General features: G+C 37.3%; 1 protein-coding gene across 1 annotated transcript; it reads left to right on the forward strand.

The window, feature by feature from the left end:
- Nucleotides 1–2,053: 2,053 nt before the first annotated feature.
- CTTNBP2NL (CTTNBP2 N-terminal like) lies at nt 2,054–51,458 on the forward strand. The gene is made up of 6 exons (XM_008572050.1): nt 2,054–2,137; nt 15,254–15,378; nt 18,180–18,287; nt 42,476–42,706; nt 46,134–46,241; nt 47,347–51,458. The coding sequence occupies exons 3-6, from the start codon at nt 18,189–18,191 to the stop codon at nt 48,826–48,828; spliced, it is 1,920 nt and encodes a 639-aa protein (XP_008570272.1). The 5' UTR covers nt 2,054–2,137; nt 15,254–15,378; nt 18,180–18,188; the 3' UTR covers nt 48,829–51,458.
- Nucleotides 51,459–72,089: the final 20,631 nt, after the last annotated feature.

Here is a 72,089-nt window from a genome sequence, read left to right on the forward strand (position 1 = left end):
GCCTCATTGTCAGGCGATGAGGCACTTCCTCATTGCACACCCATAGGCAGAGCAAAGGGGAGGAGAAGGAAATGGGATTTTTCAAGTTCATGGGTCTATTCCAGCACCGACCATTCTGTGTTTTTAACCATTTCAGACATTTTGTTTCAAGTCAAGTCAGTATTTATTGAGCACCTACTATGTGCCTGGCCCTTCTTCTTACATTTTAGATTGTCAGTTTCTGAACACAGGGTATCATGTTTTTCTGAAGTTCTGTATTTCCTACTACATCATTACTCCAAAAGCACTTGGGCTGCTTTTGTCAACTACTGGTGTTGTCAACTATTGTTGACAATAGTACAATAGTCTTGCTGTCCTTCGTATATAGAGATGAACCTCCCAAGCCTACAGTAGATATGGGGAGGCATGGAACTGTCTTTCTGGCTCTAATGCTGGCTTTACAATCATCCACGTCTATTTTCTGGACCAGTCCTCATTGGGAGATCCAGTGTGTGGTGAGCAGAATATGGCAAAGGTTTGGAGTTGCACATCATTGTTGGACATTCTTTCTTTACTATTTACTAGAACTATGATCTTAGTTGTTTTCTCTGAACCTCTATCTTCTCATCTGTAAATTGAACACAATGCTATCTATCTTACAGAGTAGGATAGATTTCTCATACAGTACTGAAGATTAATACATACATCATTATATAAAAGTACATGGCACAGTGATGACATGATAAATACTAGTTTACTTCCTTCAAACTATGATGGCACAGACTGACCACATCCATCCACCAGACTGTAAACTGCATGAGTGGGCTGAATCTGCCTGGAGCACTGTGTCTGCTCAGGTGAGTACTAGGTCCCTAATACTGTCTTGAAAATAATAATTGTTAAGATTAGGAATAATGTGTTAAAAGTATACATAGTTTATGTATTGTAAACATTTGTCTTATAAGTATTTATTATATTGTATTTTAAATAATGTGCTTACTATTAATGTAACCAGCTGAATAAATCTGTGAGCTGAAGTGCAATCTATGGAAAAGGGATCCAGAAACTTTGACCTCAGGTAGGCTTGCAGCTAGGGATGCATCCTCTCCCATTTCTGGGTTATTTGGTCCTCCCTAGGGCTTGCTGCCACCAAGATCTGAATTCCTGTGTTCACAAGTAGGACAGGCATTCCTTGCCATCATCTACACTGTCCTCTGCTTAAGGTCTACCACAAACGCCATTGCCCCACATTTTATAATGGGGCCAAGGACACAAAAGAGTCCCCTCATCTGGCAAACGTGTGGGAAACCTTGACAGACAAATTTGCAATTATTACACTTCTGCCTGGAAGGCAAGTAGGCTGCGTGTATGCCCTTCCTGGTGCTATCCTGTGTCTCTGCCCCAAGGGCTCCAGAGCTAATAAGACATAATGTGAAAAGAGAAGGGTGGTCTCCGGGTGTTTCATCTTTGCGCCCTTGCTTCCAGCACCACACCCACAGGCGCGTCCAGGAAAAAAAAAAAAAAAAAAAAAAAAAAGGGACATAGTCTACCAAAATTTAGAGGATGAAAAGTAAGAAAGTTTTAAAACAGGCGCGTCCAGGAAAAAAAAAAAAAAAAAAAAAAAGAGGGAGCGAGGAAGCAAAACCACGTCATCGACTAATTCTAAAGCAGACATCAAAGCTCACTTCATGTATTAATATTCTGGATAAAATCCCAATCAATCGGGCCACCAGAAGCCCGCCATTCCTAAGCTTCCCGTACAGTCACGGTAAAGCACGAAGCGCTCGCCACGGTCCTGCCCAGTGACTGCACAGAAGGTGGAAAGTTGCAGACCCCGAGGCGGGAGGGGCGCGAGCCCACCCTCAAGCCCCGGCCGGAGGAGGGCGCTTCCTCCCGGAAGTGACGCGAGCTCAATCCCAACCCGGCTCTCCCCAAACAAAAGGGATCTTGGGGCCCCAGGAGGAGCCTGAATGACTCCGGAGAAGCCCCGCCCTCAGCCGGAGCGGATTGGGACCTGGGCTGGAGAGGCGAGGCGGCGATTGGCCCTGGCGGATGCCAATCGCCCCGCCGGCGGTTGAGGGGGCGGGGCCCCAGGGGCTGTGGATGGGGAGCGGGTGGCGGAGGCGGCAGCGAGCGGAGCCGGGAGTGCCGTGGAAAGGTAGGAGCCGCTATCGCTGAGGGTTGGCGATGGCAGGGAGGCCGGGTTCTCAAGAGAAAAGCCAGGGTAGGAGTACCGGTAGCCTCCCGCCACCGCCCCAACTGCCACCGGGCCCGTCCCCCGAGGGGGCGGGGCCGTCTTCACCTCCCGGTATTCCCTGAGGAGGCGGCTCCTCATCTTTCCAGGGTCTTCGCAGCTACTTTTTGTCCCTGGTCAATTCCCACTTCCTCAGAAGGGGCTCCCCTCCTGTCACTCCTTATTTAAAGGCCCTTCCCGCCCAGCTCCTCAGCCTTGGCGTAGAACTCACAGGTTCCTCTTCTCTAAGCTGCCAACCCCCATCCCCATTTTGTACCCCAGGAGGCCAGACGTCTTTCCCTACTGCACCTGCCCCTGCTCGCTAGGTTGGGACCAGAGCTAATTTCTTCCGTACGATAAAATTAGTGTTTTCCAAAAAGGAGGGATGGACGAGGCAAAAATCAAAGACCGGACCTAGACAGCCAGATCCACAGAGGAAGCGGCCTTCCCCCACCTCAGTTTTCCCATCCCCCACTCCCTGATGCTCAGCCTTCCTCCTGCAGCCCCTAGAATCCTCGGTCTTCCTGTGGGGACTCCAGAGCTCCCCTACTTGGGGACTTTTTTAGACTCTGGAAGGAAAAATAGTAAACCTACCCTCCTTCACCCTTTGTGCCTTCTCTCCACTCTCTATTCCTTATGGGAGAACCCAGCTTCTAAGGGTTTTCTTCAGGGTTGAGTTGCGTTTCATTTTTGTTTTCCATCCTGTGTCTTCCCTGAGAACTTGATGAAAACCGTCCTTTTAAATTTCACAGTGAGGTGGGTGTGTTGAATATCTGCAGAGTTGGCTTTGTGTGGGTAGGAATGCAGTGTATATTGTTTGACAGTCAATGAGTAACAGTATGTTTTCAAGTCAAACAGTATAGATAAGTAAATAGCATTCGATTAGGAATGAGTATTTCCCAGTCTAGGGTGGGCTGGTCTGTTGCTCAGGGAGACTGCAGTTAACCTTGAAGGTATACTGCAGGTTGAAACAAAAGGCACGGAGTGTTTGAAGGAAATTCAGGTTCAGTCGTCTAGGTTTATGATTAATCTGGTCCAGTGGCTTTTGATTACTCTCTAACCCCTCTTTTATAGTGGTTCCCCACCCCCAGGGGAAACTAATACATATATGATGTTGGTGATTTGTTTTATAGTATCAGCATAGTCTACCAAAATTTAGAGGATGAAAAGTAAGAAAGTTTTAAATCTCAAGAGATGAGGGCAAATAAAGGCAAGAAAAATTCTAGTTATTCACACGTTTAACTACCGAAAATATCTCTATAGTGTGCTCCTAAGGTTTTTGTCAAGATGTCCTTCATTTCAGCAGGTGCTGAAAAGTATTGATGATTTTAACCTAATGTTAATGTCATTGAATCCCCAGTAATCATCTATGGCAAACATTTCCATGTATTCAAACTTGCCATATTTTTAGCATTGTTTTTTTTGCTTTCAATCCCAAATCCATCACACTACTCTTACCCATTGCCCACGCTGATAGCAATGAGATGCAAAGGAATTGGAATCACAGAGGATGGTTGTAATGGCTGCTGTCTTTTACCTTCTTGATTAGACTTCCAGAAGGTAGACCTCTTGAAAGTAATATTTTTGAATAGTTAAGTTCAAAGGTTTCAGAGCCACTCAGAGCTCACAGATTTACTCAGTGATTGTTTCCAGATTTCCAGTAAGAAAGCACAAAGAAGAAACTGTGTGGAGGGTCTCTCTGGCAAACATAAAGTGTACTGCAATAGGAGGGAAAGACATGGGCCCCAGCAATAGCAACAGAAAAAACTAAAAGCAGAACTCGAAATCCCAAAAAGATATATCTTATTACATGAGCAGAGAACAGAAAATAAGGTAAAAGACTAAGGAAACCAAAGTAGTGATTATTGCCAGGGCTATAATAAACAGAGAAGGAAAAGCAAATAATGTTCTTTGATTATTTGGCACAATAAGCAAGACCTGTTTGATACACTTTTGGGTCTCGGAAGTCTTTTCTCTAACTTTGTCTTTTTCTTTCTGGTGTCTGGCTGGTAGAGGGATCAGACCCTGGACCTGGGTGTTATCAGCACCACACTCTAACCAACTGAACTAACTGGCCAGCCCTCTTTTCTTCAACTTTTTCAACACCTGTGTGGTCATGTTAGATTAAGAAAAGCATTGCATGTAGGGGATGTTTATGTATATGTATATCTCATTAAGTTATAAATTCTTTGAGGGAAAATAATTTTTTTTTCATCTTATATCTTTCAGAGTGTATAGTATGACTTAATGAGTGTTTGTTGAGTTTAGTTTGAAGATGTCACCTTAGGATAGACAAAAAAGATAAGGCACTATGGCACATCCTGTTAGTATAAACAATCTACCTTTTTTGGTCTTGATTTAACTTGGTTTTCCCTATCTGATGTATTATGAAACTCATATCTTGAGTGACTCTAAAATATTGAATCTCCTATAAGAAAGTAACTGCTGATTAGATGATATAATTTTACTGTCATGGAATTTGAACCAGACTTATGCTAATCATTTTAGGATTTTATTTTTCTAAGAATCTAACCTGATGAGAATGAAGTAAATTTAGGAGAGCACACTAGGAACTGATTGCTGATTTTTGTTTAAGGATAGTTTGAGTGTTTGGTTTTGAGAAATTACTGATCTACATTGGTATTTTTCAAAATATATTTTTACTTGATTTTGTGCTTTTAAACTAGCACCAAATATATGAATGGGGCACAGAACATTAAGGGCACATCCCTAAATGTAACCATACAGACTGATTATGGTGGGCATAATATGCTCAGCCTACTATGGATTTGTATCTTGGCAGAATCAGATTTGCAGTGCTACCAGTTAATTTGCAGAACAGGATTTGAATTCTTGGCTTTTCTGAGTGGAGCAGAAAGGTATTTCTCAGGGGTTGCCATTGAACTGGTGTTTGGTGGCATGAGATGAGAAACAGAGATTTGTTTCTAGAGGAAATTTGTCCAGTCCGCGGTGGTTGACCCCAGGAATGGCTTGTTAGCCTGTTTCTAAAGGCCATTTTTTATTTCCTGAATATTTGCTGCTAATAACTAAAAATCAAGTCTTCCAGTTTCAGTTCAAAGCATTTGTGAGAAAATGGCTTATTTATCCTAAGGCTATAGAGTGTAGTTATTTACAGCACAGATTTTAAAGGCAAACCTGAGTTCAAATACCAACTCTGCTACTGTTTCACTGTGTTACCCAGGACAAGAACAGAATTTTTTGTCTTCATCATTCCTTAATTTCCTCAGCTGTGAGATAGAAATAACTTTTAGAGTTTAAGGATATTAAGAACATACTTATATCACAAAACAACATGCCCAGGATGTAAGAACCGCTCAGTAATTGATAGGTATTATTATTATTACCATTATTATTATTAGCATTTGGGATGTGAGTTAAAAATTTAATATTAAATATTCTTTCATACCTTTAGAATTTTAGCAGAGGTGAAGAATTAGTGTCTGATCCTAGCTATTGATTAGTTTTGTTTTAAATTTTTCCAATATATAGCTAACATTCCTAAGTACAGGGAAACAAAACTTGGATATGTCATGATCTCAGACATCAAGCCAAGGATTTTTCGGAGAGTGTCTGTCTTGGAGTGTGTGTGTTTCATATTTTGTCATGCAAATGATCTTTCTCAAATTTTTTGGCCCGAGGAAAAAGAAATGTAAAGGATTCAGCCAGCTGATGTCTTCTTTCTGAATTGTCATTTGCTGTACTCCAAGCCCTACTTTCTTAAATACCACCATCCTAAATGTTGTATAAATGATTTTGTGGATACCATGATTACTGTGCAGGGTTGTATCTTCTGTGAGATTTAAGGGATTTTCAATGATAATTTTGATTAAAAGTGATTTTTGCCTTACCTTTAAAGACATCCTCCCCTGCTGCCCCAAAAGTGAGAAGCAATTATAGGAACAACCAAAACTAGTGTGAGAAGAAAACATGGATAGGGAAGTTAAAGAAAGAGTGGAGGTGGGGGAAGGCGAGGGCTGGGTTTTGTGGGTTTAAGAATACAGGACCACAAGCAGGCACTGAAGTAAAGAATTCAGTAATATGGTTCCTCTCTGCCAAGTGTTTCCAAACTCTACATTTCAGATACAAAGCCAAAGCTTCCCATCTAAATGTGTCCTTTGCTGGTGAATGAATCCTTTCTGACATCTGGAGCCACAAAGAATATAACCCTCAATTGTTACTGAGTTTAAAGAGTATAACCCCTAACTGTAACTGAGTTTAATAGAAACTAGAAAGGAAAATAGAAGAGCACAGGATGATGGGGTTTACAAACAAAAAAGACTTGACCCTTAGCCTTGGGAGCATCTGCATAGATCCTTTGTGCAAAGCTGCTGGCAAAGGCTAGGCTGAAGTGTGCTATAGGTCTATCCTTATAGAAAGGTGAAAGCCAGAGAAGAACAGAAGGGAGAAGTGGGAATGAATTATTTTAACAAGAGAGAGGAATTACGAGTTATAAAGGAGAGAAGGATGAAGGATAACTGAAAGGTAGGTTGTAGGAAACAGAGAGAAGCACTAACTTTGTTTATTTGATGGGAGGATGCCCCATCACTTGATTTCTACTAACCCTTTCTCTTACAGCAGGGGCTACAGAAGTAACAGCAGAACCAATCTAGTTCTTAATTGGTTGAGGGTACAAAAATGATCTGGTCTAGTCCTATATATCAGCTTCATCTTGTTGCCTCTTGTCTTTAAATTGAGGGCACAGAAGAAATTTTCTTAGAAGGCTGTATCCCCAAGGGCTTTTCCACTCTAAGCCACTAGCCCTCACCACACTAGCTGACTCTTAACATGTTCCTCTTGGGGGTCTAATTCTCATTCAGCATGTCTTACATCATAGTCAACATTTCTCCCACTAAAACCAGTTCCTTGTTCCTTTTCTAACATCTCTGTTTCTGTTTTTTTTTTTTTTTTTTTTTTTTTTTTTTTTTTTTTTTTTTTTGTCTTTTTCTGTGTCCGGCAACGGATCGCAACCCTCAGTGTTGCCCCCGCACCGGACCGGGACCGGCAGGGACCGCAACCCTCAGTGTTGCTCCTGCGCCTTGCTCAGCCAGTGAGCGGGAACCGGTCTGTATGTGGGATCCGAACCCTCGGGCGGGAGCGCGGCAGCGCTTCCCAAGCGGCGCATTATCCAGTGCGCCACCGGGCCGGCCCATCTCTGTTTCTGTTAATGGCGTTATCATTCTAGTCAACCAGTCTCAAAATCTCAGCTGATCTGGGATTGTTTCCCCACTTACCTACCTAAATGAAATCAGTCATTAAGTTACTATAAGTAAATTCTTTATGATATATCTAATGTCAGACTTTCCTATCCTTACTGCCACCATCCTAGTTTATACATTTTTGCCTCATACCTATACTGTTAAATTTCTCTCCCATCTGTTCTTTCTGTATCCAGTTTCTCTTAAGTCAAGTCAGCTCTGTTCCTTAAGCCTTAACCCTCCTCAAACTATGCTTTGTTATGATATTCACCTGGTTAAAAATGTTTAGTGGCTTCTCGTATAAAGATTGGCTGGGATTCAGGGTACTGTACATTTCTTTCCATCCAGTATTTTTGGAGTTCCCCTTTGAACTGGAGACTGCTAGGTACTAAGTTTCATCAAGTTGAAAAGACAGAGTAGTGATCCGGAGTTCAGAGTCTTGTGAGAAAGAAAACAGATATGTAAACATATGAATTGATAAAATAGTATGTGATAACTGCTCCTGAGTTACAAATGTAGATACATATCCATTATGCATTTAATTTAGTGTAAAAATAGCTGTGATATTGTTAGAAAATCCATTTCTTAGTTATTACAAGTTAAAATTAAGACTTGATTAAAAGCTGTAAAACTTCAGTGGAAGCAAAGGCATGCTTTTCACCTATAGACTACAGGCACAGAAAGCTAATTAGGCAGAAGAATGTTCTTTTCCCAAGTAGCGTACAGATACCATTGGCCTGGACATGTGTTGAACATGTCTGTAAGCTGACTTTTCCAGGAGCTGGCCAGGCCATTTCTTTCTTGGAGCAGATCAACCAGCCAAATCTGGAGGAGTAAACTTGGTTTGATTTGTAAATTAGACACATGAATGATGGACAGTGATGACCCATTGGAAAAAGGAAAACTTCATTATCCTTGCAGATGAAACTAAATATATGCTTTTCAGGGATGAGAAATGAGAGAACTGAGCAGTCACTAACTCATTTAAACCACACAGCCTTCTATTAGAGTATATATGGTTATCCCCATGTTGTTGTTCCCTTGTTGTGGTATTTTATAAATTGTGGTGGCTTTATTTCAGAAAAGCAAAAATTTAGTGGACTGATGGACAGATAGGTGATACAGACAGACACATATTTGATTGAAATCATGTTCTAATTTCCTTTACACTAAATAAAGCCAACAAACAGATATCATTAAAATGGCTCAAACTTCTGGTAATATTCTGATGTTAAAGGATACATATTTTTCAGTTGGTTAGAGCGCAGCCTTGTAACACCAAGGTAACAGGTTTGGGTCCCCATACCAGCCAGCCACCAAAAAACAACAAAACAAAAAAAGATAACGTATTTTTAAATTTTTATGAAAAAAGTTTATTAATGTAAAAACTACTATTTATTTTCATTAACATCTAATGTAGTTCTTCTGGTTTAGTTGAAACCAGAATGAGAATACTTGAAATGGTGTAAACAGATATCCAGGTACACAAACCTGTTCTTAATAGCTTTGTGCTAATGTCCTCATTTGAGGGGAGAAATGTCTCAGTGTTTGTTTATGGGCATAAGGCTACTTCCTCCTTTTCTTCAATATGTATATAATTCTTGCTGGCACCATATAAGAGAGACGATGAGAGAAAAAGACAGATGGGTACACACACACACACATACCCCACAGATACATGAGTCTTAAAACAGAACTAAACAAAACAAAAACCTGATACCTGTCATGGTGTCCCGAAAGTGGGTCAGACTGGATCTTAAAAAGACATGAGTGCTAGACCTAGTTAGTTCTACTATTTAACTTTCTTCACATAACAACTCTGGCCTCAGTATTCATCTGTAAAATGATAGTACTTAGATTATTTCTAAGGTCCCTTCCAGCTTTGTGAAGCTCGTTTTGTTTTGTTTTTGCGGATGGCCACCATGGGGGTCTGAATCCTTGGCCTTGGTTTTATAGCACCACACTCTAACCAACTGAGCTCACCAGCCAGCCATTGAAGCACATTTTAGCTGAGGTTTTTCCACCTTGTGATTTCTAAGGCCAATAAAATATCAAGTGTGAACAGTGGTTACTAAGTAGCAGTAGTTACCAAGGAAGCCTCTAGAGTCAAATTACCTGGGTTCAAATCCCATTTCTGCAACATACTACCTATGAGACTTTGAACAAGTTAGCCTCTGTGCTTCAGCTTTCCCATCTGTTAAATGGGGATGATGATGAATTTGTTGGTGTTGGTTATGGCATCTATCACTTATGGTTGTTTGTGAGGATTGACTTAGTACATGTTAAGTTCTTAGAACACTGTCTGGCACACATTGATGTTTAGCTCAATAAATGTTTATCTTTTCTGACGTTGTTTTTGTGTGTTAGGGGCGGGGGCAGCTGGCCAGTATGGAGATATTGTTTGAGTTCTTAGAAAAACTGTGCTATAGAATTCTGAGATGGTGGTGATAAATATTGATAGTTCAATTATATCATTATTAATTTCTGTACTAAGCATAAATCCAGAAAATCTGGTATCCTAGAATTTGCTTTGAATAGAGTACTGTGTATTTGAATAGAGTACTACAGTATCGTAAATGTTGACCTTGAAGAGTATTAGCATAATTACAGAGCTCTTGAGACCTACTTCAAAGTCTATATTGACAGTATTGGTTAAACAAGCATCTTGATCCCTTAGCACCATTGTAATTTCTTTGTAAGTGCACTATTCATATATTTCAGGATAACTCAAAGCATCCTTCCTCAAAGGATCCTGAAGTTTACAGTCTCTAAAAACGTTCCAAAATTATTCTGCTTTATGTAATGTTGTCTATAGTGTAGCTGGAAAAAGCAGACTGATAAGACAAGCGCATTTGAGAAATAGTATGCTAAGATACACTCATGGTAAGGGAAAGGCTTAGATGTAGTTCTAATAGTCTTTAAAAGTAGCATGTTGTATTACTTTGCTAGGGCTGCCATAACAAAGTGCTAGAGACTTGGGCTGTCTAGTTAGCTCACTTGGGAGAGCATGGTGCTGATAACGCCAAGGTCAAGCATTTGGATCCCCATACTGGCCAGCCACCAAAAAATAAATAACAAATAAATAAAAATGGGAAATGTGATGTTTGTAAAATTTTAAACATTTCCTACTCTGGCTTATTAGTGTTAAAATTACTTCACTGTGTCGGAGAAGCCTGTAGCACCAAATGCAGCCAGATAAAAATTTCCTCAAAAAAAAAAAAAAAAAATAGTACCACAGACTGGATGGCTTAAACAACAAAAATTTATTTTCTCACAATTCTGGAGGCTTTAAGATCAGTGTGTCAGTAGGGTTGACTTCTGAAGCCTCTCTCTTTGGCATATAGATGGCTGTCTTCTCCCTGTATCTTCGCATTATCTTACCTCTGACCCTTCTGTATACAAATTTCCTTTTCTTATAAGGACACCAGTTATATTGGATTAGGGCCCACCCTAATGACCTCATTTTAACTTAATTACCTCTTTAAAGACCCTGTTTCCAAATGCTGTCTCATTCTGAGGTACTGGGGGTTAGAACTTCAACATATAAAATAGGGCGGAGGGCACAACTCAGTCTATAACACATGTGTTATAGGGATCCAGATAGTCCAGTGATATCTTTTACCTTCAGCTGGGAGAAGTTCGATTTGAGATATTGGTAATTAAGCTTATATTGCTTAATATTTTAGAATTCAATAAAATGAGATTCATTTTTGTTCTTTGAGTTTAGAACTTTTGTAAATAATAGTAACAAAAACAAAAACAGCTTTCTTTAACAAATGTACAAAAGATCTGCTTTCTTGATCAGAAAATTGTTTTCTGATAGCATGTTGACATGTTTTTCTTCCCTAGTCTGACCTTAAAATGCCAAAAGTGGAGTGAGAGGAACCACTTGGAATGTTGTCAAACTCTTACGCCAAATGCATAAATAACCCTTCTGAAAAACCAGAAGTGCCAGAGGGTGGGGAATCTTAAATCTTAGAGATAGCCAAGGTATTGTGTCAACACCTTCCACCCCCTGATATGAGGTTGCTTTGGATACATTTTTTTTAAAAAACAGCAGTGCATTTTTGTCCCTGTTTAGATTTAGTATTTACAAATGTGACAAGTTTCTTTTTTATTAGTATTATTTCACATATACTGGGATTTTAAGGAAGTACATTATCTAGGGACAAGCTGTCAAAAGCACCCATTTTGTATGTCAGTCTTGGATGTGTGAGTTTTAAGAGTTATCTGGCCCCCTATATCTGGGTTTTGCTTATATGTATGTGAAAAAGTCTTTATAGAATTGGAGCAAATTTGCTTTACATCTTTGCATATATGTGATCAATACTACTAAAAACATGAATGGACTGAATCTGAGTCAGTTGTAGTCCAAGTATAAATTTATTAAATTTGATATCTGAGTATATAATAAAGAAGTGATTTTTATCCTGTTTTGCAAAAGTAATATCCTAGATGAAATAACTGATTTTTTTTTTTTTTTGATAGCCAAGTTGATTTTTTTTCAAATACGTCTGTATAGTTTGGGGTTTTGTGTTTTTTGGGGGTTTTTTTGTGATTTTTTTGGTGGCTAGCTGGTATGGTGATTGAACCCTGGACCTTGGTATTATCAGAACCACACTCTAACCAGCCAGCCAATGTATAGATTTTTTTGAGATGTTTTTATGTCAGGAACTATCTAAGACTCATCTAAAAATACTGTTTCACTCTTTTCCATATCACCCACCACTTGGAAAGAAATAAAGCCTTCAGTTCCACATAAAGATATACTCACACCCAGATACTAGGCAGACAAACATCTTTCTGTACTCCACCCTGCCCACCCCTACTGCTTACATAGCTGTTGAAGCTGTTTGGGTGTGTCTTTTTCTGCCACCTAATCTTTGTATGGTAAAGGGCAACAATGCCTGCTATCCTGTAGGATTAATTCAGTGTTCTAGAGCAGAAGCTGGGACTTCTTCAAGAAGGAGGAAGCACAACCAGAACCAGAATGAGTGAAGTTTGGGTATTATTCAGAAAGAGGAAAAGGTCAGAATACAGAATAAAATAAGCAGAGCCCAAGCCATAGCAACATTCTCGTTAGGCAAAATCAGCATTATAGTTAAGGAAATACAGCAGTGGGTGGAGGGAGAGTTCACTTTTTGAAACCCATAACTCTTCTGACTGTTGGTACATAAAAAAGTTCATCTAGAAAAGACTCATGCTCTCCTGGCTATCGGCCCTGACTGGGTGGGAAGGAGCCTGTGAATAGACCAAATGGTATGCTGGGCGAGCTCATTTGAAATTACTTATTGATAACATAAAAATAAGTTTCATATTTAGCCCATAAAGGGGCTTATTTTTCCAGGGTATTAAAATATGTGTAACTTTATCTTTTTTATTGTATATATTTATATGTATATTTTTGTTGAGAAAACTATAAAGTTTAATATAGCTACAGCTGGCTGTACCACAGTGTATGACAATGCATCCATACAATTTGTCCACAAGTGGTTTTTTTTTTTTTTTTTTTTTCCTTTTTGTCTTTTTTCGTGCCCGGCAACGGATTGCAACCCTCAGTGTCGCGCCCGTACCGGACCGGGACCGGCTACGGGATCGCAACCCTCGGTGTTGCTCCCGCACCTCGCTCAGCCAGTGAGCGGCCGGTCTGTATGTGGGATCCGAACCCTCGGTGGGAGCGCCGCCGCGCTTCCCAAGAGGCACACTGTAGCAGTGCGCCACCGGGCCGGCCCCCACAAGTGGTTTTTATTTCAAATTTATAGCTGTGGCATTCCTTAGAAATATTTTTGTCTAAATTCTAAAGAAAGTTGGATCTTGGAAGGAATGAGCTGAGCATCTGGTTGAAATGATCTTGTCTTTCAGAGTCACTTACTTGATAATGACAGTGACAAGTAATGGTTTATTTAGAAAATAAGTAGGGCATGAGTTTGTAGACTGCAATGTGACATGCCAAATATCTGGCAATAATATTTCTGATAATGAATATGGGTTTAGGAACAGCCTTTTTCTTAAAATTTGGGCCAAATGTGTTGGGCAGAAATTGCTGGAATAACTTATTCAGTGGTTTGCCTATATGTTGTTAGTTCTATATTCTTTACTGCACAACAAACCCATACTTTCTCTCCTAAATTGAGAGATTCAAAATTAGTTTAATGACTGATTTTTGGTTGAATGAGACAACGAAGAATTTATTGCTGCATTATTTCCTCCTTTGACACTGACTCTGATTGTTACGTTTCAGTAACTCAAATGGGTTTTCAGGCTTGGCACCTTAAAATACAAGACAAAAAATTACATTTTATCAAATAAAATTTAAGGTCTATCATTTTTAAAAAATTTTTCTTGGTCTAATACACTGTTAGGAAAACATTAAAATCTGCATATAAATAATTTAAAGTGTTAATAGTTGTTTTATAAATATAAAAAGAAAGAAAGTTTTAGATGATATTTTTAGTAAAGTGAATCATTTAAATGAGCCTATTTTGATAAGATTTTGCCTGGGTTTTATCACAATATAAAAATGTTAGTGTAATATTCTAGTTTGTGTAATATTTGCTTTACTGTCTTATAGAAAATAATCAGAACTTTCGTCTATAATAGGTTTTTTTTTTACTGGTCATAGGCTACTTTGCTTTCATTAATAATTAAGATAACAAAAAATGTAAACTGTGCATTCAAATAAATCATAAAATTCAATGTCATCATAAAAGAGATTTACTCTTGTGGTTTCAAACATGGTACAACTTATGTAAAATTATTGATTTTCTCTGATAAGATTACTTGTACCAAAACTGGCATGTTTTTGATGATTTTTATTTTTTTTTTTATTTTTATTTTTTTTTTCCTTTTTGTCTTTTTTCATGTCCGGCAACGGACCGCAACCCTCAGTGTCGCGCCCGTACCGGACCGGGACCGGCAACGGGATCGCAACCCTCGGTGCAGCGCCCGCCCCTCGCTCAGCCAGCGAGCGGGAACCGGTCTGCATGTGGGATCCGAACCCTCGGCGGGAGCGCCACCGCGCTCCCAAGCGGTGCACTGTAGCAGTGCACCACTGGGCCGGCCCTTTGATGATTTTTAAATAAACATTAACAGAATTGTTTTTTAAAGATGCTTTCAATCTAATTTCTGAGCTGTGTATTTGGCTTTGGAAATTTGAGATATCTTATTGAATATTCTTAATTAAAAATAAACCTAAAGAACGAAATTTCTAAAATGGAAAAATAAATGTTTTGAATTATTAAAAAAAAATTTCATATGATTCAACATCTGATATTGGAACATAAATGGGAAAAAGAAGCTAGGGATGTGTAATCAGCCTTATAGACAGTGTCAAGATGGTGACTGATTGGTTTGTTTGTTTGTAGAATGGGAGAAGGTGAAGAGATGAGAATTTTCCTTACATAAAATTGGCAGTTTGAAAATTTCAGTTATAATTATGATATTTTTCTATATGAGTGCATCGTGCATAAGTCATGGTGATTCAAACAAATAGGCTTTGTCAATTCAGGGAGAGAAAGTCAGTTTCTTCTAGTGACATTCAGAAGTTAATCCTTCAAATGGCAGTGGACATTTTAAAGTAAAAAAGATTTTGAAAGTCCCCACCCCCACCTTCCCTAATTATAGTTGCAAAAAGGAAGTCAGATTCCTGGTGTTTTTCATGTATTACCCAGCTTCAACTTGAAGAACTGGCTGTTTTCTTTTTTCTTATCAGTATCAACATACAGCTGTCAGGCCTCATTAGCTGCAACGACAGTTGACATTAATGGGATTTACCATATTGTTTATAGTATGGTCACATGACAATAAATTTCTTATTATTTTGCAGCTTTGGACACTTTTCCACCATGCTGATGGCATTTTAAATGTATTTGTCAGCTTTCTCAAATTTTAACTGAAGAAAACCTTGAGAGTTTAGACTTGAGGACTAAAAGTGTGACTGCCAGTTATCAGGTCAGTATCACCCCCATCCCCACCCCCGCCCCCAGGAATATCACTGCCATCCTAAAACATGATGAAGTTTTACTATCTTTCATTTATATTTCAGACAATTTATTGCTATATCCTGAATATTGAGATTAGATTCAAGTGTATAGAATAGCAAGGAATTGCTAAATTTTAATATTTATAAAGAAAGGTTATTGGAGTATGCTAAAATAGATTTCTTGGTTCTTGAGTTACACATCTGTGGCCCATTTTTTCCTCTTGTGTAATAATATTTGTATTGTCACTTCATGTAGACACTAAGGTAAATGAGTTGGTATGTATTAGTAAAATGTTCCAGATATTAAAATATGTGTGCAGAAGTGATTTATAAACACAGATAACAAGTAAGAGTATTATTCATTATGCCATTGACAAAGAATAGAATTTTTTTTTTTTTTTTGCCTAGCCTGGACTGCTTTATAATAACAGTGACTCTGAAGATTGCTTCAATTTTACTCTTTTATGAGGATGTATATTTATCACAGCAGAGACTTTGATTAGGTACAATCTGATTTAGTTCTTTATATATTTACCTCTTATTCTTATTTTATTGGGCTCTCTAACAAACAATATTTGATTTTTACCTGGAAGCTTACAATGGAATCAAGAAGGACTATAGAGATTATATAGTTTGTCTTATTTTACCTATTAGGAAACTCAGGGCCAGAGCTGCTGGGTCATTTTTTTCCTTAAGGCCATATAGCTGTTTTGCAGCAGAGCTGAGACTAAAATGCTGCACTCCTCACTCCCAGTCCATTATATTTTACTCACATTTGCTTCATTAAGCCAGTTTTGGATTTCTAAATAAAAAAATTTAAGGACTATAAAGATATTAAAGAAAAGAGTTATATTTGTGAATACTATCATTTTTAGCTCTATTCCTACTTCCCTACCTTGGTGCTTATATGGCAAGTTGATTTACTCTGTGCAGTAGATATTTATGGAGTACCACGTGCCCATTCTGTTTAACATCATGGGAAGAGAGAGGAAGAACAGTAAATGATAGGCTGTCTTCTCTGCCTTATAATCTCTCTGAGGGAGGTAAAAACATGAAGCCATTAGGAAGGGGCTGCTCATCTAAGAAACCAGTGTGACTCAACTGCTAATTTAAATTCCTCACCATTCTTCATTTGTGTTTCTCAGCTACAGAAAGGCAGCTGAAAGGAGTTCTAAGGTCATTGATCTTGGCTGCCTCCAATTTTGGTAATGCCTTTTGTAGAATTCCCGTGGAATGAGAGGATAGTAGTTATTAATAATTAAGCCATTATTTAGCTGGTATTAGGAGGTTGGTAAGATGTTTTACATTTATTAACTAAATCTTTACAGCGACACTTTGAGTTAGATATCATCATCCCCTTTTCACAGATAAGAAAAACTTGTCCAGTCACACAACTAAGAAGATGGAGAACCAGCATCTGACTGCAAAGCCATGTGCTCTTTTCAACATACCATCTTATACTAAGTGTTGCTTTACTAGATTTGTTGTGTTTGTTTGTTTAGTTTTTAGTTTGAAAATAACTGTTACGAGAGCTTTCTCTAATACTAAAGTGAGAAGCACTTACTAGTTGCTAAAACTCACTAGTTGGAAAGTTAGCAGTTAGAGCTAAAGTTACATTGAGGATATTTTACTTTATGGTAAAGTGTTTGTACCATGTGTCCTGGAACACAATCTAACAACACAGTGAAGTATGCATTTTGCACATGTTCTCCTTCACTTAAAAGCAGTAGCTCTGGTAGGTGTCAATGACTCTTTCGTGTACCCCCTAAATTAGTAAGAGTGAAGAATTACTGGAGGATATTTGAACTAGTCATGCTGTGATTCATTTTAAAGAAAACTGTGAGAGTGGCAATTTGGAAGTAAAAAGTGGGAGAGAGAAAATAGTACTTGATCTACTTGGGAAATTATAAAATGTATCTTACTGTATATATTGGTCAGAAGACCCTTCAAAGATTGTATAGCAGTCTAACTTCTGTTTGTGCGTGTGTTGTGAGAAATTAATCTTGTGCAAAGAATTGAGTTTGGCCACCCATTTAGCCATTTAACATATTTCAAAAGGTGCAAATCCTTGTAGAAATGTGAACTTGTTAAGTCAAATAAATTCAGTTTGTAGTAGTCTGGCCAGTTAAGATGTTTAAGCCATATATTTTAAGAAATCGTTTAAAAGTATATTTGCAGATAGTTGAATTTAAGTCTATTTTACTTACTAAACAAAATGTAAATATTGTGATAAATGTTCTCTGTGAAAGTAGATATTTATTTGTTTATTTGTTATGCTTTCTCCCATATTCCCAGCAAACATTATCTTTGCTCAAATTTTATTTCAACCAATTGAAGAGGGATGCCAGAATGTTTTATATATGGTTTTGGGATTCAGTTATCTAAAACAGGGAAATCTTTTCATGGCCTAAGAATTTTTCAGTGAAATTATATTCATTGTAACACAATTTTACCTGAACTTTTAGGCCTTCTGAGTCTCTTCTGAGACCTTCTGGGATGTCTGTTTGTAAATATGCTTGAAGGAAAGATGAAAAGTTGATCTTTGTGAGTGGTGATGAAATCAATTAAAGTGAATTTTATTTTCTCTTACTGCTCAGTTTGTGATTAACATTAGAAAGCTCTCATGTTTCTATTGTAACCATTTCCTTTCTTAAAGCATTTTATGCTGTAATTGTTGCTGTTTTTTGTCTGTCTCACTTTATTTTTTTCTTTAATTATATCAAATGAACTCTGTTTTCTGGAGATTGTCTGATTGTTGTCTTTGTTTTAGGATTTCAGGATGAATCTGGAAAAACTCAGCAAACCTGAACTCCTAACATTATTCAGTATTCTTGAGGGAGAGCTTGAAGCAAGAGACCTTGTTATAGAAGCTTTAAAGGTATGTTAAAAGAAAAGCGTAACTGTGTGACCCTCATCAAGTCATTCAATGTCTGGAGCAAAGCTTCTTTATCTGTGTTAAGAATAAATGATCAATAACTAGTGTTTATATGTAACATTTTACAATTTTTATGACATTGCAAATACTCCCAACAATGTAGGATTCACTTTATCTTTTCCCTTTATTTGTATCCTATGAATAAAGGGAAAAGAAAAGTGCACATGTGTACCGTATAGCCAAGGATCAGTTGGTGATTGCCAGTCGTTTGAATGGATGTCTATAGTTTGTCCTCTCAGCAGTGCCTAATTTTTTATGACTCTCTTGCCAACATATATCACATAAAAATGTTCGCTTCAGTTGGTGATTAATCTCTGCCATATTCATGGTCCTTCCCCTTTTGTCACTCTTAGTGATTTCTTTACCCTTCTCTATAAGTCCCTGAAAACTCTATTCTATTTCTTGTAACCCAATCACATTATTACCAGTAGTCCTAACTTGCTTAAACCCAGAACACCCTGCCATTTCTTATCCCATGTTTATCTGATTGATGAAGAGAAAAGAAAAAGGAGGATTGGAGAAAGTTTGAACAACTTCCTAATCATCCCTTCTAATGCCTGTTATTCTCATTCTTTCCCCTGTTCTCATCTGCCTCAATCCCCTCATAATTAGTGTAGGGATTGGGGGGATGGCTACCTCTGATGGAAAAATCAGAAGATGACCTTATTTTCTCTTTTATAGTTTTACCAATATAACGTCTCTGCTTTTCAGCCTTAGAAACTGTACAAACATATAACGTTTTAAGTGTCTATTTTACTAATCATTATATGCTTAGCACCTAGCATAATGCCTAGCATATAGATGCTCAATAAATATCTGCTGAACAAAGGAAATGATTGTGCCATTATGGTGTGTTGCTTTAAAAGACTGCCATAATACTTCAAATAGAATGTTGTAAATTAATAAATTTCAAAGCGTGTCATTAAGTGTTCTGCAACATAATGCCTTCTGGTTTTAATGTTAACAGATGCTTAGGTGCTTATCGCACATGTTTTCTTAAAATATATTTTTTCTGCATGAATCCAGTTTTAATTACTGTATAGTAACTTGTCAGCTTCTGACAAGTTGAAAGAGCAGCTCGAGTAGCAACAGCTATGATTAAGGAAGCATTTTGATATAAGATACTATTCAGAATCAGGCACAAGTGTTGTATTTAGTCTGCACATGGTCTGTAGGTGATAAAGTTATTCTGAGGCTTAACTCTGTACAGTTTAGTTGAAATTAATAGCTACACCAGAAGTGACACATCTTTAAATAATCTATTGTTAGATAAAATAAGTGACAGCTGGGGTTAAAATTGTTTCAATCCTTTGAGAAAAGCAACTGCCATACCAAATTCTTTAAGTTAAATGAACTCTATTTTACTTGTGGAGTAGTTTTTGCTTTGGTTTGAGTTTTTTTGTTGTTTATTTGTTTGGTTTGGTTTCGTAACCTATCAAGATTTTACTGCATTATTGCTATTGCTTTTGCTTAACAACAAACACCTATTGGACTTTTTGGACTAATATGGCAGTTTATTAATATAAATTTGTAAATATCAAAATAGATATTTTTTTGGAAATAAAATCTATTTTTCAATCTTGCGTCTCTGAACAAAACCCATATGGCTTCACTGTCGTTTCTTAATGAATAGTAGGTCACACTGGCAAGGGTTGGGCTTTTTAAGGAATATATTACAGAGTTCCCATAGTTTGTAAGTGGATTCTACCTATAGAGGTAGAATTGTAAAAGAGCTTTATTCATTTTCCACAATTTCTGCAAAGTGCCAAATTGCAACTACACCTTTCTAGAGCTCCCATGGTAATGTTCTCTTTCTCTCCAAAAGCCGCCCCTAAGACACATTTGGCATAGAACCAGAGAATCAAATAGAAAATAATGTAATATTCAGCATCTCCTCATATTTGAAGTCTAATTGTTACAGAGGCCATTTATGCTGTATTTGGTCCTAACTGAACTTTATATAAAGTGATTGTCTGTTTTAGAAAGCATCATGTCAGAGAAAAACATCCTTTATGAAAGTCTTTCCCTTTGACAACTTTATTTTCACAAATGAGAATGCTATAGGAATCCCCTCTATAATGAAAGCAAAATAGTTCTTGAACTATCTGGGGAAAGCCAGAGGTGGAACCACCCAGTTTGGCAAAAGAGCCTTAGTTCAATAATTCCAAGCAAATATAGGAAATAACTTCCCAGAGTGGTCTGTGACTGTTCCAGAAGAGGATGAGGGAACCTTAAATGTTTTTTTGGTTTTTTTTAATCTGGAAAAAGATTCTACTGCTAATAAAATTGAGATTAATCTTTCACATCAGATATATTACATCTACACATCTTAGATCTGATGCAAAGCCGCACTTAGCTATGACTAAATAGACTCTACCCTACATTTATTGGTATCATTTTATTTTAAAGCATTCTTTAAATTGCTTATACAGTGATAAATGGTAAAATATTACAACTTTCATGTAGAATTAGCTTAAGGAGTTTGAATTCCTTTCCACTGATGCCTCATAAAACAGTTACAGTTCTTTTAAAGCCTAGGATAGAACTTTGTTGTTTTGGACCAAAGGCCATTGCAAAATTCCCCAAGCAAGAATATTTATGGGCAAAAATGTTGTAGACATGACAAAGTTAGAAATATATTTGGAGTATGAGACTATGTAATATGTCACTCTATATAGGTTTAATAATTTGTGAGTTTTTTTGGCAAGCAGGGGTTAAAAATAGAAATTAGATTTTCTATTTAGATATGTTACGTATATGTCTCTGTTGAAACAATAAATAATTTACTTCTGCTAAAAATAGAAGGATCTTATGATAGTGCCAAATATATAGAACAAAATAAAAGTATGGAGGGTGCTGTGGCTCAAGACCAACAGCCCAGAGTCTGACATCTGCTTTTGGTCATGGCTTTGTACCTACTATTGAAGCAGATTATTATAAAGACTGATTGGAAATGAAGAAAGTAAAATTGAATTTAGCAATCACTGTACATTGCCCTATACTAATAAGCTTATCGAGAGTGTTTGCATTTAAAAAAAAAAAATCAGACACTGGCTTGCTTGATAACAGATCTGTGAATGTCTTAAATAAACTCATGTTGATGCATTCCTTGGCACCCCATAAGCCTGGATCTGGCAACTCTTTGGCCAAAAATGATCCTATTTTAGTGGATGGTTTTTTAAGAAGAGCTTTTAGGGTGGAGGTGGATAGTTTAGATCTTTAACAAAGATCACATGAACATAGGCTTTAAATTAGAGAAGTCCAATTTCTGCCTGGATAAGAACTAGGATATTAGGAAGCAAACAGAACTTCATTTACAATATTGAATTATAGGGATTTTAGATTTACATTCATAACCTTTATTATGAAACATTTTAATGAATTTATTAGTGGCCATTTTGGACACATTTTAATGTGTTTTTTTATAGCTGGAGTAGCTGATTTTTTTATTCCTACTCTCTGTGAGTAAAGCCCATACATGAAATCCTAGTTTTTCAAAAAAGGGACGTAAAGGTAATTACTAGGCACTCTACAAAACTGTCAACAAGAACATTCAATGAAGTGTAGCTTTTAAGAATGTGAGCTTCCAAATCAGACAGACTTAGGTTTGAGCTCTGCCACTTAATTATTCTGTAATCTTAGACAAGTTATTTTACTCCACGTAAAATGGCATGGTTATTGTGACGATTAAATGAGATAGCAAATGCTAATTGAGGTGCTCAGTGCTCATTTACTGTTAGTTATTACAAGTATTAGAATGTAGGTTTCAAAGTCCATTCATTTAGAAACAAAGGAATATTCCATAAAGCAAGATACACTGACAATATGCTGTCCTTCACAAGGAAGACAAGCATTCTTACTTTTCATATAATCTTTGTTGTTATTAGTGGTGCTTATACTTTAGCTTGTTTCTGTTATGGGAATTGATGGCTTTGAATTGATACATCCCTACCCCCACAACCAAAAGCATGTATTTTGAGACAGCAGCAAGGGTTAAGGGTATACTGTGGAGCATGGAACAGATGTTACATTATAGTCCCTTCTCTTTTTTATAATAAAAACAAGAAATACAGGGATATTGTTGAAGCCTTTTTAGCAGAATTGATTTTTTCTATTGTTTTTTTGTTTATTCTACATTGTTTGATTTGGCATATTGTTATATTCTGTTTTCATGTACAGCTTTATTGAGGTATAATAGACACATAATAAACTGCATATATTCAATATGTACATATTGATGAGTTTTGATATATGTATTCATTGCCCCATGAAACCATTACCACAATCAAGATAACAAAACATATCCATCACTCCCAAAATTTTCTTCTTGCCCCTTTATAACCCCTCTTGCCTAATTTACCCCACTCCTCCCCACCCCTGCTCCCAAACCACTGTTCTGCTTTCTGTCACTAGAAATTAGTTCACATTTTCTGAAATTTTGTATGAGTGGAGACATACAGAATGTACTCTTTTTTCTTTTTCTTTTTTTGGCCTGGCTTTTTTCACTCAGTAATTATTTTGAGATTCATCCATTTGATTGTGTGTATTGATAATTCATTCCTTTTTATTACTGAATAGTGTTCTATTGTGTATGTATACCACAGTTTGTTTTGTCCATTCACCCACTGATGAACATTTGTGGTATTTCTAATTTTGGACTATTACAAAGAAAGCTGCCATGAACATTCATATACAAGGCTTTATATGGACATATGTTTTCATTTCTTTTGGATAACTACCTAGGAATGGAATGGCTATATTCCTCATATAGGATAGGTGTATTTTACCTTTTTAAGAAACTGTCAAGAGTGTTTTCCAAAGTGGTTGTACCATTTTACATTCCACAGCATATATAGGAGTTTTGATTGCTCCACATCTTCACTAACACTTGGTATGGCCAATCTTTAATTTTAGCCCTTCTAGTGTAGGTGTATAATGTCTCATTGAGTTTTAGTTTTCATTTCCCTGTTGACTAATTATGTTGAGTGTCTTTTCATATACTTATTTGCCATTGGTATTATTTTCTTTGGTGAAATGTCTGTTCAAATCTTTTGCCCATATACTTTTTTTTTTTCCTCTTTGTCTTTTTTACTGACCGGTAACGGGATCGCAACCCTCGGTGTCGCGCCCGTACCGGGGACTGGCAACGGGATCGCAACCTTCGGTGTTGCGCCCGCACCGTGCTCAGCCAGTGAGCAGGAACCGGTCTCCACATGGGATCCAAACCCTCGGCGGGAGCGCTGCCGTGCTCCCAAGCGGCGCACTCTCCAGTGCGCCACCAGGCCGGCCCTGCCCATATATTTTTAATTGAATTGTTTTCTCATTATTGAGTTTGAAGAAATCCTCATATATCTGGATGCAAGTCCTTTATCAAACATGTGCCATGCAAATATTTTCTCCGAGTCTGTGGCTTATTTCGTTCTCTTAACTGTATCTTTTTTAGAGTTAAGACACGTAACTATTATAGTTAATAACAGTGTATTGTATATTTAAAAATCACTGAGAGTAGATTTTAAGTGTTCTCACCACAAAAAAATGATATATGAGGTAATGTGTGTATGTTAATGAGCTCAATGTAGCCATTCCACAATGCATACATATTTCAAAACATCATGTTGTACACCGTAAATATATGATTTTTATCAATTAAAAAAATAAATAAGTGTTAAATTAATTAATTAAAGTCTAGCCATAATTTAGACCAGAAAAACAAGTGCATCTTTCATTGACAGGGGAAAAGAAAAAAAGATTTTTTTTTTTTCCTTTTTTTGTCTTTTTTCGTGTCCGGCAATGGATCGCAACCCTCAGTGTCGCGCCCGTACCGGACCGGGACTGGCAACGGGATCGCAACCCTCGGTGTTGCTCCCACACCTCGCTCAGCCAGTGAGCGGGAACCGGTCTGTATGTGGGATCCGAACCCTCGGCGGGAGCGCCACTGCGCTCCCAAGCGGCGCACTGTAGCAGTGCACCACCGGGCCGGCCCGAAAAAAAGATATTTAACTGTATCTCATTTCATTCTTTTAACTGCATCTTTTGAAGAATAAAGGTTTTTCATTTTGATGAAGTTCAGTTTATCAAATTTTTTTTTATGGATTTTGCTTTTAGTGTTATATCTAAGAAATTTTTCCCTAAACCAAGGTCAGAAAGATTTTCTCCTGTTTTTTTTTTTTATATGTCTTATAGTTTTAAGTTTTACACTTAGGTCTGTGATATAGCTTCAGTTAATTTTATTATATGTTGCAACATATGGATCAACTTTTTTTTTTTAGCATGTGGATATCCAGTTGTTCAAGCACCATTTGGTGAAAAGACTGTTTTTTCTTAGTAGAATGTCCTTCACACCTTTGTCACAGTCCATAGTCCACATGTTTGTGGGTTTATTTCTGGATTCTGTTGTACTGATCTATTTGTCTACATTGATGCCATTACCACACTGTCTTGATAACTGGGGCCTTATAGTAAGTCTCAAAATCAGGTAGAGTTAGTTCTCTAACTTATGTTCCTTTTGAAAGTTGTTTTGCTTATTCATGGTCCTTTGCATCTTCATATGAATTTTAGAACCAGCTTGTCAGTTTCTACAAAAGTCCTGTTGGGATTTTGATTGGGATTGCATTGAATCAATAGATCAATTGGGGGAGAATTCACATCTTATTAATATTTTCCAATCCATGACCATGGTATATCTCATCATTTATTTAAGTAATCTTTAATTTCTCTCAGCAGAGCTTTATAGCCTTTAGTGTATAGGTCTTTCATATCTTTTGTGAGATTTATCTATATTTCATATTTTTGATAACATTATAGATGGTATTGTTTTTTAAATTTTAATTTCTGAGTGTTTGTTGCTGTTGTACAGAAATAAAGTTGATTTTTGTGTATTCATCTTGCTAAACTGTAATCTTGCTAAACTCACTTATTCCAGTAGCTTTTAAAGTAAATTCCATCGGATTTTCTATAATCATGTCTGCAAATAAGGATGGTTTTATTTTTTTTTCCAATTCAGATGCCTTTTGTTTGTTTTTCTTGTCTTATTACATTGGCAAGACCCTTCAGTACAATGTGAAATAGAAATGATGAGGATATCTTTGTCTTATTCCTGATCTTAGGAGAAAAACATTCAGTCTTTCATCATTAAGTATGATGTCAGCTGTAGGTTTTTCACAATGCCCTTTGTCATGCTGGGGAAATTTTCTTCTATTTCTAGTTTGCTGAGAGTTTTTGTCAGGAATAGATGTTGGATTTTGTCATATACTTTTTCTCTACTTAATGAGAGCATAATTAGTTTTTATGTCTTTGCTGTATGTCTGAAATATTGTCTGAATGGGAGCTTCATCCCCTTATTTACCTTCTCTGAGATCAAGTTGAGTGATGTGGAGTAGCTTTTTGAGCTTTGTTCTGCTGCTTTTTAAAAACTAGAATTCCTGACCTTAATTTTTCAAATTTCACTGAGCAGAGTCCAGTAATTAAGCTGTTTTCCCAATGGCAAAACTTAATAGCAATTTAAAAATCATAAACATTTTTCAAAAAAGAATACCTCTCCTGCTTTTATGAACTGCTCTCCTTTAAAGCAGCTTTATCCTTTGTCTTTGTTAGTTTTGTTTATTGGCTTCTTATAATAAATGATTTTTCCAAAGAGGAAAAAGCAGACAATGTGTACACTTTTTCCCCTTCTGATAGAATATTATCTGTTTTCTAGGAGTAACAGAAGTAGTCTATCTATTTAAATAAGGTTAAAGGTTACTTTTTGTGTTAAACCATTTAAGTTGATTTTTGTATATCATATCATGTAATCAGGAGATAGACATCAAAATGTACCATTCCTTTATTGTTTTCCAGAAAGCATTATTTTTCTCATTGTTAATATGGGAGCACAAGAAGAAAATTCATCTTAAAGGGGATAGTATTTATCAGTGACATCCCTTATATCTGAATGCTGCTCCAGAGTCAGTTGTTGCAGAATAGGTAGACATAGTATTGCCTCTCTGTTATACTTTTGGATAAAAAAATCAATTTTGGTTTCTTGTACTGAATTTACTAATCTCAGGACACCTATTTATTGAGAATTACTGTAGGCAACATGATTTTTATAAAATTCTGTTTACAAAAAACATTTTCTATAAGTTACTTCCAAACAGCCTATGATAACATAGTTATGTTGATCTAGTCCCAATTAATTCTTTATAAAAAGTAAACCTTTAGTTAATGGCTATGTGAATTGGGTGGTGCATCCACGTGGTGCAATATTATGTAGCTATTTTAAAATATGATACATATGAAGAACTTTTAATGACATGGTAGTATTCGTAGGCACAAAATTAGATATATCCTTTCATCTCAATTATAAGAATAACACATACATAAACGATTCAGGCAAATACATTGAAATTTGTAGTTTGAGTATTAATAATTGTTGACTGGGGTAGTGGAATCATAAGCACATGTTAATTTTTTCTTCAGAACTTCTGCTTTATATGTAAATTGCTTTTATGTCAGCAACACTTGTTTTTAAATAGCTATAATCTTGTACAACAAATTCTTGCTTAAATGTCCATTTATTAACATTCTTGCCCTAAGAAAATATTTTAGCCATATATTTTTCACTTTGTAGGAAAAGGTACTAGAACTAAACAGAACCATAGTTAAATTCTCCCTTTTTTGTTGTTCCTGATATTAAGTTAATATTATTCCTTTCCAGCCCACCTGAAATAACTCAACTGTTTCTGTCTGAAAAAACAACCTAAATTCCCCAACTCTCTATGAAAAAGATCACAAAGTTTAGAGGAAGAAAAAAGAAAGCTTTAATAAAGATACCTTTTTATCATACCAGAGTCTGAAAAGGTGTCCTTCAAGCATTTTCAAAATACATTTCACATTTTGCCACAACCCAGGATACATATACGTACCCACATACATACACATGTTAACTAAAACAAAAATTTCACTAAAATGTACTAACTTTATGTTTTACTATAATATTTACACTATATGATACTATACTATAATGTTTTCTTTTCTATTGTACTTCATTTTTTTTTTTTTTTTTTTTTTTTTTTTTTTTTTTCCGTGTCCGGCAACGGATTGCAACCCTCAGTGTTGCCCCCGTACCGGACCGGGACCGGCAACGGGATCGCAACCCTCGGTGTTGTCCCCGCGCCTCGCTCAGCCAGTGAGCGGGAACCGGTCTGTATGTGGGATCCGAACCCTCGGCGGGAGCGCCGCCGCGCTTCCCAAGCGGCACACTAGCGCAGTGCGCCACCGGGCCGGCCCCTTCATTTTTTTTAATGCTGGTTGTGACCCCACTAAACTAGTTTCATGATCCACTAATGGGTTATGATTCATAGTTTGAAAAACACTGATATAATGTATTTCTTTCAATTTTCTAATTTGCTACATAGTGGCTAGATTTCTCTTTGTTTCATCTTGCCAGATCCTGAGATGGAAATAAGATTTAGTTAGATGTGTTCCTTACAAAACTCCAAAAGAATTTTGCTAAACTATAAACTGTCCCCAAAGTTTATTCTTTAAGAAGAGCTACTACCATTTTGTATAGCTCTCTACCGTTTTGAGTGTTTCCGCATGTGATATTGTTGAATTCTCTTTATACCCTTGTGAAGTAGATATTATAATGCCAATTTTACATACATATACTAGAACTCATATCTCATAATTCCAGATACACTGTGCTCAGCTAACCATATGAGATAAAATATGCTTCTTTACCATCTGTACTGGTAAAGGTGAGGATGAGGAGAAACTGGGACTCTCATATATTGTTGTCTTCAACTTGTTAAGGAGAGTTTGTCAATATCTATCAAATTAAAAAATGCTTATATCTAGAAATAATTCCACTTCTAGAAATTAATGCTACAGATATTCTTAGACCTATACAATAAAGTATATTTGTAAGGTTATTTATTGCAGCATTATTCATAAACATAAAATACTAGAAATAACCTTAGTGTCTATTAGTAGGGTTCTGGTCAAGTAAATTATGATATGATTGTAAAATATAATATTATGGAACCATTAAAGAGAATGAGAGATAGATTTTTATGTATGATATGGAACATTCTTCAAGTTATAGTAAATGAAAAAAATGTCACAGAAGAGTGTTCATAGTTAAAAAAAAAAAAAGGTATTAAGTTGCAACTGGTGAAGAAAGAAATATATCTCACAAAACCTTTCTTTCTTTCTTCCCCTTGTCTTGGTTCCCTTGAGAATTGTAGACGCTCCCAAAGTAGTCTGCTCTGGAAAGGGCATGAAGTTAGTGAGCGGGAAGTACTAAGTTCAGTGGTGGGGTACTGTAGTAAAAAAGAGCCAAAAGAAGCAGGAAAGGCTGTTCATATGTATGGATCATTCATAAATTGGGTATTTATAAAAAGAGGACTGAATTCTTTAAGTGATTAAGTGCCTTTGTTCCCTTCAGGAAAACATCGAACCTCATATATAACAGCTAGCTATTAAAAGTAATTGTTTGGCATCAACTGTTTTCTATAGAACTTTTTATCATTTGCCATCATTCACATTATAAATTGTGGTATGTGTAGGGTTTCAAGAATGAAGATGCAAGAAGAATAAGCAAGTTTCTTGTTTAAGTGACATCTTCCTATGGGTGTTTTTTTGTTTTTGTTTTTGTTTTGTTTTTTAATTAATGCCTTTAAGGAAAGAAAGGGGGAATTCAGCTTGTAAAATGGTGCCTATTTAGAGAATACACAGTTCTTTAGCAGTGGGGGAGGGACTTCAGAAAAGATTACAGCAGTGAGGAATTTCATTCCATTTATTCAGCCTGAAACTAAAACAAATTTTAAAAAAAGGAAATAGGTTATTCCTGTTATTTTGACTTCCTCTTATTGTGTCTTCCTTGCATGTGTTAGCCTTGTGATTTGAGATTAATCAGAGGTTATTTCTAGTTGTCCCCACAAAGAGAAGAGAAGCAAAGGAAGACAAAAAGGTTGCTTCTAAAACCATCATTTAGTATTTCAATGCAGCCAGTTGTGGGAATAATTTGGAAGACAGGAGGAAACCATCTTGTATATTTGTTGGAAATTTTTATGGAAAGGAGGCATTTATAAAATGAACTGGGAATTTTATTATATAAGAAATTGTTAGGGCCGGCCCATGGCTCACTTGAAGAGTGTGGTGCTGATAACACCAAGGCCACGGGTTCAGATCCCTATATAGGGATGGCCGGTTAGCTCATTTGCAGAGCGTGGTGCTGACATCACCAGGTCAAGGGTTAAGATCCCCTTATCTGTCATCTTAAAAAAAAAAAAAAGAAATTATTTTCTTAGAAAAGCATAGCGATATATATATATATCTATTCCACAAAACTATTCTCTACATGTGCAAGGATGCACATTGCAGCATGTTTGATACAGTATTGAAAAACTGTAAACAACCTGAATGTCCATCAGTTGGGTCTATCAATGGCTGCATAAAACTGGTTATCCTTAAATATGGAATACTATGTGATTTTTGGGGGGGTGGGGAGGTGGGGGTGGCAGTTGGCCAGTAAGGGGAACTGAACCCTTGACCTTGATGTTAATCAACACCAAGCACTAACTAAGTGAGCTAACCAGCCAGCCCTAGGTTTTTTGTTTTGTTTTCTTTTGTTTTATGAAGGGAAAAAACTATGTACTGACTTAGAAAGATTTCTAAGACAATAAGTGAAAATGAGTTGCAGAACGGTTTTATGGAATAATAATTTTAATTGTATAATCTATGTAATTAGGTTGTATACACACACAAATGTATGTATAGGCTTGGAAATGGTCTGGGAGGATACCCTTCATACTAAGAACTTTTGGAGAAGAAAGAGATTAATTAGGTTGTGGTCAGGAAGGACTTTAGCTTTATCTATGTAGTTAAAATTTTTTTTTTTTTTTTTTTTTTTAAAGCTGACCAGTAAGGGGATCTCAACCCTTGACTTGGTGTTGTCAGCACCACGCTCAGCCAGTGAGCGAACCGGCCATCCCCATGTGGGATCCGAACATGGGGCCTTGGTGTTATCAGCACCGCACTCTCCCGAGTGAGCCACGGGCCGGCCCTATGTAGTTAAAATTTTTATGAGAAATTATTCATTTACTAATGATGATATTAAAATAAAAACTATATTTGTAAGACATACAGTATGAGCAGTGGATGGCAAAGACTTGGGAAAAACATTTACTTTTTAATTATCTTTACTTCTAGGTAGTTTATACTTCTCATATAAATTTGCATTAATTTTAAAATACACAAGAGAGTGGACAGCAAAGCATGCCTAGGGAAAGCATTAGCTTGTTGCCTGCATATCCTGGATTTTTTCCCACAGCAGCAAAGAATAAATTTCTTCGCTTTTTTAAAATTTTTAAATTTTTTAATTTTACTTCTCAAAATACATTGTACTTGATTTTCATGCCCCTTTACCCATTCTTCTCTGCTCCCTCCCGTCCCTCCCCACATCATATCTGTTCACTTGACTTAAATAGTTCAAGGAATTTTTGTGGTTATTCTTCTTCCCCCCACCCCCAACCCTTTATTTGTTTGTGTGCTTATTTATTTATTTTTAGCTCCCACAAATAAGTGAGAATATGTGGTATTTCTCTTTCTGTGCCTGACTTGTTTCAGTTAATATAATTTTCTCCAAGTCCATCCATGTTGTTGCAAATGGTAGTGTTTCATTCTTTTTTATAGCAGAGTAATATTCTGTTGTGTAGACGTACCACAGTTTCCTTATCCACTCATCTGATGATGGACATTTGGGCTGGTTCCAACTCTTGGCTATTGTAAATAGTGCTGCAATAAACATTGGAGTACAGGTATCCCTTCAGCCTGATGATTTCCATTCCTCTGGGTATATTCCCAGCAGTGGACTCGCTGGGTCATATGGTAGATATATTTGTAATTGTTTGAGGAACCTGCATATCAACTTCCATAAAGGCTAATTTCCAAATTCTGCTTTTGTACAGTATACCTAAAAGTTCTTCTTCCAAAGCAGATTCTTCGCAGGTCATGGACTCAAAATTAAATAAAGCTGACAACATATGCATGAGCAGCTACATGATTAGAATTTCAAGAAACTTTATCTTAGCAGGAGACGTACAACCCTTCAAAGTATTTTTTCCGCCTTCAGTTTTATACGTATAGTTTGTAATATTCCATTGTTTAACCAGAAAAAAAAGTATTTTCTGCCACAGAAATCTAACTCCACCCAGTGAGTTCTAAGATAGGTATTACTTCAAAAAAAAAGTTTAAATCTAATCCAATACCTAGCATACTGTTTGTTCAACAAAAGACCAATTGTTGAAAAAAATGATTGGTAAGAGTGAGTATGTGATTGTGTTGTTATTAAATTCAGAAATATCTGTTCTTACTGATTAAAAACTTCTAGAGATTTAAGGGCTGGCCTGTGGCTCACTTGGGAGAGTGTGGTGCTGATAACACCAAGGCCATGAGTTCAGATCCCTATACAGGGATGGCCGGTTCACTCACTTGGGAGAACATGGTGCTGACAACACCAAGTCAAGGGTTAAGATCCCCTTACCAGTCATCTTTAAAAATAATAATAATAATAACTTCTTAATAAGACATTCTTTTCTTATGACACCCTATTCAAAGGTTAATGCTACTACCTACTCTTGATCCCATCTTTTCCCTATTTCTTCATGGCCTTCCTCCATCAATTACCCCCCCTCCCTTCTCTTAGCACTCCAGTTTCTTCCGTTTTGCTACCTCTTATCCTCAGCCCAAAGCCTATTTGGACCTGTCTATCCATTCTATATGAAAAACAAAAACAAAAAACTCTCAATCCTGCCTTCCTCCTGAGCTTCAACCCTATTTCTCTTCCTCTCTTTATATTCAAATTTTAAATGTCATTTGTACCCCTGTCTCTAGTTTCTCACCTGTCATCACTCATTTGTTTTTTGCTTCTACCAGTCTTCTGAAATTTCAAGTTTTGAAATTACAATAACCTTTAATACTTCTTTCAATTAGATTAGCTAACCTTTCTTTAGCATTTGACAGTGTTGACCATCCTACTTTTTAAGCCTCTCTTCCCTTGTTTTCTGTGATATTCTTATCTTGGTCTTCCCAGACTCCTTTGTCTTTTTTTCTTCCACGTGCTGTTCAAATTTGATGCCTTCTATGACTGGATAGCGCGTCCTTCCTGCAGTTTATGTGGCATGCCGCTCAAAATCTATTATAGCACTTTTTACAACTATATTATATATAATATCATTGTCCCCTGTCCTTTAGACTTTTAAGATCCTAAAGGGCAGAAGCCAAGATGTTATTCATTTTTGTGTGGTTTTTGTATTTTTTTTTTAAATTCCCTCTATCCTCAGTCTCTACTTCAGTTCACCTCTTATTCTCCATAAGCAACTATTCTTACACATTTTTTACTTGTATGTGTTCTTGTAAAATGTATATTGCTTTGTGTATATGGATTTGCATAAATGGTATTGTGTTATATAGGTCATTCTGTTTCTTATTTTTTGCACTTACTGTGCCTTTGAGCCATCTGCGGGGTCATTCCATGGTATACATTTATTTTACTGATCCTTTTATGCAGCTGTGTATCTTCACCTAGCATAGCATACTGGTATATAGTATGTACTGAATATGTTAGCTGAATGGGTAATACATAAACAGATATTCTCCAGGATTTTGTTCTTAGTCCTGTCTCATCTAAACATATTCACTCTCTTTCTCTCTGGGTTATTTCATCAGCTCCATTGGTTTCAACAGGCAGTTAACATCTAGATTTGGTTTTCCTCATATTCCTAGACACATATATCCAAGTTTTTTTTGACATTTCTACCTAAATATCCCATATCACAAGCTCAACATCATTCACTAAAATAGCCTGTTTGTTCTGCCTGTATTCTCTGTTTTGATTAATGGCATCACCAACCACCCAGTCACCCAAGCTAATTACTTCAAAGCATCTGTGTGTCTTTTCTCTTCTTTACTTCCCATGTCTAATCAGGTGCCAAAACTGTTGATTCTTCCTCCAAAATAGCCCTTGAATATGGTCTCCCTCTCCCTCCTATATTTTGACTTTAGGTCCTAATTGCTCCTCAGTTGGCCTAATACTACTGTTTCTAGTCTTACACCCTAGATTTGTAGACTAACCATTATTAGTATCAATTTGATCTTGTTATTTTTCTCTTTAAAAACTTTTTGTGACTCCTTGCTGCCTACAGAATTTACTACATTCAAGGCATTTACAGACTAGCCCAAACCTAGTCTCATTTCCTGCTAGTCTACCAGCTGTAGCCTAACCTCTAGACTCAAATTATGCACTTTCATTCTTCCATAGCCTTGCTTGAACTCCTCCCTTTTTTTGGAATACTGTTTTCCTTTCCTTCTCTTTTACACAGAACCCCTCACCATAAGTGTACTCAATAAATTTTTGTACAGTTGAATCGTACTTAATATGATTTCTCTTTTTCTGTTGTCTGTACTAGATTCGTAATAATGTGAGAATTTATCTATTCATGCTGATAAGCAGTACAGATTATAGGGATTTTTCTATTTTCTTTATGCCTAGTATTTCCTTTTTTCCACCAAATGTAAGTTCCATGAGGAGCAGGTACTTAATCTTATTCGGCACCTCATCCCAAATATCTAGAACTTTTAAGTACTTTATAAGTATTTGTTATATGAGAATTAGTTCAGTCCCCTTAAGTCTAATTTGGATGTATTTGAGGCTCAAAGTAGATTGGCTTTTATTCTTATTTTTAGAAGGGAGGCTTAATTGTAGCAATATAGCTTCATAATTTTTACTGTTGTTGATAATTCCCATTTTTAGTGACATTATTTACATCTCACCCTGTAGTAAGAACAATTTGTTCTTCAGACAGGAAATCATTGCTTTGTGTTTGTTTCCATATTTGTAGTAAAGGATATCAAATAACTGGGATATGTACCTTTGTTCATTTTGTTGTATTTATCTAAAGAAAATTTTTTTAAAAAAATCTTTCCTATTATATTTTAATTTCTAACTGACATTTTATCTCAGTATCCTTTCCTGTCAAATTGGGATATGTTCATCTGCATTTCCTGACTGGTTAGTAATGGAAACATTGTGACTATCACAGAAAATAGTGCAGTTTTTTTTTTTTTTTTTAAATAGTACAGTACTGGTTTGTCTTTCTTCATCTGTCTGGATGTATACATTATTTCCCAGACTTTTCAGCTAAGGACCTCTATTGGCATCTGTTTAAATTACGGATGTCCTCTGTGTTTCAGAATGTATTTACTATCCTCTATTTCTCTAGTGTTTTTTTGTTTTTATTTTGGAATTTGTTTTGGGGGGCTCGTTTTTGGTTATTTGTTCGTTTTTGGCTTTCACAAAATCTTCAACATCCCCCTTTCTCTGTTTTCTTTCCAAATTGATAACTCTGAGTTCTTTTCCCTTTAAAAATCTCTTTCAGTCTCTTGTCCTTCCTTTTCTGGCAGTATCTTCCATCCATAGGACAAATGGCTGCTTTCTCCGCACCAGACCTAGAGATTATTAAAGGAAGAAAGTGCTGAAACAAAGTCTTAGAGATTTAGAATAGGTTCTATTTCATATGGGATTAAAATGGGAAAAGGGCTCTTGGTTATCTCATTTTTGCCTGGTGACACTGAAAGTTCCTAATATTGTTGCCACCCTTCAGAATAAAAAGGAAGAGCTCATGTCACCAAAGACAACTCCTGTTCTTCTTCTGATTCCCATTTAGTACACTTCTATTACGAAGATAAAGGTAATCTTAGGTTGAGATTACTTGGAATTAATAATAGCAGTGGTCAACTTTAGCATGCTTGATTTCACTGTATATTCAGTGCCTTCCTGTAGCGACGACCATTGCCAGTTCGTATTTAAAATTATCATTAAACCTCTCAGAATGTACTTATAGCCCCACCTTTTACTTTTCAGCCTTGGCTTCTTTACTTTGCCCCCATTTTGTTCTCTAAAGAAGAACGATACGTCTTTGAGTCCCAATCTACCTGTATGACTGCTGGTTGAAACCGAATAACTAGCTACCTCCTCAACATAAGGCTGCAATGGCAGTAGAAAATGCCACCTCTCCAGGCCGGCCCGGTGGCGCACTGGAGAGTGCGCCGCTCCCGCCGAGGGTTCGGATCCCATGTGGAGACCAGTTCCCGCTCACTGGTTGAGCGCGGTGCGGGCGCAACACCGAGGGTTGCGATCCCGTTGCCAGTCCCCAGTGCGGGCGCGACACCGAGGGTTGTGATCCCGTTACCGGTCAGTAAAAAAGACAAAAAGGAAAAAAAAAAAAAAAGAAAATGCCACCTCTCCATCTTCTGATATGTACATGGGGCCTGTTTTTTCTCTGAATATGTTATCATAGATATTCTGTTCTACCTCCAACTGTCATTAGGATATGTGATTACATCCTACTGTCCTTGCTTCTGTTCTCCTGCCCTGACATTGTACTCTCACCCTGGAGTGGTTCTCTTAACTATTACTAGTCCTCTTTTCCATTCTACTTGTCTCTTAACTCCACCTACCCCCACTTCCACCACAAACTTCATATTCCTGTTATTTGATAAACATTTAAATGTGAAAATTTTCTACTTCTCAGCCAAGCTAAGGAACCTCTTCCCAGGACCTTATGTTTGAGCAGCTTGTTTCTTGCCATGTTTCCTTGTAATATCGGTCTGTAATTTAAGAACCTTGTTTCAAACAAATTTTTTAGAGTTAAGGCCCATCCTACAATTATACAGCTTCAAATCCCTTTTCCATAGAATCCCCTAACTGGAGGACAAAGATATCTTTTCACATCTTATTTAGTAAGCTCTTTTTTACTATTTTAACCCCGAAGGTAGTTTCTGCACTATCTATTAATACATAGTGAGTGAAAGAGCCTAGGCACATCTCTGATAAAGAAGTTTTTCAAGTTCATAAGGTTAACTTAAAGTATCACACACAGTTTTAGTCTGTGGCCTGGGTCTCATTGTGTAATACTTCAGAGGGAGTTTGGGGTTGTATGGGCCTTCTCCACCCCCACCCCCAACCTCATGGTGTTTCCTGTGATTCATTAAATTGCTGATAGTCTCATTTATCTGCCAGAACCCACCCACTTCCAGGATTGGCCTTTTCCTTCCTATCCCTTATGAGTATAAACTCTGAGTCTTGGAAAGTTTTGATCAAATAAATTGTATTTGGTGTTTCTCTAAACATTAATGATACTATTTAGAAAACATTTAAACAGGTAGAACCTGCTTATTCATTGCTACTGTTAGGCTTTATACTTGTCTGGCAAATTTTAAGCTACTTAAGGGCAGGGGAGTACATCTTAAATAGTCAAATCTATATTTCCATATCATCACCCATGTCATTTAGCATACATAGTACCCAGCAAACATTAAGTATTCAATAAAATCATTAAAAGCATGTACACCCATGAATCATCCATATATCCAGGAAACTTTCCCAAACTTTTCCAATGATGTTTTGGTTGTCTAACCCTGATAAAAGAGAGATGTATTTTTTTTTACATTTTGTGTATTTGGTGTTAGGCCAAACCTCTCCTGGTTTGTAGCCTTTTTAACATTTGTTAGTTTAAAGTCAAACAATAATACTGATTATTTATCACTTCTGTTAGAATTTACATATTTATTGTAGCTTAAATTATTTAAAATCATAAATTCAGGAGTCAGACTTCTTCAGATTTTCATTTTATTCTAGTGTTTTTCATACTTTGACAGTAAAACGCTATTTTAATTTACACCTCTCTGATCATTAATGAGTTGAGCACTTTTTCATGTGTTTTTTGGCCATTCCAATTTTATCTTAGGTCTGTGATACATCTCTATTTTTTGTGTATGGTATGGGGTAGGCATCTTCTCATTATATTTTGAGAGATGTATGGACTCCTAAAAAAAAACACATTAAGATCTAATACATCATTAAAAATTATACTTTTTTCAGTTGGAACAAATGTACCACTCTGGAGGGGATGTTGATAATATGGGAGTCTGTTTGGGGGAGGTAGGGCAGGGAGTGGCCACAGGTATATGAGAAATCTCTCTACTTTCTGCTCAATTTTACTATGCATCTGAAACTGTTCTAAAAAATGTTTTTTAAATTATCCTTTAAAATCTTTCATTTGTGTTCAGACTATTCTCCCTTTATCAGTTCATAAATTTGTTTAGTATTGTTGAATTCCTATGTACATTTTCTTCCCAACCTCAAAAAGTTATTCATGTGGACCCAGTCCAGACTGTATATACAATTGGTTTCAACTACATACCTAGACTGAAAAAACAAAACATAACAAAAAGACAAAAAAAAAAAATTTTATTTCAGTTTCATTAGAACTTTTCATAAGACTGCTTAGATTTGAATGTTGAAGTAACTACATTAGGCTGTTTACCCATAATCTTAAACTATCAACAAGCAACCTATCAGTTAGAAGTGCCACACTTATAGCTCTTTGTACTAAACTTAACCATTTTTAGTCTTGAATAAGATTTAGTACACTTCAGTCAAATAGTAATAAATGATCATCTGTTCTTATATAAATAATTGCTTTTATAAATATCCGTGGTTTGAAGTTGACTCCAAGGGGAATTCTACTTCAAAGTCAGTTGAAATATTTTTTAAATCATGAAAATTTTCTCTCTTTTCTCTCATGTTAAATTTTTATCATCTTTATCCAGAATGATTACTTTTATTTCTGGTTGTTCAGGCAGCTATTTATACCTTATATCAGGGATTTCATGGTGTGAATTATTTGATGATTAATAGATTCAACTCGTATATGAAAATTATTCCTTTTAAGTCCCACAATGTTTTTATATTGCTTATTACTTTTAAAAGTATCATTTCAGAATTGCCTTATAAATGTCAAAGATGCATCCTAATCTACTTATGGTACCAGCCTGAGTCTTGAAAATAAAACCTTGTAGTTGAATATAATAACTACTCTAGTTGAATATAATTAAATGGGCCTTAATTCTTCACCTTTAGATTTGGAATCACTTTTCATGTTAGTGATAGTCATCCAAAGAATAAAGAGAGATTGATTTCCTACTTTAAGATTAGAACATACACACATATGGGCACACACCCACCCACCCACCTACAAACACACGTTACATTGGGAAGTGGGGAGGAGGTTAGGAATAATGCAGCTAAAACTTTTGGTGAGTATGGCAGACGACAGGGATATTCTGTGATTTTATTTTAAGCTTCCAGTGCTGACATATTTTATTCAGCCTGTGACAGTAAAAAGAAATGAGTAATAGATGACTAGTATGTTTTGTCTGCTGTGATAACAGCCTTTATCATTGAATCTGTCTAATCAGCCAATTAACTTCCTGATGTCTAAAGACCATAAAGTTTTCTGACAATGTAGGAATTTCTGTTCAGTTAAAGTGTGCGTTACCACTGAAGTAAAAATAATGCAATTCTAAGAAATCAATTGATTTTAATTAATTTATTTATTTATTAATGGTGGCTGGCCAGTACGGGAATTCAAACCTTTGCCCTTGATGCTATAACACTGTGCTCTAATCGGCTGAGCTAACTGGACAGCCCAGAAATTGATTTATTTTAGCTTTATTACTGAATCCCCCCCCCCAAAAAAAAACCCCCTCAATTCCAAGATTATTTAAAATTTCTGGTAAAATAGCTGAAATATTAAAGTATTAAAATTAATCCTTGATAGTTGTGAGTATAGGAATGGTCTTTAAATTTCAACCTGAGATATAAATGATAGTGGTAGTATATCTAGGCATTCACCTTGTGGTAACCAGCCTTTAAGATGGCCTTTAACAATCCCTGCCTCCTGATATTCACACCTTTGGATAGTCCTTTCCCACATTTAGCAGTGTTGGTCTGTGTGACCAGTAGAATACATCAGAAGTGATGGTATCTCACTTCCAAGATTAGGTCATAAAAGACACTGAGACATCCATCTATGTCGATCTCTCTCTCTCTCTCTGTCTCTTTGGGTCACTTGCTTGGTGAGAAGCTGGCACTAGCAGGGAACCAAGGCCTATGCCAACAGCCACCTGAGTAAGCTTGGAAATGGATCCACCAGCCCTAGTCATGGCTTCAGATGACTACAGCCCTGGCCAACAGCTTGACTTTGCAACCTCATGAGACCCTGAGCCAGAACCACCCAGCTAAGTCCCTCCCAGATTCCTGACCCCCAGAAACTGCGTGAGATAAAAAATGTTTATTATTTAAGCTGCTAAGTTTTGGGTGATTTGTTATATAGACTAGATAACCATTACACATATCCATTAAAGTTCTTCTTTTCATTCTTTAAAAACATTTGTTTTTGGTTATTGTTATTATTTGCACTGTTAAAACTGTAATCCGTACAATTCACCTAAGTCATTATGGTTGAAAAATACCATATTCTGTCTCCCATTTCCAATTCAGTGTTTGGTATAGTAAGCACAAACTTTGAATTCACCTTTCCTATATTTGGCCCCATATTAGAATGTACTTAAAACAATAGCTGTGTGACAGGGAGTCTTCTTCAGGTTATACCACAGATCTTTTTCATTTGTGGGTGAAGCCATCTATTTTATATAACTTGTAATTACTATACAAGTGATTATGGAATTACTATGAAGTATGTCAAGAGAAAACAGACAGCCTAACTACTGTTCTCAAGCTTAGACCTCACCAAAAAAGCTCCTTGTTATTACTTATAACTCTGTGATGCTTATTAATTATACAGGATAATCACAGTGTGGGTTTTAAAAGGTCATATTTTTAGGATTAGTTAACTATATACTCAAACCTGAGAGACAGCTTCTCAGCAGATCTGATTTCAAGGTCATGAATTGTAGTCCCAGCTCCTACTGTCCCACTCTACTTTCTCCATGTTCTGAAAAGGAAAACGTCATAAAAATATTTGAGTTTATTTTTTCTATTTCCTTTTTGCCCTACTGAACCAATTTCAGTACCAGTAATTATTCCTTTACCATCACTAACCATACAGAAATGGTTATCATAAGTTGGAAATATGACAGTTAGGAAAGTGGTATTTCAACTACTTAAAGAGACTTTTTCTCTTGTTTTCTTGGTCTAAGTGTTTTTCTAAACATGGATTTACCTTAGGACATTAATGGCCTCTAATAGATATTTTCATTAAGTCCCAGATTATCAATCTCATGTTTTTATAGCTGAATTTGAAATTCTTGGTAAAAGGAAAACATTGAGTCCCATGTTGTTTGACACCATTGCTTTTAAAATGTAACTAGCTTTTTTGAATTACTTTCACCATGATTTAAAATAATAATAAAAATGGCTGGTTCCAAAATTGATCTTTTATTTCTCCATCCTACATGGACTCAATAAAATAATTATTTTTCAAGAGGATAAGATAATTAGAGGTTATTTTGAAATTTTACTGAGAATTTCCTTTTTAATTTGGAGCTGAAAAAGATAGTATTCTGTCTTTGACTCTGTCTTTCAAACCTCCTCCCCAACCTTAATTCTTTCCCTCTCTCTCTCTCTCTCACACACACACATATAAACACTTGTAATAAGGTTAGAAAGATAATTATCAGCAACTTAAAGAAACAAACGGATTTCTCTCTTCATTTTTTCAGCATACAAATATCATCCAAATATTCTAATAATGTCATAATTTAAGATGGTTGTAGTTAAGCCAAAAATAAAACCCAAGGCTTCTAACTCTCCTTTGAACATTTGCCAACTGATACCAACACAAATTCATAGCATGAATGTTAACTGAAGAAGGAGGCATCAGATTTTCAGCACTGAAACATACTTCAGTGTTAAACTCCATGTTTGCTTTGTTTTCTTGAAGGTTCTTTTAAATTAAAGCATAGCAGTTGAGTTGTGAATTTTTCTTTCTTTTTAAGTGGGCTCCTGTTTGTGGATGGCAGTGCTAAGAAAATATAACTACTGATAAAATAGTTTTTTAAATGATAGCAGTTTTCATAACTATATTTAATTAGAAAGCTTGAATAGTATAGTACTGTGCTGTGATTTTTAGGAAAGTTTCCTCAATGCTGTGTTAACACTTCATTTTTTTGTGAAATGTCTCAAGAAACTTTTTTTTTTTGGTTTTGGTGACTGGCCAGTAAGGAGATCCGAACCCTTGACCTTAGTGTTATCAGCACCACTCAAGAAACTTTTTAATATCTGTGTAGTAATTATTAATGTCACTCTATTCAGGTGCATTTAATATATAATGCTCATCTGAAATAGTTGAAGCTCTTCTTTGCAGAGATAAGAAAAGAGGAATTGCTAAGAATATCTTTCCACCTACCTTCTAACTTGGCACCCAGACCCAAAGCCCTAAAGGAGACTCCCGAGCATACCCTTCTCACACTGTCTCTCCCAACCCTAAAATTCACCAAGCCCTGAAGGGGATAAAAGGGAGGATGGAAGGTAGCAGCTAAACAGACTAGGTGAGGGGGTGGAATTTGGCAGCAAGTAGAAGGGATTTTCTCTACTCCTCTGGTTGTGAGTGCCTCTACCTTCTTGACCCATCAATAACTGAGTGAAATTTCATATGTATAAATCACAAGTAGTCCTAGTTATAATGTGATCGTACTTATTTTTAGCATCCTTTACACATCTGCTTGCACCTTTTAGGTGTCTAAATATGTAAATTCATAAAATTATAATGCTTAACATATTTTAGAAATGCAAATACCATAACACAAAAAAGATAAGCTATAACTACTGGTAATATTAGCATTCATAAGCAGAGGCAGTAAGCATGGTGGTTAAGGACACAGACTTAGGAGCCAGACTGCCTAGATTTAAATCCCAATTCTGACAGCCTGCCAGATGAGTAACCTGGAACAAGTTACATAACCTCTCTGTAATAGTTTTCTCTTCTGCCAGTGGAGATGATAGCACCACTTTATAGGGTTATAAATTTTAAATAAGTTAATATGACTGTAAGTTCTTAGAACAATGTCAAATACATAGTTAGTCCTATATAAGTATTTGTTCTTATTATAATACCATGCCACCTTTCTGATGTTTTTATATTTAGATGGTTCAATCTCATTTGTAGTCATCAGGTTACATTTATGTTAACACCACCACCTTCAGTGCATAACTACTAAATAGCAAATTCCCCTCCTCAATAGCTTTTTTAAAAAAGCAAAATGCTTATTTTTTTTCTCTTTCCAAGGCCCAACACAGAGATACTTTCATTGAAGAACGCTATGGAAAATATAACATCAGTGATCCTTTAATGGCTCTACAGAGAGATTTTGAAACACTAAAGGAGAAAACTGATGGCGAAAAGCAGCCAGTCTGCACAAACCCACTCTCTATTCTTAAGGTGGTGATGAAGCAGTGCAAGAACATGCAGGAGCGCATGCTGTCCCAGCTGGCTGCTGCTGAGAGCAGGCACCGCAAGGTAGGTTCACCCAGTTACAGTGTGCGACAGAAATTCTAACAAAGGCTTTCAGTAATGCCTGGTACTTTCTTGTCAGCTGCCAGTTTTCACAGTAAGTCAATTGAGGCATCTCACGGGTGTCAAAAAGCTCCTTAGCTTACATAGAAACCAGGAGATAGAAAACAAATGTTAATCCAAATGTTAAATTTAGGGAATGTGACAGACACATTATTTAAGATGGCATTCCTTTTTGATATGTCACTCCAAAACACTTGGTATGTTTTTTCAGCTCTTGATCATACAAACTTTGGCAATAAACTGAGGTTTGGTCAACCTTGTAGCTGAACGGAACATTGTCTGTTTGCTTACTTAAGTGATAAGTAGAAAGATTAACAGGTATTTGGGGAATGCTGTATGAGAGAGAGAGAAAGCAAGAATTTACCTGACTACAAATAGATAGAAGAGAACTCAAAACAAGAAAAAAAAAAAAAAAAAATAGAGAATTTACCTGACTATAAACACAAAAGGTAACAGATTATTTTTATTTATTCCTAGTTTTAAGTTTCATTGCATTTTATTGCTCATGAAACCATAACCAGTCCGTAGGGTTGTTTACCTTAAAGCTGTTCTATCCTATTAGGAAAATATGCATGTGTGTGAGTGTGTGTTTGGTTCCATATCTGATAGCTCTGACAGCTCTTAAGTTAGGAAGACAAACCTGTTCTTTCTTGTGTCTCTTCTTATTGGAATTCTAGTCCTTGTGAATTTATTCCCCAGCTTGTCATTTACTGCTCAGATCTGGCCTGTAAAAGATGCTTGTCTAGAATCTGCATTTTTAAAAAACTGTCAGTTTAGATTTATACCAGTGGGGGAGAGGGGTGGCAGTATCAGCGCATTTCGTAGGAAACATTTGAATCTGAACAATTGGGTTAGCAGCTGCACGATTTGGTAAGCCTTAGTTTACTTTTATGGCTACCTGCATTAGAGCCATCTGCTTAAATCACATCTGATAAATTGCCTAGGCTCTGGGTCTTGCCCATGATCTTTTCTTTCCCTTCGTAGAGTCCAAATTAAAGGCCAGAGTGGTATCTTCTTAACCATGGGTGGGCTTCAGATGTTCTATGATCCCCCAGAAAATATACAGAATGTCAAAAGTTTATGCATTTTTGTGGGAAATGAATTTTATCCATAGCTTTAATCAAATGTTCAAAGTTTCTCAAGGCCCAGAAGTTTAACCTCTGGAATAGAATGAAGCAATCTGAAAACATTTATGCCCCAATTTAAAAGGTGTCAGTGGGTTGTAGTTAGTTGCCTAAATTTTGGGGGCTTTTGCATAGTCCTTTAAGAAAATCTTCACAATATCTTTGATAGACAGGCTTTATTTCCACTTCATACATGAGGTAATTGAGTTGTATTGAACAGGCTGACTAGCTGACATGCCCATGGAAGGTATAGCATTGGGACAACTTGTGTCTCTAGGTGATAGGGGAAGAGAAAGAAGTTTAAAATAATTCAGAATTCCTTAATGCTATAATTCAATATAAAATGCTTTAAGTGAGTATTAAATTTTTGAAAGCAAGCACCTATCTATTTAAGTGTTAAAAAGTAGAACATTGACTTTGTTAGAAATCAGATAGTACCTAGAGGCTAATAATTAGGGTGCTCATAGTCCCAGTTTGCCTGAGAGAGTCCCCGTTAATTAGCCTATCACCTTGGCATAGTTATTAACACTACCCTCTTTCACTCAGAATTACATGGTTAATCTGCTCATAGTGAAAAATAGTTTCCTAGTTCACCTCTTCCCATTAACCATCCTCCCCATGATTCAGAGGCAACCACTTTTATCTTTTATCTTTTAACCTCCATGTTTCTAAATAATATACTGCTCTCTTTATCAATTTTAGACATTTACGTTACTTTCTTTTATGATAGATGCAGATTTAGTTATCTTACATCCTACTTCCCTTTCCTCTCCACCCCTTACCATCTTCCCAAAACAAATGTAATCCCTTTTTCTCACTCCCATTCTCTGTCAGATCTGGTATTCCCAAATCCTGAGCCTGTCACATTCTGTTTCTTCAGAGTATGAGCACTTGGCTTATGCCTAGGCAGTAGATGTCTGGCTGCTCGCATTCTATATGCAGGAATCAGGGTGAGCGGACACATAATTCTTCCAAAAGTGCAGATGTTGAGCCAGTCCTGTTTTCTATCCCACATTTCACCTCTACTCTGCACTACCTCCAGGTTTCATCTCTTTGGGACCCTTCAGGGCAAACGGCTTCCTCCCCCATACTAAAGTAGTTACCATTCCTCCAGCCTCTTTCCTTCTTTGAATTGTTAAGCTTTCTTGTCAGCTAAAGTCTCTCTCTTTGTCTTTGTGAGTTTTTAGTCTTTTCATTCCATTTCTGTAATTATAGAGGGCTCTCGAAAGGGAGAGGAGATGACCAACCACCTTTAGCCAATAGCCTATCTTTCTATTAAATTGAAAAATTAGACTTTTTTAAAACCAGAGGAAGTCCACCAAAATATTTTTGTTTTTATTTTTAAAGGAGGGTTTCATGTCCCAGAAAACTTTCTTTCTCATTCATTAAAATTGTTAGTGAGGAGGAAATAATGAGAAATGTCCATTGGGATGGCAGTGCTCTACCCTGGAGATCTGGACCAAGACACCTAGGAAGCATGAGCAGAAGCTACTAAGTAATCCATTGTCATTCAGAATATTGTGCAGTAGTAGGCAGGATTATGTGGAAAATGCCTCTTTAAATTTGTATTCTCCTTAAAATTGGGCTTAATCCTTCGGCACCAGAATAAGTAGAATAGGGGTAGGCAAGTTAATTAAAAGGCCTTATGAAGAATCTCCACTTACAATCCCAATAATTGAGCCTTGCAACATGCAGGATGAAGTCACAGAAGTCTTTTCACCTTTTATCTAACTATCTAAAATACGTATATGATTAATTAAGCAAGGCGCAGTTAGGATGTCACCTATTTTAAATGTTTAATTTCAGGCTCCCTCTGGTGCCTCCAGAGATTTGAGCATTGAGAGGAAAACCTCAGCTTTCAGCTTTCTGTGGTCTTGCTCCATCACCTGTACCTGGCACCTAGTCACACCAAACTGCCTTCAGTTTCCTGGACTATTAGTTGTCTGAAACCTCCTCAAACCCTACAGCTAATTATTTGCTCTGTTCTTTCTGTTTACATACCATTCTGTAACACACTTCAAGTAAAGTAAATGTCTTATTATTTTCAGCACATAACTTGCATGTCTTTCACTCTCCTAGACAGTGTGCTGCTACTTGGTGGCCCTGGCTAGGTTTAATTTGTTTAATTAATTAATTATTTGTTTAATCTCTGGAACTAAGGCGCTTAGTAAAACACTTAGTATTGGTTGTATTACAAGTGTGACTCCTTGATATTTGGAAATGACTTTTTTCTTAATTCCTTAAAGGTGATCCTCGACCTCGAGGAAGAAAGACAAAGGCATGCACAGGACACAGCTGAAGGAGATGATGTCACCTACATGCTGGAGAAGGAGAGAGAGAGGTTGACTCAACAGGTAATTAAGGTAGAGGGATTCACGGCAGCGTTTGCCTAGAATGGCATTTCTCAAAATTATTCTGCAGGATGTAAATTGGCGATGCTCAAAAAAGAGGGCTTTATGGTTAAATAAGTCTGGGAACTACGAGATTAAACAAAGTTAAACAGGTTTCTAACTTTAAATTTGTTAGAACCATTAGAATGCAAAAGCACATTGTTAGTCTTCAAGAACAAAATAGGGTATTCTGTGTTTATAAAATCCATGTTTGCATAAAAAAAAACTTTTCTGACATAGATGACTCACTGTAGGACTGTCATTGCATAGAACACACTTTAAGGAACACTAACTTGGAGTTGTAGCTCTCAGACTTTTTTTGACTTGGGACCCCCAATAAGAAATAGATTTTACATTACAACCCATTATATGTACACACATACACACATGCCTGAAACAAAAATCTCATGAAATAATACATAACCCTACTGCCTACAATATAAATTGATATATTCCCTTATATTTCATTTTTTTAAAAATTCTAGTCATGGCTAACTAGATAGGTTTCCCCATTGATTAATGGGTCTCAATTTGAAAAATATAGACTAAAACAGTTCTTTCAACCCTTTGCCTCTCACTCTCTGTGCATTAAATAGGGTAGGGAAGACAATTAAAACCGACTACATTTGTGTAAAAAGTATGATTCAAATGTAACTATTTGTGTTTGTTCATTTTTAAGACCAGAGAAAATTATTACTGAAACTTTAAAAGTTTTTATTTCAGCAGCACTCATCACAAAATCTGGTTTATATAGCTTTCTATTTTCTGTTTTGATTGGTTCTAATGCCGTGAACTCTCCACATATCTAAACACTAACAACTCTGAGACAATATAAGAACTAGAAGTGCCTCCTAAATCATCAAAGACAGATTAAATCATGGTGTGTGTTTTTTGTGTTAGGTGTTCTAATACTTCAGAAATACTTGATCTAAGCACCATGGCACATGGCATACATGGTAATCCTACATACCAGGGAACAGCCGACAGGACATTCAATCATATTTTTTTTATGATATCTGTTTGCTTTCTTAACTATAATCAAGATGTATGGTGGATTTTTCTTTTTTAGTTGGAATTTGAAAAGTCCCAAGTGAAAAAGTTTGAAAAAGAGCAAAAGAAGCTCTCTAGTCAGCTGGAAGAGGAGCGCTCTCGCCATAAGCAACTCTCCTCCATGCTCGTGCTTGAATGCAAGAAAGCCACCAGCAAGGCAGCTGAAGAGGGACAGAAGGCAGGAGAGCTGAGCCTGAAGTTGGAGAAGGAGAAGAGCCGGGTGAGCAAACTGGAGGAAGAGTTGGCAGCTGAGAGGAAACGAGGCTTGCAGACTGAGGCCCAGGTGGAGAAGCAGCTGTCAGAGTTTGACATTGAAAGGGAACAACTGAGAGCAAAACTGAACCGAGAAGAGAACCGGACCAAAACTCTGAAAGAAGAGATGGAAAGTTTGAAGAAGGTAGTGAAGGACCTAGAGGCTTCCCACCAGCACAGTATCTCTAATGAGCAATTGAAGAAACCAGTAACTATGTCCAAAGGCACAGCAACTGAGCCTCCTATGCTAGTGTCTGTATTTTGCCAAACAGAGAGTTTTCAGGGAGAAAGAACCCATGGGAGCAACATAGCCAAGGTGACAAACACTGCGTTGCCTGGTCCCACCACTTCTAATTTCTCTTACGCAAAAACCAATGGCCATTGTGACCTAGAGATACAAACTACCAGGGAGCTGATAGCAGGCAACAGTATAGAAAACCAAGTGCCTCCACAAGAGAAATCTGTGGCCTTGGCCCAAGAGAAACCAGTGGAAAATGGTGGGTGTCCTGTGGGAACTGAGATTGCAGTCCCAATGCCCAGTCACCTCCCTTCCAGTGGGAGCTCACTGTCTCCCAGCAGCACTGCCTCCTCCTCTCTCACATCCTCTCCTTGCTCTTCACCAGTACTAACTAAGCGTTTATTGGGGTCATCAGCTAGCAGCCCTGGCTACCAGTCATCCTACCAAGTAGGGATCAACCAGAGATTCCATGCAGCTCGGCACAAATTTCAGTCCCAAGCAGATCAGGACCAACAAGCCAGCGGTCTGCAGAGCCCTCCATCCAGGGATCTGTCCCCCACCCTCATAGACAACTCTGCCGCCAAGCAGCTGGCCCGAAACACAGTCACTCAGGTGCTCTCCAGATTCACTAGCCAACAAGGGCCAATCAAGCCCGTTTCTCCCAACAGCTCTCCCTTTGGTACAGACTATCGAAATCTGGTTAACAGTGCCAATCCAAGAGGTGACACCAGCCATTCACCTACTCCAGGGAAAGTGTCCAGTCCTCTGAGTCCCCTGTCTCCAGGAATCAAGTCCCCTACTATCCCCAGAGCTGAGAGAGGAAACCCTCCACCTATCCCACCCAAAAAACCTGGCCTCACCCCTTCTCCATCTGCTACCACTCCACTGACCAAAACTCATTCCCAGGCCACCTCTTTGACCACTACAGACGACCTTGCCAGCAGCTACTCTTCCAATGCTGTCGTAACCAATGGCAAGGATGTTGAGATACTTTTGCCTACCAGCAGCTAGTCCCTAGGCAGGAGTCTCCACATTTGACATTCCATCAGATTTTGTCCAGGAGCTGAGTCAGACCATTGAGTCAGATAATGTTATTTATTTTGATAGTAGCTGAAACCATCTGTATAATACATTTAGTGTATTTCACCTTTTTGTATTTTTTTAAGTAGAAACTGAGTAGTTTGGATTTTTATGGCTTACATCTTTGTACTGAAGCTAGAAGGGCACCTCTATGATGTTTCAAGCTCAGCAGTCACCGTCGTGATGGAGAAAGCTAATTGGGTATTAGTGGTGATTTGCTGTCTATTTTGGGACTAGAACCACTCAACACTCATTTTGAATTATGCAGAAGTGGTTCATGCAGATTTTTATTCCAGATGAACATATTTTAAAAGTGCCTGAAATAAGACTGCCATATGAATGTGATTCTGCAGTGAAAACACAAAACGGATCATTTAATTGCAGAAAATGAGATCCTCTGTGAATTCTGAATGTTTAAAAACAACACTGCTTTTAATCCTCCTTTAGCTTTGTGTTCTGAAACCAGGCTGCATAAGTAGAATGGGAATCCTTCTAAAGGTGCGTGTGAACTCACCACAAAGCTGAGCTTTATAGAGCCCCTGAGAAATTCTCCTGAGCACTAAGCAGTGAGGGTACTGATTTTCTTGTACTTTTAAAAAATTAAGTCACTCCCAGTTTCCTGCTTAAGTTCTTGAATAGAACGAAATCATGTCTCCATTCAAAAAAATGTCTTCAAGCATCTACTATTGTGTAAGGAACTTCTGATTCTGATTGCTATTACTTGAATAGGAAATGGTTACTCATTCTGTATAAAAGTTCTGCAACAGAATGAAATCTTTATTCTGTAATCAAAAAGCAATAACTTAAAACTCACTCTCTTTGTAATATAAGTCAGAATTATACAGGTTTTACCAAATTGTTACATTTATTCTCCAAGCTGCCAGCACTTGGTGTCTGTATCTGTGGAACCAAACTGATTTTTGCCTAACTGGAAGTACATATGTATCTGTATAGATAACATACCCTTTTACGTGTTTAACATGCACACACTTAAACACATAAATATTAGTGTGATTATATCTTTGAAGTTTGCAATATAGATTAAAGGACAAGTAGAATTGCACGTTAAGATTACCTACCAAAGCAACTAGACGTGGCTGGGACCCAATCAGTTAAAAGAGGAATCTTGTCTACAGGGAGATGGGGAAATCCTAAATGAAGCTCAGGTCTTTACCATTATAAAAAGGCAGAGCTAAACTAACCCCAATGTTATAAAACTCAACTAGTCATATAAATGAGTGAAACAGGTCTTCACTCAGGTGGCCTAAAACAGTGGGAGCTGTAGCAAATTGAAATGCGCAAGCCCCATTTAAATGGGCCACCCCATTCAGCTCCAGCTACTTGATGCTATGCAGGAATGCCAAACCAGGGTTACAAGCTCTTTAAATTTTTAGGAAATCCAAATTTTCATGAGAAACATTCTCGTTTTTAAATATCAAGAACTGATTGAAAAAAATTGTAAACATTGCTGGTTAAAACAAATACTTCTACAGCTGGAGTTAGCTTGCAAGCTGCCAAGTTGTAACGTCTTTAATTCTAGAAACTTCTATCATTTTCAGCATAGCGAGTTTCTGTGGACAGAAGCCTCCAGACTTTACAACTGTATCGGCTAGTACAGCTGACAAAGTCCATAGAATATAATGACTATCCCCCTCTTCCAAACAGGACTGTCTGCAACCCTGCTTGGTTATATAATTTTGTGTCCACAGGGAGAGAGAGGCCTTGGTGTCCTCATATGTTCTTCTAACCAACATCTGTCCAGCAGCCCCTGATCTCCTGCTATAATTTATATGTTTCCTCTTAATACAATATAAGTTGATGGGGAAGAAGCAGGTAATGGAAAACATATAAATCACAGTGGAGTATACTAGCACCTCCACAGCTTATGGTTTGATTAAGGCAAATACATCAAAAATAAAATGCTACTAAATGCACCAGGATGTCTACCAAAATGATGTAGGGGGTATCTTAAAACATCCAAAGCAATCATGCATTGAACTTTACTCCCATGCATAGCTAAAATGAACAGTGTTGATGACAGAGCTGAACTTTATAAACAGGAGGGGGGGCTACAGTGCCAGAGTATTATTACCTCTCTTGCTTTAAATGGTAGTCTTAAAAGTTGCATTGTGCTCTTCCTTTGTTTTGGGATAGATAAATTATAGAGAGAAAGATACTGTAAGGAAGTTTATTTCTTAGGAGGTGCACTGAATAATGTATTTCTTTTACAGTGTAATATGGGGATGGGGATATGCAAAAAAAAAAATGTGTATTTTTGCAAGTTGCCTATCTTCTGACATAAATAAGCACAATCCTGATACTATAGATTAGTATTTAAGTTTACTGTAGATTATGTGTGTGTGCTAAGTAAAAGTTCCATGATTCACAATTTTGGTATTAACCCATATTGCAAAAGCTGTGTTACTGTTCAGCCGTTTATAATGATGTGCAGCATATAACACAAGTATTAACTGGTCATTAACATTTGCAAAGCCAGATGTACCATGCAGAAATCTTCGTTCATTTTTATAGCAGACTACATTAAAACAAGTTAAATCTTACTCTCTGGGGGAAAAATAGTTTCGTTTGTACAAAGTGAAAAATGTTGCACATTTTAGGCATATTGGGGAAGGAGTGGGTGGTGTAGAGGGAGCAATTGATCGTCACTTTGAAAAACCAAATGAAATCAGTGACCCATCCAAGTTAGACCCATAAGGAGCAAGGACATTGGTTTTCTTTTGAACCTTAGAGCTGGGAAAAGCTTTCACAATAATCAAGTCTGTAATTTTTAAACCATTTGGGGGTTCTGGACCTTTTGAGAATTTTAGAAAACCTATAGACTATTATCCCCAGAAAAATGGATATGACTATATGCAAAATGTGGTTGATGGCTTCACAGGATCCAAAGGCCCTGAAGCCATCCATGACTCATGTACTTCAGTTTAAGAACGCCTGATCTTGTCCTGCCCTCTCATTTTACAAATGACTAATGCATCCCTTGTCTCTTAGTCCAGTGCTGTTGCTGCTGCGCTGTTAAAAAATACAAGTTGAAGCCAGACAAAATCACATGAAAATCCTTTGATGTACAAAAGATGGTCAGTGTGGATGTTTATATATCTTAAGTTTCCAATATTTAAGCCAATTAATGATCATTTCAACATATACTAGCTACATCCATTTTCCCATAACAGCACCCCTGTCAGCAATGCTGCTTTGTCAATTTGTGTTTGTGTGTGTATGGATTTGTAAAGAACACTTTTGATGCTTAGTCCTTGAAACAGAACTTCAAATGTCTTTTAAAATGCTGGCTTCAAAACAGTATGTGTTTTCATAAGGATGAGTCAGGGGTGGGCAATAAGCATTGTTCCACGGGTGTAATTTTTAATTTAATTGCTATAAAACTAGTGGCGAAAACTTGAGAGCCTGTCCACCCACCCAATTGCGTATCAATGGCCAGTTCATTAGTAATAGCAAATGAGGAGCAAGATGGGTCGTGGTTCTCAAACTTTATTGTGCATAAGTATAACCTGGGAAGCCTGCTAAAAATAAGTGTTTCTGGTGATTGGGCCTAGAGGGAGTGCTGGTACAGGTGGTCTGAGGATCACATTTTGAGAAGTAGTGCTTCATAGCCGTCACCTGTTCTTTCACAACAACTTATTTGCCTCTGATCTAAGGAGATGTCTAAAGCTCCTGAAACTTGTTTTCCAGAATGTCAGTGATATTCAGAGTCAAGAGTGCATACTTGGGTACCAAGCACCATGCTAGTGATTGTGCTTACATAATACCTTACTAATCCTCACAAGGGTGCTGTAAGATATTACTATCCCCAGTGTACTGATGAGGAAGTGAAGGACAGAGTTTGTACAAAGGCCTTTAGTAGATAATAGCAAGGATTTAAACCCTGGAACTTTGTTCTCTCACTACCAGTATTTCCCAAACGAGAATCTCCTAGGGCACTTGTTAAACACAGATTCTGGGCTGGTTGCTTATCTCAGTTGGTTAGAGCATGGTGCTGTTAACACCAAGGTCCAGGGTTCAAGGCTTGTACCTGCCACCAAAAAAAGGTAATAATACAGATTCCTAGGCCCCTCCCCTGACACTTCTGAGTCAGTAGGTGGGGCTAGATAAGATAAAGTGGGTCTCTAGATAAGTGCCTTGGGTGACTCTTAAGATGCAGCAAGTTTAGAAAACCATACTGTTCCACCCCACCCTAGAAATGGATTATCAGACCTAACCAATGCCAGAAGACCTTTATCAGGTCAGATTAAACAGAACAAAAACATCTCTCGTTAATTCCCCTCAAACAACATACGTTTCTGAAGTATCTAAGGTATCCAAGGTAGTTATTTAGGAAGACGCAAGTTTAAACTTGTTCCTGCCTTCAGTACTCACAGTCTAGTTGGAGAAACAAAATATTAACACATAAAAAGTTATGTAATGTTCCCCGAGATAGCAGTTTGACAGAAACACAAGTGAGTTTAAAAACCCATCTGGAGTTATTGTAGGTGGTCTTGGCAAAAGCACTGTGGTAGGTAGCTCAGAGGTGACAGAGCTCTTTGTGGGCAAGAAAAAATTAACCAGAAAAGGAGCAAATGTCTTTTCTCTCTCCAGTGCATGATTTGCCTGGAGTTGTGCAGTATCTTCCTGTGTTTGCTTTACGTTTCCCTTGGCTTGTCTTAATTCTGCTTGAAGTCAGAGACAGGCACAAGAAGTCCCCAAGAGCTGAGTCCTGATTCAGAGAGACTGACAGACACCACTATGTGGTTTCTATAAGAGTTGGAGCTGGTGTAAAGAAGGAGCTCCCAGGCCACAGCACTCTGTAAACCATTCTCCAGTAACTTGAAGGGAAGACCTGGGAACATGCCAAAAAAGGCAGGTTGAGAAAGGAGCTTGGTCAAAATACAGCATTACCCATAAACGTCCCCTCCTACCCATTGCCATTCTTCACACCCTTTAAAACTATAAGCAAGTGAGAGAAATGAAAATTAACCTTTGAAAATAATCAGGGCCGGCCCGTGGCTCACTCGGGTGAGTGCGGTGCTGATAACACCAAGGCCCCGGGTTCGGATCCCACATAGGGATGGCCGGTTCGCTCACTGGCTGAGCGTGGTGCTGACAACACCAAGTCTAGGGTTAAGATCCCCTTACCGGTCATCTTTAAAAAAAAAAAAAGAAAAGAAAAGAATCAAATGAGTCCTGGGACACTTGTGACTTATTTCCGTGGAGGGATTTGAAAGCAGCGGGTACTCTTCTCCCGGTAGTGTCAGTGTTGCTGTTGTTGTTAGAGTGGAAGAGCACAGGGAGTATCATGTGGCTGTGAAATGACTGGCTCTTAGAAATTACTGAGAAGTGTCAAAACAAGACTGCTCTTATCCCTGGGGAGCCACCTACTTAATCTGACAAGAATACTTCTCACTAACTCAATGTGGTAGACACTAGGATATGACACCCAGGTCCCCCTTCATGAATGGAGTTATTTCCCTGCATGCAGGAAATGCTGACAGTAAATGGCCCTCAGCTATAACCCCTTACAGGAATTGCCTTAACTGAAAGAAAATCAACTTGACTAAGATCACATCTTCCATGGACAGCTCATATCCAAAGACTGGTTGATGTGGAGTTTATACTGGCCCCCTTGTCCCATATCAGGAGAACTCTGAAGGGTCATCCCAGCTTCAAGTCCCCCTGTAGGGTTGGCATTGGCTGAGACCTTTGTTGAGACTGTATTGCAGCTCAGCTTCTCCCTCTGCCCAATCCTGCTTCCTTCCCCCTTCTGTGCCCTAGGTATGGATACTAAAGGCACTCCCAAGTAAGCCTCCTGCATCCTAATCTCCATCTCAGAGTCTACTGTTCCTTTCGGTCATGATTAAGTCCTCTAAAGAAGGGAGGTCACATTTTCTGAGTATATAATGCCAAGTTCTCAGGTATTTTACATACATATGATACTTCATTTAACCAACATACTAAAATAGGTAGATTATCCCTATTTGACAAATGAGGTAAGGCCTGCCAAGATACAATAAATTGCCCAAGGTCCTACAGCAGAATAGAGCTGAGATTCAGTGTCACAGCTGGGATTCAAACCCTGACCCATTTGGCTTTCAAGTCCCTGCTCCTTCCACTGGCCACACTATACTCTCAAAACAGTAATAATACATTAGGGGAGTTTAGAATATTAGCTTATTTTCAGTCATATTCCTAAGTATGAATCCACTGGTTAGCTAGTTTTCTTGTGAGACCTTCAGCTAGGAACGGGATACTGAAGGAACTGGGTTTTGGTCAGGAGAAGAGGGAAGGATGATTTTCTTACACACATGTTGTCATCACATGTTAGAGCTAGAAGGAAGCTTAGAGACCCTTGATTCTAGCTCCTTCATATTACAGATGAGGAGAATGAGCCCTAGAGAGGCCAGGTGATTTGGCCACGCTTAGATGTTGAGCTCAGAGCAGAGCCCATACTGTAAGGTCAGTCTGGCTCGCTCATTCTGCTTTAGCCGATTGCTCTTCCCTGAGCTGACCTGGGACCAGCAGTTCCTAGCCCAGCCCTGGCTCTGCCCTGGGGCACTCCTTCCTCCTCTCACCTGCTTCTCCACAATGTCAGGCTTTCATCTTGTTCACCCAAGCTGCCCCATATTCCAGGCCTTGCCCTCTGCCTAGGGCTGCGTGCCATACTTGTTGCCACAAAAATCCTGTCCTCATGTCTCTGAACAGGTTTGACAGCTGGGGTGAGAGTGGGAGTGGGGAGAATGGTGGAGCTTCTGTTGCCAGGCTGTGCTTCCATCTGTCTAGCATCAGCTCTGGGAAGCACTTACTCGTAAGGCATGTCTCATTACTCAGGTGTGAACAAGAAGCCACTGAAGCCATGAGCCTCATCCCCTCCCTGCTCGTGAGTCTGTCTTGCCACACCTGCCTGTGAATGCTTGAAAAGATACTCCTCCACATCTTCCTGGGCCTCCTTCCCCACCTGACCTCAAACACACAGTTTGCCGAGGAATGGCCTTTTGCATTCTCATAAGATTTACCCATCTCCCTTCTCTGTAGTGCCCACCCTCCCACTCCCCCACCACCCAATCCAAATCAAAGCCTTCCAGACCCATTTGTGCCTCAGAGCAGACAGGGTGTCTGTCCTCAGGAAGACACTGATCCAAAGGGATTCAGGATGGTGGGGCGGTTTGGGGGTGGTGACCAACTCACACAGGCCCCTTCTTCATCCCTAGCATGTTTTCTCTCTCCTGAGTCTTGGTGAGTCAGCGCCACAGGGCCACACACAAGGCTCCTATTCAGGGCTCGTTTTCCTTCTGCTCTAACTCAGATCTTGGCATCTCTCACTCCCTCATTCTCTATGTGGGCCTTATTCTCACCATGGGAAAGCTCTGCTCCCTGCCCTGTGCCTCTTCACTTTCTCCCAACACCCTTCCAGACAGACAGACAGACAGACAGACACACACACACACACACACACACGCACGCTCACATTTCTCATCCTTGCCTTCTGGTAGTTTGCAGTCCCAGGTCGTAGGACATAGAACAAAATAGGACATAGAACAAAATACAAATCTTACACTATTAAATCCTCATTTACATATTCAACAGATATTTGTTGCTGCTGACTCTGTGCAGGCGCTGAGCTAGGCTGAGAAGGACACACACACACACACACATACACACAACTGACAGCCCTTCCTTTATTCAGCATATAGTTAAGTACTGCCTCTGTTTCAAGCATCATTAAAGGCTGAAATTTACTCTTCATGGGGAAACAAGTCTCACAGAGATGATATCTCGGGGTAGTGACATCTCAGGACAAGATATAGCAGGTGCCGCAAATGGGTGATGGGGCCCCAAGTGCCTAAGAGGTTCAGGAAAGCAGAGAAATCCTTGGGTCTAGAGACTTACGAGGAACCTGATTAAAACAGAAGGGAGAAGAACATTGGTTTGCATTGACAGGGGTATGTGTACACTCTCTAAACAACAAGGGGATGCAAAAGGAGTTCAAGCAAGTAAAGATACAGGAGCTTTGTCATTCTCTGCGTAACCTTGGGCACGTGAATGAACCTCTGCTAGCCTCCATCTCGGCATCAGTAAAATAAAGACATGCGAACTTCCCTCTCAGGTGTTAGTGAGACTTAAATGAGATCAAGCACATAGTAAGTACTCGGTGGATTATCTACTCCCTTTGTTGAACGGCGCTGCAGGTGGAAGGACAGCTGTAGAGGTTGTGCATCTGGATAGGAAGACGTGTGTTTCTGAAGCAAGGCCCCAGTGCAACATGCCAGACGGGCTCCTCCTGCCTGGCAGCCCCGCCCTTATTCGGAAAGATGAATTGCTCGCGCCCCCTGGTGTTTCAGACACTGTGAATCTCTCCGAACCAAGGTCTGGCGTGCACCCACCTCCTTGAGGAAGGACAGGGTCTGCAGCCAGGAAGAGCCTCCTTTGGAGATGCTGACACAGGCAGAGATGCGCCCCCTCCCATCCCGTGCTCAGCCCCCTCCCTAGTGGCTAAGCTCAGAGCACAGCAGCATTACCTGCCTAAGAAACAGGAAGAAGCCCAGACTATGTAAGGGGCAGGGAATAACAGAAGCCACCTCACAGGATTGTTACGAACTTTAATTGAGCGATTTAAGACTTCAAATAGTCACTGGTATAAGTAAGCACTCAACAAGTGATAGCTGTTGTATTATGTAGCTCCTAGAACAGTGCCTGACCAATAGCAGATGTTCAGTAACTGTTCGAGTGGGGCCAGCTCACTCAGAGCATGGTGCTAATAAAGTGGGCCCAGGATGACTAAATCAACATTTATTTATTTATTCATTAATCCATTTAATTATGCTTCAAAAATGTCTTGCTCCTTCTATTCTGTAGGTGCTGTAAAATGCAAAACCCATAAGGAGCCAAATAAGTAAGCTAGCGCCAGCACTAGAGGAGGAAAACAGATTTCATTCATTCAGGCATTCATGATACAGTTCCTATCAGTGCCAGGCACTGATCAAGGCACTGGGATAGAGAAATAAGTCACAGTCCCTTAGTGGCTTTGATGCTTGTGGGAGAGACAAACATGAAACATGGTGGTATGGGGACCGCAATAAACATAGGATCAAGCTGAGGCTGCACAACTCCCAGTGGAATCAGGAAAAGTCTCACAGAGGAAATGACACTTGTCCTGGTCTTAAAGGAGGTGTAGATGCTTCCCAGTGAAGAAAGGGATGAAGGGCATTTCAGGCAATAAGAATAGTATATACAACATAGCACATTGCCAGCAATCATGGTGTTTCTGCTGAGAAGTCTGGGGTAGGAGAGTGGCTCTGGAGAAATAAGGGGGCACTTGACAGGAAAGGGCATCTGCCCAGGGAAAGAGTTTGGACTCTATTTGGTGGGGCTCTGGGAGCCTGAATTGAGGAGACATCATGAGCAGAGGCACATTTACCATGAGTGAATGAAGTTTAAGCTTCAAGGTCCATAACTTGCATGGCCCCTTCCAAACCCTGAGAGGCACAAGCAATGTGGTCATATGTCCTTATAAAATTTGCAATAGTAAGGTATCTTAACCGCAATCAGTTAATCCTGATTAACTGATCAGATCAGATCTCTCTTTTCACTCTTTCTCCTATATCACATTTTCCCCATCTTGGGTGGCCTTGGAGTGGTAGTCAGAAGCATTTTTGCAATTCAGCTAAAGGTAAGTTGAATGGCATACTATTTTTTGAGTAAAGTATATTGATGTGGTTTGTAGTCACTTCCATGAATAGTTGGGTTTTTGCTAGCTATGCCAGTATAGGAATATCTTCTAAGAATACTCATATCAATCACTGTGCTGCCTTGTCTGACATAAATACATGAAGAAGCAATGCCAAAGGTTGTATTCTATGAATATAGCTTATAGCACCTGGCACTAAAAGTAAACTGGGAAGTTTGGGAGAAATGAGTTTCCAAATGTGTGAAGCCAGAACTGGTCTATAGAAAATTCTTCCAGTTATCAGATGTGTAAAATTATAAGTGAGCAATTAACTTCTCATCAACGCCTAGCCAAAAAAAAATTTCTCTCCTGTCAGGAAAATATTAATGCAGTGTATACAATTATAAATGCACCATACATATAAAGATGTAATCAAAGAGTATGGAGTCAGAAGAAACGGTTTGTGTGGGGGGGTTTTTACTTTTAGAGAATTCTGCTTCTGAGGAAGCTAGACTAACATGGACTGGATTTATTTTCACACTTAAAACGACTAAACATTGAGCAAAATATATTCAACAAACATTTTCAAGACATTAGACATCAGGCAACAAAGGACAAAGACAGGAGACAAAGTGAGTCCTATGATTACCCCAGCAGGAAGGAGAAATCCAGGCATAGCCCGGTGATCTCCTTAAATTGAGGAGATGACACTGAGAGATCTTCAGAGGCTTCCCCTGGAGTCTCCACTGCGTGATAATCAGCATATGCCTGTGAGGAAACTATCCAAGGCTAATGAGAGAACGACCCAAAAGGATTAGTGGAAATAGTACTTACAGCTCTCATGGGACTGGGAGTAGTTACTGTTCTCACTAGCAAGAATGAAAAATCTCAATTTATGACACATTGGATAGAATATCCATAAGAGCTTTGTCTCTATAATGGTCCCAAATCAGCCATAGAGTAAATGATGCTGTTCCCACCTTCAAGAAGTTTAAAATCAAGATTCAGAAGGATCAAACTGTTTCTAAATAACTACATCCCAGAAGAAAACTCAAGAATATGTATAGGAAAACGAAAATATCCAGCATCCAAAAAGGTAAAATTCACAATGTCTGGCATCCAATCAAAAATGACCAGGCATGCAAAGAAGCAGAAAAATATGGCAAATAATTAGAAGAAAAAGCAATCAATTGAAAGTTATCCCCAAATGGCACAATGACAGAAATAGTAGACAATTACATCAAAACAGCTATTATAACTATTTTCCATATATTCAAGGAGACAGAGAAAAGATTTGTTGATTAGGACATGGAAGATGTAGAAAAGACCTAAATCAGACTTCTAGAGATAAAAATCACAATATCTGCGATGAAAAAATCATTGCATGGTAACAGCAGACACACACTGTGGAAGAAACAATTATCAACTTTGAAGAAATAGCAATAAAACCATAATGAAACACAGAACATAAGAAATTTTTTGACTTTTTTTCAAATGAACAAAGCATCATTGAGCTCTGGGACAAATTCAAGTGACCTAATATAAGTTTAACCAGCATCCTTGAAGAAAAAAATTTGAACAAATAATAGCCAAGATTTTTCAAATTTGATGAAAATGATAAATCCACAGCTACAAAAAAATGTTAATGAACTCAAGCACAGAAACATGAAGAAAAGTACGCATTACTTAAAACCAGTGATAAAACACCTTTCAAACCATCAGAGGGGGGAAGAAGTTATTATATACAGATGAATAAGGATGAAAATAACAGCAGACTTCTCATTAATAACAATACAACCCTGAAGATAGTGGAGCAAAAGCTATAAAGTTCTGAAGGAAAAAACTGTCAACCTAGAATTCTATAAACCTTTCAAAAACAAAGGCAAAGATTTTTTAAGAACATGCACAAGCTGAAAGAATTCATCTGCAACAGACCTTCGGTAAAAGAAACATGAAATAAAATACTACAGGCAAGAGGAAAATGATACCCACAGAAATCTGGATCTGTACAAAGGATTGAAGAGCACCATAAATGGTAGCCATGTGAGTAAGTATAAAAGATTATTTTTGTTGTTCTTTAAATCTTTTAAGTCTCTTTAAAAATTCATCATAATGTACTGTGAGATTCACAGTATATGTGGAAATAAAATGTCTAGCAGCAATAGCACAAAGGCTGAGAGAAGAGAAATGGAAGTATACTGTTGTGAGATTCTTATACAAAACACGAATCAGTATCATATCACATGAAGGTATACCATGATAAATAAGATGTGCACTGTAGGCCCTAAAGCAACCCCCAAAAAACAAAACAAAGTTAATAAGCCAACAAAAAAGACAAAAATAGAATCATAAAAAAAATACCCTAAAAGAAAAAGAGAGAAAGGAGAGCAAAGAACAGATGATAGAAAAATAGCAAGACTGATGATTTAAAGCAACCACATCAATAATTACTTAAAATGTAATGGTCCAATCAACCCAATTAAAGACTGAGGTTGTCAAATTGTATTTTAAAACGTCAATACCCAAATAAATGCTGCCTACAAGAAAACCATTTTAAATATAAAGACACAAATGGGATAAATATTTATTGAATACCCCATCCAAATGCACAGAGTACATATTATTTTTGACCGTACACAGAACATTCACCGTGTGCTATGTGTGAAATGTGTCCCCTAAAAGTTCATGTATTAGGAACTTGACCCCCATGGTAATGGTGTTAAGAGGGTAAGAAATCTATTTATGGTATTTGAAAAGTGGGGCCTTTAAGAGGTGATAATATTGGGAAGACTGTGCCCTTGTGAATGGGTTGATCCATTCATGGAGAAATAGGTGTGGTTCTGATGGCTTTAAATGTAGAAGCGAAAAGGTTAGTTCTCTTGCTCTTGCTCAGCCTGTTCTTTCGCCATGTGATACCAGATATGTTGCCTATTCCCAGCCTCTAAAATTATAAGAAATAAATTTCATTTCTTTATAAATTACCCAGTTTCAGGTATTCGGTTATATGCAACAGAAATGGACTAATACACCATGACAGACAATATTGTTAGGTATTAAAATGTCATAATAATTTTAAAAGGATTTAAATCATACAAATTATTTTCTCTGACCACAATGGAATTAAATTAGAAATCAAAAACAAAAAGGTATCTGGAAAATCCCCAGTATTTGGAAGATAACACACTTCTCCATAACCCATGAGTCAAAAAAGAAATCAAAAAGGAAATTAGAAAATAGGTTGAATAGAATAAAAAGAAAAACACCACATGTCAATATTCATGATTAAGCAATTACAAAATGACTAAAAATAGCTCTGGGAGAGCTTCAGAAAGAAGAACAGCTTACAGTGAAGAACATACAGCAACCCAGAGAGGCATGCAAACAAAGAATAGCCTCATCAAGAAATGTAGGAAGTATCTTACTTGCATCACCTCATCCCTCAGTCTAGCACAGCTTGGCACCAAGAGGGATCCCTTTGATGTGACCTTCCCCTGTGGGAGAAAAGGAGAGTAGGAGGACCCAGTAGCTCTCACCACCACCATAACACAACTTTCATCACCAAGGATCCCTGCAATCTTTGCCAATGCTGACCTTAACTAACAGCTGTCCAGAATCCATGCTGCTATGACTGTCCAAAAAAGGAGCTGATGCTGTGCCTCCAATGGTTGAGACCACCAACCCTACCCCCCCCCCCCCCACCCACACACATACAACTGCATGCATGCTCTTGACCCTGGTGCTAAGGCCACTCCATTCACAACCATATCTCAGACACTGGCACCGCCACTGCAGTGGGCACACTCATACCCAGATCCCAAAGCCATGGCTGCTTCACGCACACCCATGCATCTCATACCAGCACCATTGCCAACATGAGTGTACCCACACACTGGACACAGTGCAGAGAGGAATCCTGTCAGCTATTACTTCCCCTCATGGGGGAAAAAAGAGAACAGGGCCCCCACAGCCTTTACCACTGAGGACCTGAAGAGCCCTCACTGCTTACATTTAAAAAGAAAAAAGATCTCAAATAACAACCTAAGTGTACACCTCAAGGAACAAGATGAGATGGCCTTTTTAGCTCAGTTGATTAGAGTATGGTGCTGATAACATCAAGGTCTAGTGTTCAATCCCTGTACTGGCTAGCTGCCCACCCCCCACCCCCCCAAAAAGAACAAACTAAGTTCAAAGTTAGCAGGAGGAGGAGCTGGCCATTTAGCTCACTTGGGAGAGCATGGTGCTGATAACATCAAGGTCAAGGGTTCAGATTTCCATACCAGTCAGCCACCAAAAACAAAACAAAGTTAACAGAAGGAGAAAAATAATAAAGAATAGAGCAGAAATAAAATAGAGAACAAAAATATTTAAAAATTTTTAAAAAGTTTATTTTTTGAAAAGATAAACAAGTTGACAAACCCTTAGCTAGACCTACTAGGAAAATTAGATAGAAGACTCACATAAATAAAATCAGAAATGAAAGAGGAGACATTAGAATGGATGCCTCAGAAATAAAAAGGTTTATAAGGAACAATTATGAACAATTATATGCAACAAACTGGATAACCTAGAATAAATGGATAGATTCCTAGAAACATACAGATTACCAAAACTGAATCAAGAAGAAATAGAAAGCCTGAACAGACCAATAACTAATGAGGAGATTGAATCAATAACCAAAAATCTCCCAACAAAAAAAAAGCCCAGAACCAGATGGTTTCATAGGTGAATTCTACCAAACATTTAAAGAAAAATATCAATTCTTTTTTAACTCTTCCAAAAAATAGAAGAGGGAACACTTCTGAATTCATTCTATGAGGCCAACATTATCCCAATACCAAAGACACTAAAGAAAAGAAAACTACAATCTAATATCCCTGGTAAATATACATGCAAAAATGCTCGACAAAATATTAGCAAAGAGAATTCAACAGCACATTGAAAGAATCATACATCATGATCAAGTGGGATTTATGGATCGATTGATTGATTGATTTGTTCATTTATTTATCTGTCCATCCATCCATCCATTCATCCATCCATTCCTAGGATGCAAGGATTGTTCAACATACATAAATCAATCAATGTGATAGAACCCGTTAACAAAAGAAAAGACAAAAACACATGATCATCTCAATAGATGCAAAAAAAGTATTTGGCAAAGTTCAACATCCATTCATGATTAAAACTCTCAATAAAATAGGTATGGAAGGAACTTACCCCAACACAATAAAGGCCACTGGTAATATCATAATCAATGGGGAAAAACTAAAAGATTTCCTTCTAAGGCCTGATACAAGGCAAGGATACCCACTCTCACCACTTCTTTTCAACATAGTACTAGAAGTCCTAGCCAGAGCAATTAGACAAGAAAACAAAATAAAAGGCATCCAAATCAGAAAGGAAGTAAAATTATTTTTTTTTTGGCAGATGACATGATCATACATATAGAAAACACTAAAGACTCAACAAAAAAAACTGAAAACTAATGAATTCAGTAAAGTTGCAGGATACAAAAATCAGCATACAAAAATTAATCTCATTTCTATACACAAACAGTAAACCATTCAGAAAGAAAATAATCTCACTCACAATAACAACAAAAAAATACTGAAGAATAAACTTAACCAAGAGGTTAAAGACTTGTACACTGAAAATTATAAAACATTAAGAGAAATTAAAGACATACCTAAATAGAAATCTCATGTTCATAGATTGGACAAATTAATATTGTTTAAATATCCATTCTACCCAAAGTGAACTACAGATTTAATGCAATCCCTATCAAAATCCCAGTGGCATTCTTTATAGAAATAAAAACAGAATCCTAAAATTAATATGGAACCACAAAAAAACTAGAATATTCAAAACAATCTTGAGCAAGAATAAATCTGGAGGCATCACACTGCCTGATATAAAAATTTTAAAAACTACAGCAATAAAAATGGTATAGTACTGACATAAAAACAGACACATAGACCAAATGGAACAGAATAGAGAGCCCAGAAATAAATCCATGAATCTATAGTCAACTAATCTTCAACAGAGATGCCAGGGACACACAACTGGGAAAAAGATAGTCTCTTCATTAAATGGTGCTGAGAAAACTGGATATTCCCATGTAGAAAAATGAAATCGGACCTTTATCTCACACTATATACAAAAATCAACTCAAACAGGATTAAAGATGTAAGCTTAAGACATTAAACTGTAAAACTTCTAGAAGAAACATAATGGAAAAGCTTCTTAACATTGGTCTGGGTAATAATTTTTTTGAATATAACACCAAAAGCACAGGCAACAGAAGCAAAAATAGACAAATGTGATTTTATCAAACTAAAAAGCTTTTGCATAGCAAAGGAAACAATCAACAGAGTGAAAAGGCAATCTACAGAATTGGAGAAAATATTTTCAAACCATTTACCTGATAAGGGGTTATCATTGAGAATACATAAGGAACTTACAAAAGTCAATAGCAAAAAACAAAACAAAAAAATCCCAATTTTTAAAATGGGCAAAGGACCTGAATAGACATTTTTTAAAAGGAGACATACTAGTACAAATGGCCAACAGGTATATGAAAAGATTTTCAACTTCACTAATCATCAGGGAAATGCAAATCAAAACAACAATGAGATATTACCTCACACAAGTGTTGCCAAGGATGTAGGAGAAAAGGGAACACTTGTATACTGTTGGTGGGAATGTAAATTGGTTCAGCCATTATGAAAAACAGTAAGGAGATTCCTCAAAAAATAAAAAATAAATGGAACTACTTTATGATTCAGCAATCCCACTTCTGGGTATATATCCAAAGAAAATGAAATCAGGATCTCTAAGAGAGATTTGCACTCCTGTGTTTATTTCATCATTATTCACAATAGCCAAGATATAGAAAAAACCTGATTATCTATCAGTAGATAAATAGATAAAGAAAATCTGGCATGTATACAATGGAATATTATTCAGCTTTTTTAAAAAAGGAAATCGTGCTATTTGTGACAACATAATTAAACCTGGAGGATAATATGCTAAGTGAAATAAGCCAGATGCAGAAAGACAAATACTGCATGACCTCACTTATGTGTGAAACCTGAAATAGTCAAACGTATAGAAACAGAGAGTACAATGGTGGTTACCAGAGGCTAGGGAGCAGGGGAAAGGGGGAGATCTTAGTCAAGGGGTACAAAGTTTCAGTTACGCAGGATGAATAAGTTCTGGAGATCTAATGTACACAATGTGACTATACTTAACAATATCGCATACTTGAAATTTGCTAAGTGGGTAGATATTAAGTGTTCTCACCACACACACACATACACATACACACAAAATATAATTATATGAGGTGAAATATGTGTTAATTAGCTTGAATGTGGTGAATATTTTACAGTGTGTATGTATATCACATCATGAAATTGTACACTTTAAATATATACAATTTTTAATTGTCAACTATACCTCAATAAAGCTGTTGCAGGCAGGGAAAGAAAACAGAAAAAAAAAAAGCAAATTAAACTCAAAGTAAGCATAAGAAAACAAATTATAAAGATCAGAACAGGCACCAGTGAAGTGGAAAACAGAAAATCAATAGGGAAAAACCAGTGAAACCAAAAACTGGTTCTTTGGGATCAGTAAAATTGGTAAACCTGTATGTAGCTAGACTGATCAGGAATAAAAGAGAAAATGGCCAGTGTCAGGAAGAAGTGTCATCACTACAGATGTACAGATATTAAAAATAAGAAAATATTATGAACAACCTTATACCAATAAATTCAATAATTTATATGAAATGGAAAAATTCCTTGAAAGACACAAACTACCAAAGCTCACCCAAGAAGAAATAGGTAATCTAAATAGCCCTGTGCATATTTTAAAAACTGACTTCTTAATTTAAAATTTTCCCACAAAGGAAACTCTAGGCCATATGGCTTCATCAGTGAATCAAACAAACATTTAAAGAAAAAAAAATAATACCAATCCTACAAAAACTCTTCTAGAATATTAAAGAGGCTGGAACACTTACAAACTCCTTCTATGAAGCCAAGCAATAATATGAAAATAGAACTATAAACCAAAATCCTTTGTGAACTAAGATGCAAAATGTTTTAAAATTTTATCATATCAAACCCAACAATATATAAAAAAAAAGATACATAAATGACCAACTGAGGTTTAGGTTGGGAACGCAAGGTTGGTTTAACATTTGAAAACCAATCAATGTATATCACCACATTAACAGTATTTTTAAAAGCTATATGATCATGTCAATAGATTCCAAAAAAGCATTTAACAAAATCCAACATCCATTTCAGATAAATACTCAGCAAATCAGGAATAGAAAGGAACTTCCTCAGCCTGATTGGACATAAAGCAAAAACCCATCCAATTTAACCATGAAAGACTAAATGCTTTACTCAAGATTAGGAATAAGGTAATAATATTCATTTCTACCACTCTTTTTCAAACACTATAATGGAGGTACTAGCCACTGCAGTAAAGCAAGGAAAAGAAATAAAAGACAGCCATATTGGAAAAGGAGAAGTAAACTGTTTTTATTTGCAGACAACATAATTATCTAAGAAGAAAATCTGATGGATTCTATTTTTTTAAAAGCTACTAAAACTAATAAGTGAGTTTAGCCAGGTTGCAGAACAGATTGATATATAAAAATCAGTTTTATTTCTTTATACTAGCAATGGAAATAGAAATTAACAAACAATACTATTTATAATATCATCAAAAATATGAAATTTAGGAGGCTGGCCAGTTAGCTCAGTTGGTTAGAGTGCAGTGTTATAAGACCAGGGTTAAGGATTCGGATCCCTGTACCAGCCAGCTGCCAAAAAAGAAAAATGAAATTTAGGGATATCTGACAAAAGATGTGCAAGACTTGTACACTGAAATTACAAAAAATTGTTGAGACAAATTGAAGATCTAAATAAATGGAGAAATATATCACATTCATGAATCAGAAGACAATATTGCTAAGATGTCAGTTCTCTCCAAATTGATCTGGAGATTCAATGCAATCTCAATGAAATCTCAACAGGCTTTTTTGTAGAATTTACAAGTTAATTATAAAATCTGTACAAAACTGCAAATAACCTAATATAACCAAAACAACTTTGAATAATAAAAAATAATACTGGAAAATGTCACTACCTGATTTCAGGACTTATAAAGTTATAAAGTAATCAAGACTGTGTAGTATTGGCATAAAAATAAACAACTAGATCAATAGAACAGAGAGTCCAGAAATAGACCCTCAAATATGCGATCAGTTGATTTTTGACAAAGGTGCAAAAGCAATTCAATGGAGGAAGCACAGTCTTTTTAACAAATGGTGTTGAAACAATTGAATATCCATATGCAAAAAAATAAGCTGTGATCCATACTTCACACCATATACAAAAATTAAGTGAAGATATGTTGTAGACCTAAATGTAAAACCTAAAATATAAAACTTCTAGAAGAAAATATTCGTTAGGCAAAGATTTCTTGAGTACCAAAAGCACTATTCATAAAGAACAAAATGATAAATTAGATTTTATCAAAATTTAAAACTTCTGCTCTTCAAAAGACACTATTAAGAGAATGAAAAGACAAGCCATCAACTAGGAAAGTATATTTTCAAATCACATATCTAATAAAGGACTTGTATCCATAATATATAAAGAACTCTCAAAAGTCAATAAGAAAAGAAACACCCCAGTAAAAAGGGGGAAATGTTTTACTAACATTTCAAAGATGAAAACATACAGGAGTCAAATAGGCAAATGAAAAGATGCTTAACATCATTAGTTATTAGGGAAATGCAAATTAAAGCCACAATGAGATAGTGCTACACACCTATCAGAATGGCTGAAAATAAAATAACTCTCCATACTACATGTTGATGAAGATGTAGAGCAATTGGAACTGTTTATGGGAATATAAATGGTACAAATTTGGAAAAATATTTGGTAGTTTCTTTAAGAGTTAAATGTATACTATCCCCCTCCTAGGTATTTACCCAAGAGAAATGAAAGTATATGTCTATACAAAGATTATAAAATAATGTTCATAGCAGTTTTACATGTAACAGCCCAAAGCTGGAAATTACCCAAATATTCATCAACAAGTGAATGAATAAATAAACTGTGGTATATCCATACAATGGAATACTATCCAGGCATAAAAAGAGTGAACTATCAATACATGCAAAAACATGGGTGAATCTCAATTATGCTAGTGAAAGAAGACAGATAAAAAACAAGTCACACCGTATGATTCTATCTATTTAAAATTCTACAAATGAAAGATAATATATTCTGAACAAAAGCACATTAATTGCGGAAGGGAGAAGGGAGAGATGCACACAGAATTACAAAGGTGTGACAACGGCATATAATGAGCCAATCTGTCTGAATTTTCAACATTTTTCTGCCCTTTAAGCAAGTATTCCTGGTCTATAAACAAACTCTAATGTATCTCCAACTTTATTTCAAAACTTTCTTGCAAAGCTAGTTCTGTTTGTCCTTCCTTTAATCTCTAAATGTGTTAAAAACATAGCCTATGCTCTTCATTAAGAACTCCAAACTTTGTCCATCTTAATCATTTATATATGACACTTAAATGTCATATATAAAGATGTTTTGGGGAGGCATTCTATGTCATAGCATGGGTTCAAAATACCTAGATGTTCATCACTGGGAGATTAGATAAGTAAAATGTGATATTTCATTATGGAATACAACGCAACACTTAAAAGCAATGAACTATATGCATGTCTATATAGTAACAAGGATAGATGTTTTTTTAAACATAATAGTGTGAAAAAAAAAATCCAAAGAGGTGTAAGGTTCACTGTATTACTGTTCTCAGCAATTCACTCTCTTCCCTGTAAGGGGATTATAATCTGTTGCCATGAAACTTGCAATGCCAGTACTCCCAATAGGTGTACGTCCTCATCCCATTGTGAAGCTTAGATATCTCTCGTGGGAGCAGATGTGGCACATGCCAAGTCCAAGCTGAAGTTTTAAAAAGCATTACAAATTCCACCAACTCTTTCACTGTTTCTTTTTGCAAGAGAATAGCATGTCTCCCAAAGGAGTCTGCTCCTTCACCCAAGATCCTAAAGTGAGAAGATGGAGGAGGAGAACTTTAGCCTCCAACCACAATCACTAACATGGAATGTGAGTAAGCAATAAATGTTGTCATAAGCCACTGAGATTTTAGGATTGTGTGTTACTGCTGAAAACCTGATTTATATAAGGTCTATATCAGAATACCATTTATAAAAATTAAAAAACAAGATATACACATTCAGACAACACATAAGGCCCAAGGCATATTTCAATTACATTAACGTGGATGCCAACTGAACAGGGGAAGGAATAAGAGTGGGAACGTGATAAAGGGAATAAAGAACTGGACAAGAGAAGCACCTTGCACTGGTTGATGATGATCATGTGTGGAGAACTGAGTAGCATTAACACAACTCTCTACATGTGAGTTCCGAAGACGATAATAACCTCTGGAGTGAGGTAACTGTTGGAGAGCAGTTCTGAAGGGTTTGGGAGAGAAGGAAATCCATGATCCAGATAGAGCAGATCAACCTTGGGATCATCTCCTTGTTCTGAGAAGAGTTGAGAAAAGGGCTTCTTACAGATTCTATTTTCAGTGTAACATGTAGCAAAAGTGTTCTGCCAATTGCAAGTGAAGAAGGGGCTCAAAAAGAGAGGTAAAAAAATTATTTCTCTTTCTCAAAGAATTTATACTCATAATGAAATGACAATATTGACATTCCCTATGCCTGAAATGTCCACCCCCATTTTGTATTTCAAATTCTATTCCTCTCTCAAGGTCTAGGTCAAAATCTACCTCTTCTAGAATGATTACCTTCTGATCCCCAACACTGCTCCCCTAAATAAACCTAGAAATCATTATTCCTTCTACTTGACATCCATAGTATGTACTGCATGTGTCTATGCTGTGTTTTTCCCTCCCAGCAGACTGAAGGATCTTTGAGGGCAGTAGTACTTAGCAGGCAAAATGCCTTACACACAATAGATATTCAATAAATATTTGTAGAATAAATACAAATGATAGTTAAAGTGTTACACAACAGATTGTGAGGACTAAATTAATGAGTCAAATAACAAATCAGATAGAATTTCAGAAGAGGCCCAAATCATCCTGAGCTAGTCAGTAAAGACTACATGGAGCAGGACCTTGAAAGATATGTAGAATTCAGCTAATTAGATAGAAACAGAAAAAAGCTTTTTGGGCTAAGAGAAGAAGTGTGAGCAAAGATGATGAGCTAGGAATATTTAGGGAAGAAAATTAAATTAGACCCTTGCCTCATACCACAGCCCAAAAAATAAATTCCAGAATATTAAAGATTCAAATAAAAGAACATAAAAGTATTAGGAAAATTGTAGGAGACTAATTTCATAATCATGGGGGTTGGAAACAACTTCCTAAGTAACCCAGAAACCATAAATATATATGTTATGAAATTTTTTACAAAATTAAAGAAAAAGTTAAAGAATAGGAATAAAATATTTGCCACATATGCAGCAAGCCTTACTGTCCCATAATATGTAAAGAAACTGTTTATGAAGAAGGAAGTCAATATCAAAAAGACACTCAAGACTTCCAACTTCTGGTACAGTATGTAAGATGCTTAAAAGTTGTGACTCCATCCTAACAAATAAAAAGCTGAACTAAAAAATCAACAACACTTCTTAGGTCCATCAGAGAAGGGAGGTCACAGGACAAACTGCCACCTCCAAAATTGGAAAGACAGGTGAATACAGAGAATCGCAACTTACCAGAGCAGAAACCCATGGGCAGGAACCAGTGCCAGAGCAGGAAAAGTTAAATTGAAATTTGATGAATTGCTATAGTCTCAGAAGACCCAGTAAATGGGGGGGGAGGGACATTTTGTGAGTTTTACCTCCAAGAGCTCATCTAAGTTCTCACCATGAATATCAGAGAAAGAAAAAAAACCCCATGCTTCTGGCAGTGGGAGGGGAAAAATAATCATTTTTAAATATACTACAGCATTCTGTTCTTCTTAACAAGTCCTGCCCTCAAGAAAAACTTATTTTACCAGTTGAGACTTCCAGTCAAGATGGCGGAATAGACAGTCCCCAGCGTCACTTTCTCCCACAAGTAAACCAATTTACAACTATAAAAAAGCAACAACAGCCAAGATGGGGCTGCTAGAGCTCAGGGGAAGAGGAGGAGAGACCTACAGAGTGCATGAAGGTGGGAGAAGCCACAATGCGAGAAAGAAGGGATCGTTCTCACTGTTTTGAGCCCTGGCCGCTTCCAGGCTGGAGCTGGTGAGCACATGTAGCAGGAGTTGGCAAATGCCACAGCTGTGCCCTTTGGATGAAGTTGCTTGGAGGTGGCAGGGGAGAAGAAGGCTTTGGTGGCCCCCAGGCCAGCAAGACCACTAATAGTGTTCCTGTGGACCCACACAGGAGGGAGGAGCCACAACAACTGAAAAAAAGGAGCCACTCAGAGGCCG

The sequence above is a fragment of the Galeopterus variegatus genome, unplaced genomic scaffold (genome assembly GCF_000696425.1).
Source record: "Galeopterus variegatus unplaced genomic scaffold, G_variegatus-3.0.2 Scaffold45, whole genome shotgun sequence".
Lineage (NCBI taxonomy): Eukaryota > Metazoa > Chordata > Mammalia > Dermoptera > Cynocephalidae > Galeopterus > Galeopterus variegatus.

What these genes read in the sequence shown, in the direction of transcription:
- CTTNBP2NL (XM_008572050.1), top strand. Translation starts at nt 18,189, where the DNA reads ATGAATCTGGAAAAACTCAGCAAACCTGAACTCCTAACATTATTCAGT. An exon ending in CTGAGAGCAGGCACCGCAAG is followed by an intron (nt 42,707 to 46,133) that starts GTAGGTTCACCC and finishes AATTCCTTAAAG; the next exon opens with GTGATCCTCGACCTCGAGGA. An exon ending in GAGAGAGGTTGACTCAACAG is followed by an intron (nt 46,242 to 47,346) that starts GTAATTAAGGTA and finishes TTTCTTTTTTAG; the next exon opens with TTGGAATTTGAAAAGTCCCA.